The sequence below is a fragment of the Caloenas nicobarica genome, chromosome 3, assembly GCF_036013445.1.
Source record: "Caloenas nicobarica isolate bCalNic1 chromosome 3, bCalNic1.hap1, whole genome shotgun sequence".
NCBI lineage: Eukaryota > Metazoa > Chordata > Aves > Columbiformes > Columbidae > Caloenas > Caloenas nicobarica.
Window position 1 is genome coordinate 51518672 of NC_088247.1, and position 72089 is coordinate 51590760.

Below are 72089 nucleotides of genomic sequence, written 5' to 3' on the forward strand. Positions count from 1 at the left end.
TGGTTGTAGAAACAGTGAATGAGAACATTCTGCCTGCAGTATCAACATACCTGCGTCCAGCATTTAGAGAGCTGGAAATTGAAATACAAAATGTAAAGGCATGTAAAACACATAAGCTCATTTTATCAGGTCAGAAATGGTGTCTAAGTGGAGTTACAGAGAAAATGTACATTAATAATGCAATATGTGAAACAATAACTAGTTGTATTGCAGAACCCAGAGGGGCAAGAATATTTAGCCTTGCAAACATTAAAAGTCTCTTTCTGTTTATCTGGAAGTGCAGGAGAAGCTGCTTGTTGGTGATGAAGAGAAGGACTTATTGTTCAGGTGTCAGGAGGACCCATCAAAGATCTTACTGGGTACAGCTCTTACACTGCCAAGACAGAAATAATGAGTGAAAGTAAAAATTTTTAAAAAATTTCTAACTCTATAAGACTTTGCCTAAAATAAGAATTCTTGGTGATACTGAAAAAAATTAAGATTAATTCCAAAATTACCTATGTATCATAAGATTAATGACCAAAATGAGATGTGGTTTTTTGGTTGGTTGGTTGTTGTGTTTGTTTTTTTGTTTGTTTTATTTCTTCAGATACCAGTTTTATAAATTAATGTGGGACAAATGACAGAGGTACACAGCACACCACATTCTCTTACTCCGTAGTGTCATTTGGACCTGCAAACACACTGGGAACACAGGATCTCCAGGACAGCTGATAATATGCAGTGTGGTTTTTTTCTAAAACTGTGCAGGCAACAGTTTTGTAGTTTCCTTGGTAGAGAAGGTATGGGATCTCAATGGCTTGCGATTAGATTGTTTTCTTCAGTTTAGTAGCTTTCAGGTAGTCCTGTTTTATTATTTCTGGAAATAAAATGGTTCTATGGTCTCAAATTATGAAATAGAGATTTTTTTTTTTTCAGGACATTTCTTAACAGAATGTTCTGTTTCCTTTCCTGTTCTAGGTGTCTTCTAGATGTTTCATCTTGTCTCCAATCACATCTCAGTGTGAAGTGACAGCCTGAGGCAAAACTGTATGGAGAAGAAACCCAGGATACTTTGCAGCTCCTTTCTGCTCTTAGACACTCTTCACACACAAGCAAGGTGCAGAGTTGTTTGTGTACTGCTGGTTCTGGTGCTGATGTATCCTGGAAATTCTCCTAGTTCTATCACTGTAGACACAGCCTTTGTCTAACTGTAATTTTATTTGACAAGATAAAGCTGAAGACAAAAATGGATGAAAACTCAAAGCTATTTCTGCAATGGAATTTCTGAATGTTTGCTGTGTTTTGTCTATACTTACAACTGTCAGAAATTTCTTTAACTTTTTTCATTTCAGTACAGTCCGGACCTAATAATCTGAGAGAAAGGAGAAAAATGAGCAGTGTCTGACAGAAATTCCTTCATGCAGCATAAACACCAAGATGAACGCTATCTGCGCACCAGCTGACTCAAAAGCATTGTTCGCTGTCTTTCATAATTAATGAGGCAGTCTATTAAAAAGTGGAAAAGCAATTTATGGAATGCTCAGATTTTTCTAGACTCTGAACCACTGTTTCAAAGCAGAGTCTGTATAGGGGGCATACTCATCTTTTTAGAAACACATCAACAATGTTATGCATAAATGTTGAAGGGCTTGTTTTTTGCATTACATGTTTTCTCATAGTGTCAATGGTTAGTAGCAGAAGTTAGAGAGTTATATCTGAATTATTTCTGTTCATACCCTTCCAAATGGTGTTTTGGTTCAGTGTGCTTCTGCTCAGATGATTTACACATGTTAATATTACCAGGATTGATCTTGTCTTTGCTCATTGTATTTAGAAAGTTTTTAGCAACCTTTGTGAGATAAAACATACTCAAAGTGATGCTAATTTTTACAGGTCCCTTGAATCAGATGCAGTGACTTTAGAAGAACTAATAACCCAGTACGTAAATGAAATCAGAAACCAGACAAAGTCTCACTGACTTCATTCGCGGCAATGAGGATGAAGTAAGGATAGTTAAAAATTGGCACCCATGATACGAGATTCAGAGACAGAACTGCAAGCGTAGCAATGGGATTTTGTTATATCCAGGCATGTTTTGAAAAGATCAAATAGCAACTGTGGGCATAAAGATGCTTTATCATGAGCTTGTGAGTATAAGTTTAGGGTATTTCTTTTCTGATCCCAGACATATTACCATTCTGTCTGTTGTTACTAGTTTGACTTTTCTATTTCCACTCCACAGGGGCTGTACACTTGTTCTACTCAGAAGCTTAAGCTAAAAAGGAAATATAACTATCTGTCTGTGAAGATGTGAATGTTCTTGAAGACATGGAACACAATAAGGTACACAAACACACGCAGGAATATTGTGGGAGCAGTTCCCATGAATATTTGGAGAAGTTAAGCTGTTAGACTCTTTTGTGGACACTGTTCACTCTTGGCTAAGCAGATACCAAACTCTGGCGGGTTTTTTTAGGATAGTTAATGTAACACAACCCAGAACATAATGTAGTCTGAATGCACAGTATTTGTAGATTTTTAGTTTATATTAAATTTCCCATGCAAAGTAGCTTCAGAGCAATCATAATTCCCGATAAAATTAATTGGAGGTTCTACTTCTAGTGTCATGGATGACACATACACAGAGGGAACTATGCAAATTGTGAGACTGAAAAGCTGGACATTTTATAGTTTTGAAAAAATCAGGAAGGATATGATAGCAAGATAAAAAATAACAAGTGATTCAGAGAAGGAAAACTATAATTCATGTTTTGCTAAATTCTAAATCCAGTGGACAGGTAGCAACACTGAATGTTGGCAGACCTCAAAATGATTACATTTGGCATGTTATTACAGAAACATAATTAACCTCTCACACCCCTAGGTAGTATCAGATATTTAAAAAAAGAAGCAGCAGAGATTATGGATATATGTGGATAGAACAAAAAATTGCCATCAGCTTGTAGAGAATGTTCTAAAAACCGAAGGGTTGCTCATATTGTATGGAGGTAAACGATCCATTGGACAGAACCATAAAATCATTCTCTACAATTTTTTACTGTGCATGTGCTCTGCTTATGGGTGAGGTCCCACATTCACTGGGCTCAGTGGCAAAAATAAATTGAGTTTTAACTTGGTGCATTTAAAACAAACAAACAAACAAACAAAAAACACCAAACAAACAAACAAACCTGATTTAGATTTCATAAATCTCCCTTTGTACTCTTCTCTCTTGAGGCAGCACAGTCAGTACTGCCTAAATTCAGGAAGCCATTGATTAGATCAAATCAATGTGAAAGGAGAAAGGAAGAAAGAGAGCACAAGTATAATCTGGGGAGCTAAGAAGTTGATGCTATTTTTAAATCTTATTAAAAAACTCTAAGGCATATGTAAATTTGAGATAACACACCTCCCTGGTCACAATGTCTTGAAGGCATTTACTTAAGTAATTCATATCTAATTCCACAATTATTAATCTGGGTAGTGTATTTTCAACATTTAATACTACAAATGCTTAGGTGTTTTCAAAGTAATCTTTAATTTTGGCCATCAAAAGTAAAGCCTTGATTAAAATCTTTTTATGTGTTTCCTATGCTGTTTAGTGATAAGTCAGTCAGTCATGTTTTCTTTTTTCCTTTTAGTGTTTCAGTACTTTTGGCCACCTGTCAGCTGATCAAAATTAAAAACAGAGGATGATTAAATGACTCTCTGTGGTGCTGTTGAGGCAGCTTCATTAGTGCTTCAGTTTATGGCCACTCAGTGAGCCACACTGCTGTAACTTCTGACAGTTTATGGAAGTCGATTTGGAGGCACAGGATGTGGGGTACACAATTTTGCGCAGTTGCAAAGTTTTGATTGCATGAATTATACATGAAGTCCATTACTGTTGATGCTCACTGGTGGTAACAACACTCTGAAGGTGTAAAACGGCTTTTTCTTTGAAACAAGCAAAACCAAACCAACCAAGTACTAAATGACACATAAAGGAGGAAAATACAGAACAATAAAAACCCCCATCCATACATATCCTTTTTATTTGTCTATCTAATCACTTGATAGTTTGAAAAACAGCTGAGCGCTTTCCAGATCACTTTGCTGGTTTTCAAGTATGTTGAGATGGCAGGAAGGAGAAAGGTGATATATAGAGAAAAAAACATTCAAGGCTATGGATTTCGATTCTTGCACAGATAAAGGATTTCTCCAGCATGAACACCGCAAGCATCTCTGAAAGATCTCAATGTCGCTTTGCCAAAGATGTCTCTTCCCTAGTTGTCTGTCTGTTCTGTCACATGTAAAACTTTATTAAAGCTTTGGGGCTTTGCCTTTTTTTTTTTTTTTTTCCCCTTTGTCTGTCTGCCTTTTCAGATGATAGGAAAGAAATTTCAAAGGCAAAAAGATGAGAGATAAAGCAAAACTAGCTCTTATTTTCAGTATTCCCACTTTACTCCTATGACTTACTAATTCCTTGCTATTTTTTTCATTTTACACTAAAAGGAAAATGTTCCTTTTGGTGAAGATTTGGTGTTAATTGTTACAAAAGTATTGCTTGGTGCAGTAGGAGTCTTTAATGCTCCCTCTCACACACCACCTGAACAAATTAATTTATTGATGGCAGAGTGTTCAGAAATGGCACCAAAACAGGTATGCTCCAACACCTACACAGATGTTACTCCCATTGACATTGATGGGCAAATGGCACCCATGCAAACGATGGAAGAGTGGAACCTGTAATTATTGATATGGAAAACAAACAAAAATGATCAGGTAGTGTGAGCTCCACGAGCTTCACACAGAGGCGATGTGTGTTTCCTCTTCCTTAGCACTGGTCTGAATAAGTAAAGCTGCAGCTGTCATACTCTGGGTGGTATTTATACTTGTTTCCACTGTAAATTAAAGCAGTGTCCACTTTCAAGGATTCTTATTACTCATTCCACATGCCTAACAAGCCTTTTCTGTCTGAGGCTAGATGTAGAGCACTGCTCATGACTATTCATTGTAATGTCTTAGCAAGACATTCACAGCCTTAATGTGTCAAAAAAAATGTTCATGGGGTAATATTTGCACCTTGAAGTACTTGGGTTAGGAAAAATACATTGGCAAATTAGTATTAGGCAAATCGTATAACCTCTCAAAACTTTTTTCTGAGTTCTTAAAAACCCAGGATACGTTTTTTCTCAGTATGTTCAAAATTTCTTTTAGTGTGGCATGTTAGACCAAGTTCCACAGCTTTGCAAATAAAAGTTCTTGTGTAGTCTACTCCTTATACCTAACTTGCATTAAGAAACTTCTGAATTAATTAATCTGTGGACTTTGCATGGGGAAGCAGATTCATCTGTATTGCAATTGCTTTCCACAGGCAAATTCAGATGTATGAAAAATCATGTACCAAATATGCAGCTAGGATGCTGAGCTTCCACAGCCACCAGTACCAGATCTCCACACTGTCATGTTACCCAAGAGCACTGACCTGATTTAAATCAGACACAGGCACACAATCACATTTCTGTAGACCAGAACACATGATACAGACTACTTCTCAGAGTATTCTGACTTTACACCACTAGCATTTATCAGAAAACTTTTAATTCAACAGAAGGTTAGAACAGTGTGGAAAAATAAATATTGACCCAGCCAAAAAGTTGCGAGAACAGATTAGCCTACCAACATCTTTCGAATAAAGCTGAAAAAGAAATGCAAGCTTGTCTCACTCTGTGGCCAGATGTCTCTGCAGCATTTCTGAGCCCGCACTAAGGGACTTACATTAATATTTACCATTTACTATATTACTCAGCCTATGTCTGAGAAGACTCATAAGCATCAATTTGTACATACTACAATTTGTAAAAGTTTTGCCTAGAAAAAGCTTTCTCTTTAAGAAAAATCTTTCTGTATTTTGTCATACCAGGCAACGGGAATCTTTCATTCTTACCTCTTACTTTTTCCCTATTTATTCAGCAGTAAAGACATCAACACATTTTTATTGGCTTTTATATCAGAGTAAAGTCATGTAGGAAGTTATATGGGACTGTAAAGAAACTGGTAGTCTCTAATGCAACAGAAGTTCCTCCCTAACTAGAAGGTATAGTTATAAGCAGGTAGCTATGAAAAATGCTGGAGCAAATGTTCTGGTTTTGAAGTAAACATGCATGTTTAGGGGATAATAGCATATTTTATGTGGTGAACCCCATCCTCCCTTCCACAAAGTAATACTGCAATTCTCATTCAAAATACAGTAGATTGGACTGTCATGAGGTCAGTCACAACAAATCCATTTCAGTATGATTGCATTTTTTCTGCAGTCATATTCCTCCTGGAAATTTGGCCAGAATCAGCTGTTCCCTTGTTGGGGACACTGATGATATTGATTTTACTTTGCTTTCCTTCTCTTTCTTTCCTTCCCTCTAACCTTTTATCTTGTATATACTCAAATTCTATTTTAAACCCTTCAGGGAAACAATCTGTATCAAAACTGGTCTCTGCTGCAAAGGTACTTGCAAGGAAGCAGAGTGTCTGATACCCCTCATGTACTGAGCTAATGACCTGTATTTTTCTCAGAGCTGTAAAATTGTCTCCATTGCAAGAACTGTAGGAGTCAATGAATTAGAAAAGTCCTTCTTCAAGGGTGAAAGACAACAGCCACACTACCAGGTTATACACTGTGTTCAGAAGGCTTGAGGCAGTAAAATTCAGAGGTTACTTGCTGCAAGTTTGGTTTTAAATATACTCGACATGTGAACATGAAATCTGCAACTCTTCTCTCTCTCTGATAGTAGGAATATGCCCTCCAGAGAAGCCCAAGCTGACAGAAACCTTTGACACCTAATTACCTGGACACCTACGACACGAAGCCTCTTCTGTTTCTTAGCACAGGCAGCTTCCTCCTTGTTCTGTTCACTAGATTATTTTGGCACAAAGAAAAAGGAAATCTCATTTATCTGACATGCATTCCAGGACAAAAAGGGATCCCTCAATGTCAGGAAACTATTGTTTAGTCCTTTATTGCCTGCTTCTGTTCTTCTGCCTCCAGGTCAGGAACGTACCGATGGGAAGTAAGACTACCAAGGACACTATCACACCACGCAATAATCCAGTGACTCCAAGCAAGTAAAAAGAATAACAAATTCAGTCTCTTAAATCGGCTGTAACATTTAGCAGGCTTCGAGCCAGCTTTCAGTAATCTCAAAATGTCTTAGCTAACCAGTAGCATTGTCACTGTTTGTGTACTGACCAGCTTGACAGTGCCAAAGCTATGGTACAATATTGCTCATTGCTTTTTATTTAGCAATGTATTTCTTCTACAAGTAAAAATTTTTTAAAAAAGGAGAAAAAAGGGAGAAAAAAAGGCTTTTTTCGGTAGGAAACCTGCCATTAGAAAACTGGTTTCATCTACATAGCTTCCATTTACCATTTTTATATTGTGCAAAACCATTAATATTTCTTTTAATGCCATGGATTTTTTTTTAATGTCCATATGTAAGTGGTGGGAAAAAGAAATTCTCCATATGAACAGTAAGATAGTTAATACATCTACAGAACTATTCTAAACAGCAGCTACAGGTCATGTATATAACTGTAAATTTGTTCCCCATTACTAAGGTATTATTAGGAATCTGGCTCTGACAGGATTTGTTGAGACTCTCTGTTTTAGCTGTGCATGCGAGCTCTGAACTACTGCAGTTGTTCCATGAGAAGAGCCAAGCTGGCCTCAGTGTGTCTAGGGGAGCTGCAGCCACTGCAATGAATGTGAAGCCACCCTTACAGAGGTACAGATTGTGGCTGACTTGGACTGTGGTGTGGTATCTAGCAGATAGTATAAAGAACTTCTGGGATGGTGTGTTTGGTTTGGTTTTTTTGGTTTTGGTTTTTGTTTGGTTTTCGGTTTGGTTTGGTTTGTTTGGTGGTGGTGGTGGTGGGGTTTTTTTGGGGGGCGTGGTGGGTTTTTTTGTTGTCCTTTTTTGCTTTTTTTCCATGTGTGGAATCACTCATTAAAAATGAGCTCACCGATCTGAGATTCTGGGCAGTTAAAATTTTCAGTAAAAATAGTAGTAAATATTGAGGATGAGGTAAGGATAAGACAAGGAGGCCAGCAAAGCAGGATGAATCAAAGAATCAAACTAATATCTTCAGTCTATAAATCTCACTGAGCATAAAATCTATAATTATTGCAAGTATGAAATCATCTTAACTTAGGGAAAGAAGTAGTAGGAAGATGCTTCCACAATACCTGTAGAAAAATACTCTGCATATCTCTAGTGAGCATGAAAAGGTTAAAGATATGTGACCTTTAAATGGAATGATGAACAGACCGATACATATTTGCCTGCATACTTTGTACTGAAGTCAGTATGAAAGATGGGTTTTGCTTCATTTCAGGTTTATTTAACACCCATTTCTAGAACACAGCATTTCTTTAATCTGCTTTCTACAAGTATTGCTAATTACACACATTTGAGTCAGGCAATATTAAGAAAGTTTTTTAATGAATTGTTAAAAAAACAATGGTAGTTTCCCACTGCAAAGAGTCACAACCTTAGCACCTGTTGACATCCTTCTTCCATAGCTCTCATGGGATTCTAGTTAATCAATGACTTTCCAACCAAGACTCTCAGGTCCTTTCCTCAAAGATACTTACCCAGCCACTCAGTCAGAGTTACTTAACTGCCCTGTATTCTTGTGAGAGTTGGTCCATCCTGGGCGCAAGACTGATGTATTTCATAGGTCTCCTGTTAGCCAACACCTTCAACCTGTCTAAGTCTCTGAACAGCAGCCCTGCTCTCAAACATATAGACTGGTGTTTCAACACGGTGTCATCTGCTAACTTGATGAGAGAATGCACTTCCTTACCTCCTCCATGTCACTGATAAAGACACTAAACAGTACTAACAGGTCCCAGGAAAGACTTCCAAGGAACTCCACTTGTAACAAGCTGAGGGATTACAAACTATTGACCACTATCCTTTGAGTCAAGTTTAGTCAGTTTTTCACTCATCTTGTGATACTTCCATCTATACCATAACATCCAAACTTGGATACAAAGGTATTAGGAGAGACTATTCCTAAAACCTCACTAAAGTCAAAATACTTTCACTATCTATGACAAAGGGAAAGTCACCACTTTCCCTTCGTACACAGATCTAGTAATTGTATCATGAAAAACAACTATAAGACACATTTTTCTGTAAGTCAGTCCATGCTAATTTTTCCAGTTAACAGCTTCTTTATGCACACAAAAATGGCTTTCAGGAAGAGTTGCTTCACTAACAGAATCACAGAATCACAGAATCTTAAGGATTGGAAGGGACCTCGAAAGATCATCTAGTCCAATCCCCCTGCCAGGGCAGGAACACCTAGGTGAGGTTACACAGGAAGGCGTCCAGGCGGGTTTTGAATGTCTCCAGAGAAGGAGACTCCACAACCTCCCTGGGCAGCCTGTTCCAGTGTTCCGTCACCCTCACTGAGAAGAAGTTTCTTCTCAAATTTAAGTGGAACCTCTTGTGTTCCAGCTTGAAGCCATTACCCCTTGTCTTACTGTTGGTTGTCACTGAGAAGAGCCTGGCTCCATCCTCGTGACACCCACCCTTTATATATTTAAAAACATTGATGAGGTCACCCCTCAGTCTCCTCTTCTCCAAGCTAAAGAGACCCAGCTCCCTCAGCCTTTCCTCATAAGGGAGATGCTCCACTCCTTTAATCATCTTTGTGGCCCTGCGCTGGACTCTCTCCAGCAGTTCCCTGTCCTTCTTGAACTGAGGGACCCAGAACTGGACACAATATTCCAGATGAGGTCTCACCAGGGCAGAGTAGAGGGGAAGGAGAACCTCTCTCGACCTACTAACCACCCCCCTTCTAATACACCCCAGGATGCCGTTGGCCTTCTTGGCCACAAGGGCACAGTGCTGGCTCATGGTCATCCTGCTGTCCACCAGGACCCCCAGGTCCCTTTCCCCTACACTGCTCTCTAATGGGTCATTCCCCAACCTATACTGGAACCTGGGGTTGTTCCTGCCCAGATGCAAGACTCTACATTTCCCCTTGTTATATTTCATTAAATTTTTCCCCGCCCAACTCTCCAGCCTGTCCAGATCTCGCTGGATGGCAGCACAGCCCTCTGGCGTGTCAGCCACTCCTCCCAGCTTGGTGTCATCAGCAAACTTCCTGATAGTACACTCAATTCCCTCATCCAAGTCATTGATGAATATATTGAATAGTATTGGTCCCAGAACTGACCCTTGAGGCACTCCACTAGATACAGGCCTCCAACCAGACTCCGCCCCATTGATCACAACTCTCTGGCTTCTCTCCTTCAGCCAGTTTGCAGTCCACCTCACTACCCGATCATCCAGTCCACACTTCCTCAGTTTAGCTGTGAGGATGCTGTGGGAGACGGTGTCAAATGCTTTGCTGAAGTCAAGGTAGACCACATCCACTGCTCTGCCATCGTCAGTCCACCTTGTTACGTCTTCATAAAAGGCTATGAGGTTGGTCAAACACGACTTCCCCTTGGTGAAGCCATGTTGACTGTCCCTGATGACCCTCTTATCCTTGATATGCCTTGAGATGGCACCAAGGATAAGGTGTTCCATCACTTTCCCAGGGATGGAGGTGAGGCTGACTGGTCTATAGTTGCCCAGGTCCTCCTTCTTGCCCTTTTTGAAGACCGGAGTGAGGGTGACAAGCCCATAGTTTTTTGAATTGTCCTCACCCTTTTAAAATATGGTTAAAATATTTGTCTCCCATCCCTGTTCTCCCAGTACTCTTGTGTGAAGCCCATTTGGTCCCATGAACTTGTATGAGTCAAACTCTCTCAAAATCCCTGACCCCAACTCTCATGTGCTGCTGGTAGTTTCTCTCCTTCTTCAACTTCATCTCTAAACACAGAGGCCTGGGAGACCTTGTTGGTGAAAACCAAAGCAATGAAGGTACTGAGTACCTCATCCTCATATTTTTTCCTTTGTCACTAGATTGCTCATGTCCTTCAGCGTATAAGCATGGATCATTCCTAGTCTTGGAGGAGGTTATTCTCAAAGATCGTAGAATCATAGAATTATAGAATTACAGAACAGTTTGTGTTAGAGAGGACCTCTCTCTTAAGCTCTTCTGCCCTTCACAGCTGCATCTCACAGAATCCTATATACCATTTCTGAGCAAGCCAAAGACTATTCTAGTGAAGTTCAGGGCCTGTACTCTGCTGTTGCCTTCTTCCTTCCCTCAGGATTTTGAACTTCCCTATGTCATATACATGTTATTACCATAAACAAAGAGAAGATATAGTTAGACTAAAGCACTGCATATGGAGTTGGCTGCATACCACTTAGCTTTATACTTGTTTTGCAAAAAATGTTAATATAGCTTTATAAAGAATTAGGTGAAGAACAGAAACCATAAAATTTGGTATAAGGAAATCTTTCACAATGGGGTTCTTTTGCCCAGAGTATCTGAAGCAAGCATCCAAGGATTATTATAGAAACGTGAACTGTTGAAACGATGACACATTAGTGAAACCACAGTGTGTTCCCTTCTTCATAATGTTCTTTTAATCATTGCTCACACCTTGTGCTTAAATGTCATCTTGTCTGTTAATCTAAAATTTATCAAGAATATTCAAGTCCTCTAATTGTCATTTCTTGTGAATATTATTGAATCTAACCTTACAAGACATTCTTCCCTGGGAAGTGTGATCATAGATACATAATAGCATCAACGAATTATACATGAAAGGTGCATATGAGATCATTGGGAGTGTCAATATTGACTTTTCCCTAGGCTGTAATGGATGAGTCATTCTACCTGATCTAATGTTTTTTATCATAATTCTAACCACCACATTAATAAGACATGGCCAAATTAAAATGCTAGACAGATGTAACCTTTCCTCATAAAATATATGTATTATTAACTACATTACAAGCAGTTTTCTTCAAAGTGTCTTCGAAGCTGCTAATGATGTTGAAAGAAATAATGGATAACAAGTCAGAACATTTTCTCACTGTATTTACCAAAGTGATAGAAAAAATGCCATAGGATCAATTCAAACCACTAACAATTGTTACTTTAGCAAAACAATTAGACTTTTTTTTCTCCCTCAGGCATTTTTCCATTTCTACGGACAACATTTAAATCTTCTCAGCTGCTTAATTTTAATTCTCTGAATGCTTGTAATTGATTAGTGTCTAATTTTTTGGGGGGTAGTCTTTTCTGTACTTTTTCAGAGTAACGTCTTTCAGTGTCACTTCTCCCTCACCACATACTCATCAACATCTCTTGAAATAACCTATCATAATCCTCTTTCTAAGTTTAATTCAGAAACTGATCACTTTCAGCCAGATTGTTTTGGCTCCATGGAGCTCTATTAACTCTGATAGGGCTCTACAGAGACTTAAAAATCAAGCCATACTTTGATTACTACCAAATCAGTTCCTGGACTGAGGTTTCTTTCAGTTTCTAACTAATTGTTATTCCACTTTCCTTTTGCTGAAAACCATGAGTGAGAAGTTCTCTTTTTTCTCACTTTTTTTCCTTCAGGTAACACAATTCTTATGGCAAATGATAAACTCTTACCACAGAACAGTTGTTTATGCTGTATATGTACACGTTATTTCATTCCAGTAGCCTTTTTTCTCCTTTCATTAACTGACTTCAATATTTTGTCTAATAAGGTGCCCAAATTTATTGCTCTTTGGCATGGTCCACATTTCTAAAGCAGATAAATTTATCAACATTAATATTAGTGTAACAGATAAAACCGAAACTGTAAAACAATGAAGCATTCAAGATATAATACGATCTTGCTGAAGAGCATGAATAAACAACTTCCATTAAGTTTTAAAGGATCATTTTATTCATTCAAGCAAACAGAAAATTCTCAGTATCTAGAGTAGGTTTTAAAACCAGATTAGGCATCTGGATGTCATCTCAGTTCCTAGTCTCCTATCAAAGAAAATGGAGCTCTACCATGTAAAGTCTGAAGGACCGTAGAGTGCGATTCAGTTCACCTGAAGTTCTCTCCCTTTGCCCATATTTAGCTGTCTAGTGTCATCTGAGATTTTATTGATTATGCAAGATATCCACACAAGGCTGAGAGATAGGATACAGGAGCCATGGTAGAGCATCCCCCCTCTAGAGTGGCGGCTGAAGGGCAGGTGGGACACTCTGAGCATCTCAAGTGGCAGTAGACAGTTATGCTGTTTCTATCACAATAAATTCAGCCAGGTTTGGAAACGCTGCTGGCAGCGGAAAGCAAGTATCTGTAACAACAATCTCTTAGAACATTTCCTGCCATTAATTTGACTCATTCCAGCCAGATTAATTGATCTTGGATAATTCATGGCATGGTCTAGCTATTAAAATGGTACAGGGACCATTACAATAGACAATTCATAGGTTAAAACACAGAACATTTAACTGGCACAAACACATGCCAGTCTCTGCCAGGTGACCTCAGTGCCCAGAATCTGCCTGGGTAGATTTAATTTATTAGTATGAATGGGACATTAGGAGTTGTTTATCAGAATAAATGAGCTTTGAATGTATTGGCAAATCCTCTGGTGATTATAATCCAGTCTTAGATGTTTACTCCATGTCTAGTTACTTCTACGTAGACACTCAAATTTATATTTCTTACTCCTGAAGAGCTGAAGTCCTACTTCATGTCCAAGTCTGGATATCATTCTCACAATGTATGTGGCCAAGGTACTCCAGCTGACCCACACTTTTTCTTTGACATCTTATGAAAAATGTAGTATGCAGGTGTACTCCTTTTCGTGGACAGCCATGGTCAGATGGCCGACTCCTTGATCAGGTAACTACATACATAAGAGTCCTACACACTTAAAAAGTGAATTCTTAAATCAGACACATTCTGTTGACTTATTCTTGGAAACTTCAATGACAGACTACTTTACTTTCAAATGGCTATGCATTTTTTACTTCTCATGCATTTACATCCTAGCTGTTAAATGACAGTAATCAACATTCATTACTGACCTGTGATATTTCATTGGTGAAGTATGGTATTCATATTCTTGCACGCTAATCAGGGAAACCCGGTTTATCTTCTCTTCTTTCTCTTCCTCATTTTCACTAGTCAACAAATACAAACAAGATACAACTCCACAAGAACAGGTTTTGCTTTCCAGGAAACATGCAGCATTGAAATAGTATTTAGTGTTCCTTAAACCCTTTGAAACTTAGCAAGCAGAGCTCAGTGACACCCATAAAGTTATTGGCTGTGTGCAAGACTCCCAGAAAGCTGCACGTTATTAATCATCCTGAAATTCAGCAATGAGGAGGTAGTGAACCATTCTTATAATCAGTTGTGAAGAGTGTTTGTGTGCTGTCTAATTATGAGACATAATAACGTTACTATGTAAATCAAAAGTCCATAATATTAATGAAAAATCCCAGAACTTATGAATAATAATTAGAAATTTAATTAACAATATAATGTACCTATTAATATTATTCATACTTATATCTGTAATAATGTAGAAGCTTTAAAGCTTACATATATTGTAACAGTAGTGGATGACAAACATTCAGCTAACATATATAGCCATTCAAAAAGCTATATGGTCTCTGGAGAACTTTGTTATTTTATTTATTTTCTTTATTATTTCTACTAAAAAGAGTTCTGAAATACAATATTTACAAATTAATTTCTAAAGTTAGAGCTTTGGGGCTATTTGTGAAAATCAAATGCCTCAAGACCAAAAGTAGTTTGATTGTTTAGAATAGATTTTAACATTTAATAGAAAAAAAGCAGCATGAAGGCTAATACACAGGAAAAAAAGACACATGGATATCAGGTTTTAGTTCCATACAATATCTACTTAAAATGAACTGCCATATATTAACACACAGTCACCTTGATCTTAACGCAGGAAAATCTTACTTTCAGTTAAGCCTCAACACATTTATAAGTCAATTCTAATTATTCCTGTTCTTCTAAATATGATCTGCAATTACAAGATAAACCTACCTATGGAGATTCATTAAACCTCAGAATTTTTGAACTTCAGCTTCAATGATTTTCATTTAAGCAGACCCCTACAGCCACTGACATAGTTTTCTTCCCTGTTCCTTGAGTTTACTTAGCTCACAAAACTCTGATGGCAATGTTTCGACACAGTATTTGTGACTTAACTCTGGTTCTCCTCCCTAGCCTTTTTTCTTTTTTTTTCAGAGAGCTGTGTATACGTATGTCCAATAACGTTCGGGATTAGCAGAGAGGTATCCAAGTGAGGGCAAAGTTGTGCCTTTCGAGGTGTCGTGGCTTAGGCCCTCGTGTAAATATACAGTCAGGGAGACACTCACAATCTTCCCTGCTCTCTTGGATCCAGAATCTATAGTGACTGGTAATTCTGCTTGCTGATCACCTACACACAGTACCACTGATTCATAGAAAAATGTAGGTTGGAAGCTACCTCAGAAGGTCACCTAATGCAACTTTTTCTTAAAGCCAAGGCAACACAGATCAGGTTGCTCAAGGCCACACCAAGTGAAGTTTTGGGTTTCTCCAAGGAAGGAGATTCCACAGGCTCTCTAGGCAACACCTTCCAGGGTTTGGCCAATCATTCAGTGATGTATTTTTTTTTTCTGATACCTAATCAGAATTTCCCATGATGCAACTTCTTGACCCTCATTATATTACTATGCACCTCCCATCAGAGAGTGGTAGCCAGCAATTAGATTTCCCCTAAACCTTCTCCTCTTCAGGCTGAATAAACTTGGAAATTCATGCCAGCTCTTTCCCACTATCTTCTTGTCCTCCTTGTATTCAGAACTAGGTCCCCTCAATCTCCATCAGCTTGTGGGAAAAAAACTGCAAAATTTGCTCTCGACAGCAGTTTGAACTGCAGGTCTTCCTTATAAGAACATTTCAGATCCTTTCTGAGGTGAAATTGCAATACTGCACTTGTCAAAATGATGCTTTTCCTAAGAGGTCTTTGAGACTTTGACTCTGGTTCCAGTCACGGATCTAAAGAGAGTCAAAGAACATAAAGAGTTGGTAAGGTTACCAAAAGTTTTCTTAAAAAATAAATTAGAACTCATTTATCAGGTCCAAAACCAGTAAGCTTTTCTCTCTAGGACAATGAGTGGATGATATTGTCCAGTAACTATGAACCTATAAAAGCTGTTAACCCTTCCATCACATGTCTTTTAGAATTTTTCAAATGCGTCTTCAAGTATAGTCAGGAGAAGGAGGTGATCACTGCTGGGCTGGTCAATGGTGCCCTTATCCTGAACAGTCCCATTGCAGTTAAACACTGAGTGTCTGACTATGTAGTGGAATGAGGAGTCTAAATTTGGAGGACTGTGGGAAAGGAAGTAATTAAAAAAGAGGTTCTCCTTCACAATGACCTTGTTTTAATGTTCTCCACGCCATTCACCTTCCATAGCTGATCAGCCAAATCCATTTATCATTATAATTAGGCAGCATCTTGCCAGTTCAATCAGGCTCAATTACTTTAGGCCTCATTAGTGACTGACATACTATAACAAGTGCATCTTTGAATGAGCAAGGTCAGATAAAGAAAGCACAGTATGCAGCCAGCAAACACATTTATAGACCGTGACAATACAATGCTTTGGACATTGAACAACTTTGTATTCCCCCTTTTAAGAAGGCAGGAAGATAATGAAGCTAAAAGTAACCTTGCTTAGATTGCATTATTGCAGCTCCTGCAAGTTCTACCAACTCTGCATCTGAGCAGAAGTGGCAAGAGAAAAAACTTCAAACGGCTCAGGAAAAACTTTGGGGCTATTAGCAGCTCTCAGTGTAAGTTCCAGGTTCTGGAGAATGACAACTTATCTAATGCGTCAGAGAAGAACAAGAACTTCAAAACTGTGCAAGTGAGGAAACCGGTTATTGAGACTGCAGTACTACAAATCCTTCTACATTAGTGACAGCAGCAAATGGTTCTACTTGTAAAATATGGTGGAATGTAAAGCAAACTGCTTGGCTTTTACAATAATGAGTATTCTAGACTTTAAAATAGTCATTAAAGTTAGAGGAAGGCAAGTTTGAAGATATTATTGTTCTCTATAAGTGTCTTGAAAAGTAACCTCCACAGATGAAGAAGTGTATTCTAAGTTAAACATATATATATATGTAATTTACACGTGTATGCATATATATATGGCATGACATTAAAGAAAAAAAAGACACATTTATGAACTAGAAATTAGAATCTCTTTCACACAGGGAAGTGGTGGTCTGTAGCTATTTTCCAGTATGAATAGCAGAGTAACAGATCTACATTAAAGACGATATTTGAAACGTTTATAAAGTTTTTCTATCATATTGGTCTCACAGAACAGGTAACATAAATCATGAGTTTATTGGTGTGTTCCAGCTATATATCAATAGCTATACCAGTGCCCTTGCTCTCTAATGGAGATGATGGAATAACATCTGTCACTATTCCATAACTAGCCATCAGAAAAACTGAAAATGGAGTTTTAGATGGCAAGAGGTTTCTTTTTATCTAAACTACTTCCCTGCAAAAGTCTATTGTTTGCATATTTGGTCACGGTCATTCCTTAGCAGACAGTCATAATTCTAAATCTTTTTTTTTTTTCCCTCCAGAACACCTAAACAAAACTTATATTAGTGCTGTTATTTTATCCACAGTCATGATTCTTGGAGATGAAATTCATTTTTCCTTTTGCTGAGAAGATGATACTAAAAAACAGATGTAAATTATGATCAGTATTGTGTTAGTATTAATTTTTATTCTGGACTATTTTCTTAGAATTTTTTGAAGTCTCTTACATGAAATAGGCACAAAAGAACTTAAAAAGAATACATGCTCTGGTTTTCTCGGATATTCTTTTACAATCTTTTAAATTCTGGTAAACTTTGTTTCAAACATCACCTATATTTTTGGGTTATATTTTTTGGATTTTGCATTAATGTATCAAGTTCTTCTGTAGTCAGAATATTTAAGAGGTGTATGAAAAATACCCCAAATCCACACAGAATATTCTGGAATATTATGCATTAGAAAAAGAAAATAATATCTGCAGTGAAGTGATCAGTATGCATCCAAAAGTACAGAATTTGATTATCTTAACAGATACGTTCTGGGTCATTATTATCAGGTTCCCTAATATTCCTCTACACAATGTCTGAGTACATTATACCCAGAAATATTTAATTTCATAAGCTGGCAGTGTGCTATGTGAAGTGTTTCTTTCATTTATTCTTATCTAATTTTTCAGTTATTTATTTATTTTCCCAGGCAACTATTAACCATAATAACTGAGTATTAAAAACCAGAAATAACAACATCCCACTCTTCCTTTCCTCCCCACTTGAAGATGAATCAGCTGAACTGTTTTGTATGTTCTTGAAAACTTCACTGAGTGAGAGTTAATCAAAGGGGAGAGTTTTGTGAGTCAGAAAGTGGTTCAGACTGTGGTTATTCTCATCTCTTGCAGAAGTGAGTTCTCCAGCCTAGGCTGAGATCTTACAAAAATTCCAGCTCAGATATTCATGAGATAGGGAGATTAGAGGATGATCTCACACCCCACAGCCAGTGTCATTGCATTTGTCCTTTAATTGGTTTTGATCAGGAACAAAATATGACATATACAGTACTCTGAGGTAGTGCTATTCTGCACAATGCGGACAAATAGGTTGTTTCTACAATGACTGATGGAACAGGCATTACAAACCACAACATCTTCTACTCCTAACACAGAGTTTGCCATTGTCACCTTTTTGAAAAGAAATGCAGATATTTACATAAACAGTAGAAAAAACCCAAGCCACCAAAATTTTTACAAAACAAAGTATTCACTACATTTTTCTACCCTTGGAGAGAGAATGCAAAATAATTTTGTGGCAAGTATTATATATGTCAATAAAGGAACTCCTGGGAAATGTTCAGATAGTACAGAGGTGAACACGATGGAGACGTAGCACATCAGGTTAAAGAAGGAGGGAGGCCCCATCTTGAATACTGTGCTTAGTTTTGGGCCCCTCACTATAGAAAAGACATTGAGGTACTAGAGAGAGTTCAGAGGAGGGTGACGAAGCTGGTGAGGGGCCTGGAGCACAAGTCTGATGAAGAGTGGCTGATGGAACTGGGGCTGTTTAGCCTGGAGACAAGGAGGCTGAGGGGAGACCTTATCACTTTCTACAACTACCTGAAAGGAGGTTGTAGCATGGAGAGTGTTGGTCTCTTCTCCCAAGTAGCAAGTGATAGGACAAGAGGAAATGGCCTCAAGTTGCACAAGGGGAGGTTCAGATTGGATATTAGGAAAAAATTATTCACAGAAAGGGTTGTGAAGCAGTGGAACAGGTTGCCCAGGGAAGTGGCTGAGTCACCATCCCTGGAGGTGTTTAATAGGTGTATAGATGAGGTTCTCAGGGACATGGTTTAGTGCTAGAGTTAGGTTATGGTTAGACTCAATCATTTTGAGAGTCTCTTCCAACCGAAATGATTCTACGATTCTTGCAAAATTATGAAGGCAAAGATTTGGTGAGTATATAAGCACTCACAACAGCTCATAACTCATAACAGAGTTAGGGTTCTTCAGCCTGGAGAAGAGAAGGCTCCAGAGACACCTTATTGTGGCCTTTCAGTATGTAAAGAGGGCTTATAAGAAAGATGGAGACAGACTTTTTACCAGCACCTGTAGTGATAGGACAAGGGGCAGCAGTTTAAAACTGGAAGAGGGTAGATTATATTGGATGAAAGGAAGAAATTTCTTTACAATGAGGTTGGTGAGACACTGGAATAGGCTGTCCAGAGAATATGTGGATGCCTCATCCCTGGAAGTGTTCGAGGTCAAGTTGGATGGCACTTGGGGCAACCTATTCTAGTGGAAGGTATCTCTGCCCAGGGTAGGGGGTTGGAACTACATGATCTTTAAGATCTCTTGCAACCCAAACCATTTTATGATTCGATGGTTACAGGATTCCTTGCTCACTGCGGCCTCTTCCAAAGAGGGTGCGTGTGTTTGGTGATTGCATGATGTTTCAGTGCTGTAGAAAGGGCTCTCTCTGCACTGTGTTCTGGTCCATACCTCCTTAAAAAGCACTCAGGAATATGGCAACTGACAAATCATATTTATAGTAATTACTTTCTTTACTTTTTTTCTTAAATATTCTTGAGGACCTTACGTGAAAACAGGGAAAGCGTCTTCTATGGCTATCAATAAGATTTCTAGAAATGAGGATGAGGTTCTTACAAACTGATCCAGCAATGTTTTGTATGAATCTATGAAAATGTGAATGAAAAAGTAAGATTTGGATAACCCTAGGGCAAATCACAGCAGCAGCACAATAGAAATGAGCTTGGCGTACATTTCAAATTGCGAAAAAAATATTAGATTGTATACAGAAAGGTCAATATTAAAAAGTGAAAAATATGACCCCCCACTCATCCATTGCACATTACTACTTTAGAGGTGATGCTAGCTTGCTTTTTCAAATGTGGATATCTGTCAGGATTCAGAGTTTTCTGAAACTATGGCAGTGTGATTTACAGGGATTAACATGCTCATGTCACCAAACCCTTGCTCAGATCATTGAATTGCCCTTATCAAAGAAGGCATCAAGAATTTATGTTTGGGAAGTTTCTGCATGCCCTTTATTATCTCTAATTGCTCAGGTAAAACAGAGGTCAAATTCATAGGCTCTGAACTGTTGCCACCAATGATTCTATTTGTCTGGTGTAAATGAGATAGACTTCTAGAAACTGGGCATTTAATATACCTTGTGTTTTATGAAATGAAAGGTCATAGGTGGACATGGGTGAATTGTTTTATGAAAAGAGATCATAGTTCTTTAGAGCAAGGGATGCTTTGTTCTTTCAGAGGCGGTCTTGGTTTACAAAGCTGTGAGAGGTATGAACTTTATGTTTACCTGATATTGTTTGCATTGCACTTTTCTCTCCTATCACAGCTCACAGTTACATTCTACATTGCTTCTTACCACACATGCCTGAGGTTCTTTATTTCATAATTTCCCATTGATGTATTGATTTTTCCTCTCCCCATATGCTGCATGCTATAGATAGAGTACAAGATAAAATTTGAGATTCTAAGTGAAATGAATTTAGTAGTTGTAGCTCAATCCCCAGCCAACAGCAGATAAAAACATATGCAACGCTGCTCAATTGACACAGTTTCTTTCATCTGTGCTGAGGAAATGCACTGGAACACATCCAACACTGACACTAAATTGATTTGCACCCTTGAGATGCTGGCTACTCCTGTCAGAATTGAGTTTTTTGACAGATGGCAGGCAGCGTGAAGAAACTTTCTGTGGAATTGCTTATATGTTACCCAGATATGGGTAAAAAATCAAATAGGGGTAGGGTGGTGGAAGGAAGGCTGAATAGCTGGGTTTATTATGACTTCAGGTTTCTTCACTTCCCAACAAAATTTCTGGTTGTCCAAATAAAACAATGTTCCAACTTTTATTTTGAGATATTTCTTATTTTTCTTTTTTATAGTGTGGTTGCACATCTTTTTTTACAAGGATAAATTAAAAATTATGACTGACATACAGAGATTAAAGTGTACATTTGCAGGCAGAGAAATTTTTGTACTCTTCAACCACGAAAATCCTCAAAAATTGGAAATAGTGTAGGAGTATGTTCTCTAGTATTAAGAGGTAACAACAAAACAATAGACATTAAATGTTCTGCTTCTGATTTTAAAATCAACTCTTGGGTTTTGTGGAAAATCTTTTGTCTCAGGGTGACTAGGGATGGTATCTCTTACCCAGTTTCTAATCACAGCCTGAAGACTAATGTTCCAAATTTCTTTCTTACCTTTGACATAGATGTCATGTTTCATATTCACACGCAGATTGCATAATCCAAGAGCTAGTCTTAAAAGTGACAAGAGTAAAATGATTCATAAACATTGTCTTTTATCTAATTTTTGCTGTTAAAAAGAGATCTATGAGACCATTTCATTTCCCTATAGTGCTACTGACTGTGATATCAAATCAAATTCTGAAGCCCGTTATTAAACTTATTTTAGATTTCAGCTAGCAAAATGGCACACCAAAAGCAAGGTGTTAAAAGGCAAGTAAATGTGACAATTGTGAGGAAGGGCTATGAAATATTTTGCTGATATTTGGAAGGAGCAGTCTAAATTTTCTGCTGGCTTTATTTTGCTTATACTGGTGGTTAATGGGGATATGAGAAGAAACATCCTGACCTCACCTGTTTACCTCCCAAATATATTTTCTGTTTTAAAAAGAGTTAGACCAAGCTCAGAGGCTGCAAGAACAGAGGAACAACTAGATACTCAAGAAAAAGAGGATGTATTGGCAAGAGAGAGAGAGAAATAGGGCACAAAGGGAAAAGAGAAAAAGAAGAATGAAAGAAGGAAGGAATAATGAAATATGACAACCATGAGAGAGGTTTGTCCATCCCCTTAGGTGTAATAATGTTGATAAATTTCATACATTCAAATAATGTGCTTGTTAAGCATCAAGATCTAGGGACAGATGGGATGAAGGGGCGAGACAGAAACCTTTGAAATAGAGATCATATAACATATATATATATATATGGAATACTGTCAACCCCGTTATTTATTTTTGTTAATGCTGATGGAAATCATACAGGGAAATAGGTTGGCAAGACCAACTACTCTGCCTCCTGGGCAGCTTTCCTGACAGCTAGCTGCCTGATGAGTAGACTGCCAATCTTTCCAGGACATCTGATTTCCCAGCTGTTCACCTGGTGAGCTGCTGGCCTCCCAGGCTCTCCAACTGGCTGCTCCACAAGCTCTCCAGCTGGTATGGGGGTTACCTGGTGTCAGAAATCAAACTCTCTTGCTGGAGTCTGCACTGGCTGGGGTCTGCGAGCATATTTATTTTGGAAACTCTGAAATGTTCCCACTGTTTTATCAGCCTGGACAATATCAATATTTCACCACTCTCAAAATCTGTCAAAATTTGCAGTGCCACAATGACAACCCTAGATTTGTTGTTGCCGCCATGCTTGTTTCCCTTTACCAAATTGCTATTTTTTGTCCCAAATCAGGATGAAGGAAAAATAAAAACGGTGTGGATTTCTTGTCAGATAGTGATACCATTTCTTTACCATGTCAGTGGTAGAAAGATTTCTTGATTTCACAAAATGGAGAAAATCAGAAGCATATTGAGAATTGCTTCTTTGAGAATTGCTTCATTGAACTGTTTGTTCAATTTTTGTTTTTGAATGGTTGGGGGGTTTTGTTGTTGTTAGTAAAAAAATGAAATCATAGTCTTATTATGTGAAATTAGCATAAAGTAGCCCTAAAAATCTCATATCTACAGGAAAGAGGTGTAAAACTGCCTTGGAGAGTACCTTTTAATCCTGTTGGGTATATGACAAAGAAAGCTCGTGTTTTTTTCAGAGGTAGCTCTTTATATTTCAGATCATTTGCTGTTTTAGATCAATGTCTGACTGTCTAGGAGTTGCATTGGGCACCTCTCCTGCTGCTGAAAGAATTCAGAACAGACTCAGAGGGGGTGAGATCACTAAATGCTGAATTAGCTCATATTTTTTGCAGAACTTTAAGGTTTGCATAGACACCCTCCTCAGAGTGATAGTTCGTATTGATTTCTGAGCAAAAAGGGCAGCTACAAATGAGAAAATACATGGCAAGGCTTTACTGGAGTAATGAGTTCTAGTTTAAAAAGGAAAAGTTGTCTAACTATGGACGTATAGAGGCATACTGAAGCATGCCAGGATATGCAAGACACCTCAAGGGAGCTGACCTAATGACACATGTATGTATGTTCCCATATCCTTCAGAAGCAACAGAAAGGTAGACAGGACTTCTTCATAAGAATAGATGTCTAACTATGTCTAGGGAACTGAATTCTGCCAGAATGCTATTTATCTGAATTCTTAGCTCAAACATTTTCTTCTTGTTCTGTCATTCTATCTGAATCCTAAAAAATATGTAAGTTTATGCTGCTCAGATCAGAAACATAGTGCTTCCTCTCTTAAAACCATGGTACAATATGTTATAATCCTATATTCCCAAACATTCATCTACAGAAATTAAACTGAATATTCCCATATGAACTCACAAATCACTAAATGTAAAAGAGAAAATTAGTAAGACACGAGAAAGGTATGGAAATCTTCATAATGGCTGCAATTAAGTTTACCCTTCACTGTGGGAAGCATTGCTCCCAGTTACATGTTGACTTCTGGAGCCCCCTGTCCTCATAAAAGAGAGGCGTTTCTCAAAATGGAACGATAAACTCAGTTTAACTAGCACTGATATGAATACATTCTGTTTGGATTTTTGCATTGATACACTGTGTGCAAACACTAGAACCAACAAGCAAGGCCTGAAAGCTTTAGCATCAAAGGAAGACTAAGAAGGCAAAAGTTGTGATGTGTTTATAGTTAGCCAGTACATTTCGACATGCTTTTCCTCCAGCCTCAGTAAGCATTGATCACAAAACAGGTGGTTCATCTACTCAGGTTTTGGAACTCACTAAAAAGAGTGAGACAAGCCTCAGCAGTTTTGGGATAGGAAAGCCCAGCTTGAAGTGAATCTTCAGTCACATTAGTGCTACGTTTATTAATGGGTTAATAAGGAGAGTTTCAGTTTGTACTGTGCTGTGTGTTTTAGAAGGTTAGGAAAGGCACTTGCTTGCATGAAAGGAGAAAGGCTGTCCTTGTAAATAAAGCACAGTGTTTTCATCCATCACTACAATGCATTTCCCTACAGAAAGGTCTGGAGTGCCTTGTGTGAGCACAAACGGATATTACGCAGTAGCATACAATAGGGGAGTTAATATCTATGATGACAGCTTTCTGTATAATGGCAGTTGCCTTAAGGTAGTGTGTGTATGTGCGTATATATAAAAATATATATCAAATAATTGAATTGATAATTTCAAAACCACTCTATTTAAGTCTTGACTGGAACATTTCCTGAACTCAAAAGTAGTTAAACATCTACAAGGCAGAAAAGGTTTGCACTTAGCCAACACAGACACTGAGGTGCAGCAATTATGAGTTAAGGAGGTGAGAAGCTTCGGTACCTGACTGTGAACAGGTACTTTGGACAAAGTCCTCTGAAAGGACGGAAAATTGTCTGAGACCTTTTTTCTGAATAAGAACAGATTTTCTCATTTTCTTCATGAATATACATGCGTGCTTCATTTTAATAACGTCTCCATGAGTACTTGGGCAACAATTTTTTTTTTGTTATTACAACTTCTGAGCATTCCATTTCTGAGTTGAAAAAGTATCAGGCAGGGAAACAATTTGCTTTGTAACAATTTACATTTAAATTAATTTACAACAAATGTCCTTTGTGTGTGCAAGAGATTTCAGTAACTGATGACATTCTATTGTAAAAGAACACACAGCAAGTAGCTGTCTCATGATACCCAAGCTGAATCATAGGCGAATGGTTATGAATATTCGTTAATTGCTCTGCCAGTTTGAAATACCATTTTACAAGAGTCTAAGCAGCTGCAGTATCTACCTGAGTCCCAGGAAGTTGATAAGAGCAAGCACTTTGCTGAACTGGAAAACATGAATATCGGTATTAAAAGCAGGGCAATATATGGCACAATATTACATCCCTTTGATTGCACAATTGAGGAAAAAGAACTTTCATTAAAACCAATAAGTGTTTTGGGTACTGAGAACACTGAAAGACCTTTAGACAATTCAATTTATCTTGTCCTGGCTCACTGGTTACAAAGTGTTAAAATATACAATTGTTACTTTGACCACTATGTCCTTAATATGTTTTTAAAATTATTTTAATTAAAATGTCTTTGTGTAGCAAATATTTTGGCCAACAGGAGTGCTTCCATTTTTTTTTTTTAGCTTGCCTATGGCTTCTGTTGTGACTGAGTTTCTGCGTGCGTGTATTTTAATTTTTCTTCCTGTATAACAGTACATGGGTTTTTGTCATAGAACATGGAGGGGAAGGGGAAGCTGTGGAATTGATTATGTTGAGCGAAGAAGGGGACTTGAAGGAACAGCCAAGAAATAAATGAAAATGGAATGAGGCTACAGAAAAAGTGGCTATGGTGAGAGGTGTTGCGGGAGACAAAAGTGGACTCACCTAGATTGATTATGTGTAATGGACTGTGAACGGTTGTGAGGAAAGTAAGAACATGAAGTAATGCCAGGTGAAAGTCAGAAAGAAAGTATGGAACAGATGAGGGCAGAAAACTGAAGAAAAAAAAAAAAGAAAAAGGACTGGGAGAAAACCAATATAATCTTGAGGAAGGTGAGGAATCTCATTGCATTGTTTGGCTATAGGGAATACTTCTCAGAGCAGCTGAGATCAAGAAAGAATTGGGAAGCAAGAATTATCTTAAAATATTACACAGCTAAAAACCAAAGGGCTTTCATAAAGAATTAAAGATATAGTATTTTTACTTTGTTCACCTGGCAGTCCTCAAACTTTATGAGAATTAACTAATTAGAACAAATCTCTATTAATGCAGAGAGCTATCAATCCATGTAGTATTTTTTTGGAGAAGGCAAATTCACCATCTTTAAAACTGCTTTTATGATTTTTGAAGATATATTAATAAAATACCATACGAGCAGTGGTGGATTTACAACAGAAGATTAATCATGGCGATGAAAGATCTCCATAGCCTCTCAGAGGGTACTCTGAAGCTGCTTCAGGGCTAGTCCTGCTTTCCATGAAGGCAACAAATCTGCAAGCAGAATTTCAGGCACAGAAGTAGACTATTTTCCACAGACCATGCTCTCCAGCTGCACCCAAACGTGGTTCTAGTATGGCAGTGGGCAGCTCTCTTCAATTCTAGGTGGGTTCAGAAGGGCTTTCTGTTACGGGTTTCTTCTTGAGGTCACTCAGGGCAAAGTCGAGACAGCCTGATCTGGGATCACTCCTTGTGACTTCAAACCCAGAGTATAATATAATAACACTGAAGACGGGGGGATATATTTTTGGTTCATGAGATGCCATGTGGCTTTCTGAGTGGATGAATGCATTTTGTAGTGGAAAGATTCTCAGCCACCTGGAAGGTGGTTCAGATGTGTGTCATCCAATATAATCTGGCAGAGCTGGCCATTGCCAGTAACCCAGTGGTACATTTTTTTGATAATTGATTGATTTTTTTACATATACCAGTATTTTATTCTCTCAAAAGCCTGCAACACTGGGATGAGGAAGAAATTTTTTACAATGGGGGTGATAAAACAATGGAACAGGTTGCTCAGAGAGGTGGTAGATGCCCCATCCCTGGAAACATTCAAGACCAGGCTGGATGGGGTTCTCTGCAACCTGATGTAGCTGTCTTATTGCAGTGGGGTTGTACTAGATGACCTTTAAAGGTTCCTTCTAACTCAGACTATTCTATGATTCTATGAGGTACTAAGAACCTGCCTGGCAGAAAACAGCATCTGTGAAAATATATAACCTTAAAATATGTATAAAATGATTTTTCTGTACTCTTACATAAAAAAATCAATTACTTGGATCTCAAACACCAGCTAAAGAGGACTTGGCAGTCAGCTCAGTCAAGCTATGATCATTTACCTATAATTCAAACATTAATGACATATGCAAAGATTGTAATGCTCATTTTCTGTTTACATATGGCATTCGCGCTTGTCATTTGTACCATTCTCCTTTTCCCTAAGTCACAGTCTCCTCCTTCAAAGCGACATGGCCTTGTCCAAACTACTGGTTCTAAATGGTCATTAGTATACAAACATGCTAACACAGCCTAAATGACTGTGAGACTGGTTGTTGCTAATCTAGGCATAGCCAGACAGTATCATTCAGGGACCCAACTGGACCAGACTCTTATCACATACAGAAAAGTATTGAACAAACAGAAGCTCCATACCTTAAAGAGTTCACAGTTTTCACATGTGATTATATGAGTAAAATACCTCAGGACAGCCTAAAATCTGCCTTATTGCATGTCAAGTGTTCTTCAGGAAACTCCAAATAAAGTTATGTGAGAAAAATGCACACTTGTAGACGCTGAAAAGTGCTAAGGTCCACAGGCTAGCTGTCTCACCACGGCCTGCTTCTGTTCTCGCAAGTGAAGACAGGAAGTTACATTTAAATAAAATAGGTAGATAGATCCATAGATGTAAATAGAAATGATACAGTGCTGGTCACCACAATAAGCTATGGTCCCAGTTGGTGCACCTGACCATTCCATTTCATTTCTTTAGAAAAAAGAAAATCAGAAAAAAGGTAGAATTGTAGGGAAGTTTCTATCTACATAAGGCAATTATCTCCTAAGTCTGAGAGAAAGCACATTTGGGACTGCCAAAGATGCTTAATTTAAAACATAACATGAAGGCAAAGAGTTTCAGTGTCATTGACCAACCAAAGAGACAAATGTCTTAACAACTTTGAAATTGATAAGTAAGCCTACTGAAAGGCTTAAAATTAATTGATAATAAATGATAGTACAATTAAATGATGTGTAATATATAAGGCACAGTCAGATGCATGTAGAGATACACATGACAAGACATGAAGTTTTTAAAATGCCAATCTTGTACTTGGTAATGTATATATAGTTCTCCTAGATTTTTGGCAAAAGACACATATCTGAAGATAGAATTCAGCTACAATTTCTGCAGCACCTCACAAGCCCATATTTTGTAGTTCTTCTGAATGCCATCGTACATTCTAAAAAGATTTTTTCTTACCCTGTACATAAAATTCTGCAAAAGATAGAATCTGAAATATTTACATTTATTTTGGAATGCTTTTCACACTGAAGTTGTCACAGGGTCCCATTTATATGTTCTCACTGCATGTCTAGATTATTGGGCTTGTCTAATTCCATACATGCATGTTCCAGACTATACTGCATACTAAACAGAATTGTACTCAAAAAAAATCACAGTTTTAGCTCCATCAAAGTGGGATTCTTGGGACTTTTTCCTTGATAGTTTGATTTTTGCTCATCACTTGTTCATTAAAAAAATGTTTTATGTGTAACAGCTGGAGTTGCCTCTATGAAACTTTTTTATTTACAGAACGGAAAGGGAAAGGAGTCTGGGGAAATTGCATGGATGACCACAACCCTAAGTCCTGAAGTCAAGGGTATAAAGAATAAATATTTCTCTATAGCAAATATTTTTTTCTAAGACTATATACACAGTCATTTCCATCAGGTCATTTTTTTTTTTTTAATTAGTAACTCTGTATTAAACATTAGCTTGAAAGTCTTTTGATGATGTACCCCAAGGAACACGTATCTCCAAAGTGAGTATTAAAATATACGGTATGCATATGAGACTGTAGCAAGAAATTTTTGTCCTATTTTTACATGACTGCAAGCTACAGATTTTAAAGTGAAAACCAGAATTGAGGCAGGATTGCATGTAGGCATTGGGCCAAAACTGAACTGTGAAGATTTAAACTCTTGTGTAGGCTGCAAGATTACTTTCTTCTCTTGATGGAGTGATTTTAGGACTTGATGTTTTCCCCTCACTGTTACCATAATCTTTATTTCAAGAGTCGATAAATATATTGAGATAGTACTTACTCTAGCATTCTTATCATTGTAAAGGATTTCTAACGTTAATAGAATATCACACCGCAATACTGATCAGCTGAGAGTTCAGATTTACATTTGCCTTTTCACAGGATTTTGTCCTGTTTTCGTTTACCATTTTCTTCCCTTCTGTTCTGGGAGATACTTTTTCAGGTCAACTGTCAGTCACATGCAGGTCATCACCAGAAAACAGAAATAAAAATTCAAACCCAATGACTGTGCTAGAATTGAGCAGCAAGTAATTATATCTTGCATCATGAGATCTTCACATAAAAATTGGTGTTCTGGTGGTTATTTCTGTACTTAACATCTAGAATTCCATTGAAGTTAATTATTAAGAAAGAGACGTAATCGAAGGATGTGAGTGTAAGCACAGGTTAACACTTCTTATTTATCCTTCTTGTGATGGCCATGAACTCTACATTTGTTAGTTCTATGTATAAACCTATTCACTTAACTGCATATGTAAATAAGCTCTTTATTTTGGTCTAAAAACATGCTATCAACCCAAAAGTTACCTTCTCTTTTGAAGATACTGCTTAAGCAAACAAAATGAGGAGAAACCCATTATTTAAGTATAGTACCTATTTATAACAAGTTCAGTAATCTCTAAAATATTTAAATAGAGAAAAAAAACACTTAAATTGCACTGAGTAGGATATTATATCAACTAGTTGCATCATTTAGTGTGTGTGAAATAGAAGCAGAAACTGTTAACAGAAATTCCTACTAGTAAGGTACCATGTGCAGAATTCATTAGGGACTCACCTGAGTTTCTAGCAGGGGATGCCTATGACTGTAGATTTACTTTGACAGCAAGAGTACATAATTTGGCTTTCAGGTGATCTTTTGACTATCTCTCACATCTCTTCATCTGAGGTTTGACCTGCCTCCCGCCACCCCAACACCACCTTTTATGTCAGCCAGAAGCTCTGGGTTTGCAGAAAAACTGATGTTTGTTGGTTAGGGTTTTTTTGTTGGTTTTGGTTTTGGTTTTTTGTTTTTTGTTTTTGATTGGTTGATTGGTTTTTTGGGGGGGTGGTTGTTTGGTTGGTTTTTTAATTTTTTTCAAAGGTTATTTTTTGGGGTTTTTTGTGCTGTTTTTAAAGCAAGAAATACTATTTGCCTTTAAAGATTTTCTTTAAGCGGGCTATTTATTTAGTTTCTTAGACATGGTCTCATTAGGCACCACACTGTTTCTTTTCTTTATTTTATTGCTGATAAGCTTAATTGAAACACAGTGGGGCAGTACTCTGTGCAAAGTAAAGACAACATTGTTTCTGCATGTCTATGGCATGAACAAAGGGGAAGGTTTTCAAGGAAAATAGCAGAAACCTATATTCATTCTTGCACAACAGAATGTGAGTATTCATGGAAGGTACAGCCATTTTTCAATATATAATTGAAAGGAAACCCCACAGGCAAAGAATACATTCCTAGCTAGCCAAGTACAGATATCTTAGAGTGATAGATGCTATAAAAGATGTTATGACTGACAAACAGAATAAGCCAGGACTCTTACAGAGAAAATAATTACAAAATGTTCATGAATAGTTATTTCCTATTACAGTGCCCAGTTGCAGTGTAGGCACTTAAGTTTATTGAACATCTTCAGAATGCAGAAGCCTTCACTGAACAGCGGGCTCTTTCTGATTGCCTTCCAGGGTTTACCCTTTTTGCTCCTGTGATCTCCTTAGCTGTTTTTTCTAAAGCAAAAGGCTCAGTTGGAATTGAAACCACTCCTAGCAGTGTCAGAAATTATAAATGTAGAAGCAAACTTAATCTCATGTGCATAGTACTTTTACTTTGTTTTCATAGTTCATGTGTGCTTCTGTTGTTCGCCCATTACCCACTTCACAAGCTGACTGACCATGACCACATTTGCAGAGACTGAGGCATCAAAGATATTACATTTTCACAATTTTCATTAAAATCTGCAGCCGGGAAACCTGAAGAGTACCAAATGAGTAAGCCACATATTATTCTATGGTGTGATTTCAAAATTGCGGTATAAGAGTCATCTATGCTGTTTTACTGGCCTGCCAACTCATCAGCATGTGTATTGCCACAGCACATAATGACTCTTGCTCAAATGGCAGTGGGAGAGCACAAAGAGGGACTGAGATTTTTTCAAGTCGTTGATGAATCAAAGAATATGCTGGTTGGAAGAAATCTCAGGGAAAGGGAGAGTTATAAAGAATAAAAGAATGGACTAGACTTAGCAAGATGAGGGTATCCAAAGGACGTTAGAGGACAGTTCTGTATGACTCAGACATCTTTTTGACATAATGGTTATGTCCATGCTGATGTGTTGTGCAATAGACTGGCTATTATTATTATTATCATTATTATTGCTACTACTGCAAATCTTAATCTAGCTATTCATTACCTTGAAAATTATTTCAAGAGTCTAAAATCAAATAATTCAATTTGAAGTGGTACGAAATGGTTTACTACAATGATCAATTAAAATTGTGATTTATTAATCACATTTTTATACTCTTGTTTTGGTGAAAACACTAATAAATGCCCTTCAGAATGTTGATTTGAGACAACCTGTTTGGTGTGTTTTGTGGGATTTTTATGTCATTTTGACTGTTGCACTAAAAACTTCTATATGTTAGAGATGGTCATGGCTATAACAGTGGATTAAAGAAAAATATTGTCAGAGATAAAATCATGAAGGACGATGAGTTATTGAAATTTGTAGACAGATGAATGCTAAAATCAGGTTCAGAATGTTGTCATAAAACCGACACAATATCTTGAAAACTTAAATGGAACCAATAAATCGATTACAAAGAATGAAAATCTACTTAGTTTTTATGCAGTAGCTCTGAAGGACTAAGTCTGTTTTCTAATTAAAGCTGTAGGTAAAGATTAAAAATAGCCTGCATCTACTGTGTACTTTCAGAAAGAGAATGGAACACAGTGCTTATTCATTCACCGTTTCTTTCGAAGGAAAAGCAGAGGTTTTTAGTGAAAACATTCACTAGAGAAGAAGTATTCAGTGGCCGGAAAGTAAAAAAAGTTTAATCCAAATGGTTAAAAGCTGGCTGTTTCTCAGCTGCCTAAGCCCCGACCCCTGCAGCAGCCAGACTTTCCTTTCCAGCCCTAAAGATATTCCTGCAGGGCGTCTCTTGGGAGGGTGAGAGATGAGCAGCCCAGACCTTTAAGTACACCATAACCTGGACCCTTGCCCTCAGACCTGGTCTACCTAAGTAAAACCCGTGGAAACTTAAACCAATTGGAAAGGGATTTTCATATTTAATGGCTTGGTTTATGACAGAAATATCTTTAGAACAAATCAGTCTGAGAAAGAGACTGTAAAGACAATTCTATTCTCCCTGCCATGCAATCTAAGGGAACTGGCTTCAGCTATCATTTTGCAGTATTCCTGTAAAAGAAACAAAGATCTCAAAACTGTGTTCCTTACAAACATATTTAGATATTCAAGTAAGATGCTTAGCTCAAATACATTTATGAGCAACTTCTGATTATGTCAAATTTTCTATGAAAGCTGTGATACATTTCTGAGTACAGAAGCCTTTAGGAAAAAAAAAAAAAAGGAAAATCCATAATACACCTGTATGCTACTAACCTGTCTTTAAAATCTGAGCTGTGAACAAAAGAATTGTTGACAAATATAGCTGATGAAATGAAAAGTTAAATACCTTTCAAAATAGCTTTTTGTGTTGTGGTGGGTTGACCTTAGGTGTCTGCCAGGTATGTTACCAACACTGTTCTAACTACAAATAAAAGGCACAGCACTATGAGGGCTGCTATGAGGAAAATTAACTCCATCCCAGCAAAACCTGATACATACATATATAACATAAACCATCCTGAAGTTCAAACATAGCCCAAGCTGTATGTCAAGCTATAGGCTTAGTCCAAATATAAACTTTAAAAGCGACGTTTTCTGTTTCATTTTGTATTTCTTTCAGCCATCCCATTTATCAAAGTCTTCTTAGAACTGACTCATCATGCTCAGCTGCTCAAACCTTTAATATAAAACCACTTAGAGCAAACGACTCAGTGACATGATATCCCTCTCAATGTTGCTGTGTTTAAAGATGTCTACTGTTTTATAATCAAAAGCTTAGAAAGAAAATGTCATCTACTATGACAATACGCCAGAAAGTGTTATATATAGACGTCATTCAAAAACAGGTTTTGATCTCAAAATTCCATATTTTGCTCTAAATCAGTACTTTTAAATATGCGAAGTTTTCCCATGGCAGTAATTTTGGGAAAGAGAGGGTGCTTCTTTAATATTATAGGGTATAGCTGTGGGCTTCCGTATTTTGGTAAGGTACAAATATTTATAGTATGCTAACACTTTTTTTTCCCTGATTTAATCTTAATCCATGTTTTATCTAACTGTCAGTAATGGAAATCAAATGGAGATGAGTACAAATACAAATGTAGTGCATTAGCATTTTCACATGCTAATAATTGTATTTGCTCTCCAAATTCGAACATCATTCTGTGTATATAACACTATTCTCTCACAATTTATCTTTGAAAATTTTGAAAAATTACTCAATTCAATATTTTTATCTTTCTTTCTCTTTAATCTAAGTTGGCATTACCCCATATAATTTCCATTTTTCATTTATATTGCCACTGTGAGATTTATCTGACTCAAAACTAATGGCTCCAACTTCAACGGACTCCCTACAACAGGAGTGTATAGCTACAGTTTATTTACAGGCAGAAACTTTGAATGCCCACTGTTAGTGGAGAAGGACCTCTGCTCATATCTTCCTCAGTAAACAGGGAGTTGATTGCTTTATTGTTCCTTAATAGAATAGGACAAAAACAGTACTAAGGAACAAAGTAGTTAAATAAGCCTGTGGCAAATAAGAGCTCCACAGTGATAAATCCTATAGTAATTTCCATCTACTGTAAACATGTGTGTTACAAGCCTGAAGTTTATGAATAATGGCTTCATTTTGTAGTAATTAGAATTCTATGCCATTAACAGCAGGAAGTCTGGATAATTATAGTTTGGAATGAAATGTCTGGGAAAAGACATTTCTGGTTTTATGACAATTATGTTTATGATTAATGATATAAATGACAACATGCAATATAAACACAAAACAGCAAAAATTAGCTGTATCCATCAAAAATGACAGTTTGAAAACTACACTGAATCAGTAATCATAGGTAAAGAAGAGCTTGATAATCTTGTTTTGTTTCTTATTGGTACATTCTCATCTCTCTGTCTTATTTTTTGAGATGTGAGGCTCGTAGCTGCCTTTCACCACGCTCTCAGTATGAAATACTAGAGATGACTAGGTGCAAAATGAAGTTATATTGTGTAGGCCACTCAAACACTTTGTTTTGTGGGAGTGCTAGAGCATTGTCTTGATGGGGTCAGTGGTGTCATTCAAATACCTCTGTAGAACAACACAGTTAATTGTTTTGTTCACGTAATAGTTATTAAAGTCAATTTTCTTTTCCCTGGGCTAATAAGCAATGAAATATCTTATCTAATATAAAAATCCTTACAAAGCAAGTGAAACTGCTTTTGGAGTTGACCCAAATTTACATCTAGATACCTCCACACTCCCAGTTCCAGGAAGAATTGCTTGTTCATGCTTTGATTTGTGTAAACTGCTCCTATGCCCGAGGAACTCACTGGCAGGGCTAGGAGGTCTGGAGTCATGCCATATCTGATAAATCACATCAGACCAGGCATGACTCAGAAAAATTCTCTCTTTGACAAAAATCCATCCCATAGCAAACTGTAGACCATGTCACAGGAATTGAAGAGCAGTCATGTTCCAGATGAGTGGCTTGTCCATTGCTTTCTCTCCCTCCTGCCACCACTATAGATAATTAAGGTGGAGGGAGACATCGTTCGCTTTCTCCCTGTTTACACCTTCATTGACGGTGTGAGGTATTTGCCTGCAAAAGTGGGTGCTGGGGTTAGTAGTCTTGGGTCTATACAGCTAACTTCATCAGCATAATTAAAGCTAAACTGACTAACATAATTAGGAGATTGTAAATGGAGAAAACTGATGTTCCCATACATCAAAACTTGTAAGTTTTAAAACCAAAGTTTTAAAATGTCTGAAAATGTCTTTTCAATCTTACATGACAACAAATCTTTTCAAAACAGAGGTTCTCACTAGGATGTCTTTAGTGAATTACTTTTCACAGTAAAGTTTCCTGGTGGTATTCATCATTTTAATATACCTCACTGATTTTATTTTTATTTGTTTAACTGGTTTTGTTCATGATTTTATAGACTGGAAGATTCAGAGTGCCTGACCAGTTACTGGGCACCCATTGTCATGAAACAGGTGGAACTCTGGTGGACCTGGTTCCTCTTGCAGCAACAGATTTGTTTATTTGTTTGCTGAAAGCTTTTCTGAAATATGTAGTCTGTCTCTCCTTGTGTTTTGCTCTCATTTTTAATCTCTTCATGAACCTATCTATTATCACTTAGGTATAGTTCTTCTAGATCTGTGCATCTTTGTTAGTCATTTTATCAATCTAAACAACTTAAAGGAAAGGAAAAAAAAAACAAGACTTCAGACAAAGACCAAAAGTTCTATGGAAAGCTGAAAACTACCCCATAGTTTTCTTCTTGATATATAAATATATTTATTTGGAAGCATGTGCATTTCATTACATAGTGCCTAAGAGTGGAGAATGAGATCAAATTTTTAAAATTGTCACCTCTCTTTTGGAATTTATTACCAACATTTTCTTCAGATTTTTGCAGGTAGCTTCAATAAAGCCATGCTTAGTTTTGACTGAATTTCAAACCATGTGAGAGCTTACAGGACCAGTAGTTATCGCCAAATAAAGACACAGGTAGTCACAGGCACGGGGACTGGAATTTGCAGGTCTCGCTGGTGATGTAAGTGACATAACATCCATGCTACAAATTCATTTCTCAGTCTGGCTCTCTGTTTTATTGAACGTTTAAGCAGCCTGTGGTGAGTGGAGTGGAAAACCAGTGGAGATTTATAGCATCCTCCCTCCCTTCAGAAGAGAGGCTACCCTGCCAGTGGGAGTTGAGAGGAGAGAAGAAGACTGCAGCCATCTCCTCCAGGTAGGCTTCTGAAACTGTCCTTTCTGAGTCTTTCCCACTCAGAATTACTCAATGAAGGAATTCCTGAGTTCATGTACAATTTTATGATTATAGCAACTGCATTTCTGGCTAAGAACCTTTTCACCAAAAATGTTCTCAAAACACACTGTTGCTCTCTACACAGTTATTATCTCTATCTGACCGTAGACTTTTTTTTTAATAAATAAGGTTCACTCAGAAGATTTATGACACTCTTTGTGATTCGATTTAGTATTATAAGCAGCTGATACCTTTTACACATACCATTAACTTTATTAGTAATTCTTATCTTATTCTTCTTCAGTAAACAAAAAGCCGAATAGGAAGTTCCCAAAGTTACTGGATTGTTGGCTTGGGGATTTTTTTCCTTCAATCTATTTAGAAGGTATTTAAGACGTATCTTGAAAGAAAACCTTGGCAGCCTCATGATCAAGCTACTTGAAAAACAGAGCATGGTTTTAATTCTGCTTCTCTTAATGTAAGCTAGATTTTTTGAACACAAAATAATATAGGAAAAGAGTAACTACTTCTTAATGCCTTTTCTATTCCTGAGCATGGATGTTTCACCCAATCTTCCACAGTGGTTCTATCCTCAAATTTCATTGAAAACAACTTCCATGAGCTTGTGCATTTTGCTGTCTGTGTATAAAGCATTCCCTCTCAAAAAGGATGCATTCTCTGTATATGATAGGCCAAGATCATGCTTTCTGCTCCACTGAACCTTTGTCATTTCATCCCAGTTGGGGATTGGCCCTCAGATTAGTAACCTGAATCATATAGAACACGGTATGTGCAGCCACAAAGTTTTGGTTCTTTTCCACACCAGGGAAAAAATCAAGTACTTTAAAAAAATAAACAGACATACTGTCCATTTGGAGTGCAGGAGACCCAGATTAATGCCTCTGCTGTATTTTTGTGAGGACAAATACAATTTTAAACTTTGGTACAGATTTGATATATAAGCCATGCTATATATGTGCATAAGCACATGCATACAGAAACACACATGAACAAATACAGGGAAAGTAATTTCTGAAATATTCATATTCTTCCTGAGAATAAAAAAGCTTCAGGGAACATTAATGCCAGTAACATGAATATAGAGCTTAAATATTAAAATTCATGAGGACTTGTCAATTGAACTGATGCAAACTCTATTTGCCAGAAATACATGATGACATTACAAGCTGGCAAAGATGAAAGCAGCTCAAGAAAGCTCTTCTTGATGCTATTTCATTCCCCTGAATGTCAAACAAGCTGTCTTTCAACAATCTGGAGCTACATACAGAGCATAATTCTGTGCTGTTTGGTAAAGGTGTTCTCCTGAGCACAGGGGATATGACTCTTTCTGCTTCCCAGACACCAGACGGCCTAGGATTTGGAATGACAGTAGGCTGGCAACCAAATTCTGTGTTTACTCAAACATACGTTGTCTTCTCTTCCAGATGACTTGTAGTGAAATATAACAGGCATCATCCATATGTTCACATTCATATTCCACACAATACTTGCACGGAATATCAGCAGGTCCTTTTCAGAAAGCTCTAAATGGCTTCCCTAACAAGTGAGGCAATATCAATGCAGTATAGAATTTACGTGACAAAGTCAACATCCTGCTAACAGGACTTTGTCAGCCACTGTAAGGATTTTGTGTAAAGGTCTATTCAAACATGACTGTCATGGTGAGTAATTTAAATTATGGACCATTTAGAGTCTATACTTTACTGGAGAAGTTTATTCAAAAATAGTTTAAAGTCTACAGTTTTGTTAGTAACAAATTTCTGATAAAAATCAATGAATCACTGTTCTCTGCTGCAGCAAATACTGTGCATAACATGATATATTAAGTGCAAACATCTGGTATATCTGAATTCACAGATGGTAAAGATGCTGGACTGGAAAACATGGAGTATTTTTAATATAAGTTTTATTAAGTTTAAGTATTGCCTCTCTCATCTAGAGATTTTGATGTTTTGTTTTTATGCAGTGAACCACAGTGAAATTACTTTTTCAAAGGCCTCAAGTTATTTCAAAAATTCTGGGTAACGTTTTTCACTGAATACTAAACAGATGCCTGAGTGAACCATTCTTCGAATGAGCCATTTTGAGGCACAAATAAGAAACATATCTTTTTCCCTCTTTCTGTCTCTTCTAAACATTCAGTTATACTGAGAACTTCAGATAGCTCATCTGATAGCATCAGCAGCCTGGATTAGTAGTTTTTCTTTCCCCTTGTGTCAGTGACTAATGGTAAATTTTATGGCCAGTGAAATAGAGTTCTAGAGAACCTCAGCATGCTGAGAAAGTCAGTGAAACCTTTCATAAAACTCGATGCCCTCTCAATGCAGGAGAGAATTCTGAATATAAAAGAGATATTTTTTAAGTGCCAGAACAGTGAAAAAAGGAATGAACACCTCATAAGACGTGGGTGCGATGGAAGGCATAGGTCTCCTTCTATGTCATCTCCTGGAACAAAGGTTAGTCACATTAGATAATTTCCAGTGTTTCCATCTCCCTTTTGACATGAATCTACATCTCAGAAAAATAATTATTTGTCACTGAATATACCCATCTAAGATATAAAAAGTTCAAAAATCCTTTTGAAACAAATTATTTCTGACCTATAAAAAGGAATAGCAGAAAATGAGCTTTAGTAGACAGAGTTAAGTCCCTTATCCCCCAAAATGTTAATTATCACTCACTTTTATGGAATGAGAGACAGATGCTCTAAGTCTATTCTCTTTCTTACAGGTTTAAACTCTAACATCTGTAACTCTGTTTATGAAAAGTATACATCCCAGCTCACAAAGATAATATAAGCAAGCAAAGTCCTTTTCTTGGAGCAAATATTCGCATGGTATCATATGGAAAAATAACACGCTAATGCTAATGAAGAGAATCATCTTTCAGGTTGTGCTGTGAATGAGATGGGCCAAATTTGCACAAAAAAAGCCAACACGAAACAATAAGAAGCTGAATAGATTGATTTGTCCTGTACCTGAAAGGACATAAATAAATAAATATGGACAGTATTGCGCAATTTGCTTTGGTTTGAGTTTTGTGGCATTTGCATACATAGGGAGGCCTGAGATGCCATACAAAGATAGTAGTGGCACTGAAGTGTTTGCAGTTTGTACTGCAGACAGTGTGAAATGAGTATGATCAGCAAAGAATGAAGGAAAGGACAAGCAGAGAAGACATGGCACAGCACTACTCACATGCTGCCTTGTCATCTCCAGATCATTTGTATAGACACAGACACACACAGGTGACACCACTCCCAGTTAAAAACACAGTTTATCTATTTCCAGTTCTTATATACATAGCTTTAAATTTCTTTCATTACTTGTGTATTTTATCTACAAAAGTCAAATAATACAGCAGCTCACTAAGTGTATCTTTGTCTATGCATATCTTACATAATGTAGCCCTTCAACAATTTCAAATGTTTTCTTCTAAAAACTGCAGAAGTTAGCATGTATTCCTTTATTCAAATATACAAGTATGTATTTGATTCAGAGATAAAAAGTAATCTATTCTGTGTTTTCAAAACAAAGCCAAGAAAATTTTGGAATACGCATCTTTATCTGTCTGGGTTTTTCAGATGCTAGTACTTAAGAGCAGCAAACATTAACATTACTATTAAATTTAGTTCGATTAATAATGTGATATTTCCCATGGGTCTGAAAATCACTTGTTACCTGGGAGAAGAGACTGACACCCACCTCACCACAACCACTTTTCAGGTAGTTGTAGACAGTAATAAGGTCTCGCCTCAGCCTCCTTTTCTCCAGGCTAAACAGCCCGAGGTCCCTCAGCTGCTCCTCATCAGACTTGTGCTCCAGACCCCTCACCAGCTTTGTTGCTCTTCTTTGAATCCATTCCAGCAACTCAGTGTCTTTCTTGTAGTGACGGGCACAAAACTGAACACAGGATTCAAGATGTGGCCTCACCAGTGCCGAGTACAGGAGGACAATCACTGCCCTAGTCCTGCTGGCCACATTATTTCTAATACAAGCCAGATTATGACCAAGTTTCTACCAGATGACAGAGTGCTAGTATGGCACTTGTCCTCCACTAGTGAATTCTGCAGTGATCAGGGCATGCTAGGATCTTGGAGCTGGGCTCTGCAGCTCTTGGTCAGTTGAGAGCACAATCACAGATTGCTCAAGACTGCTTAGAACATGCTAGCAGACACCCCTTTTGTAGACAGCTCCACTTGGATAGCACCTGAACTGTGGGTCTTCCCTGTTAATTGCATCTTGCAAAGTCAGCATGAAGACACTTGAATACCAACATTTATACTTTGTGTATGAGTTACAGGATGGGTAGGAATTTAGGATAGTTATTTCCATTTAGAATAATGGGAGCCTTAAGCTCTCCTTGCTTTGAATGTTTTTCAGCTACCTGTATGCAAGACATTCGTGTACTAGATGATGCAGAACATCCTAGAATCTTCAAACCATCCTGATTACCTAAATATTTTCTGTTCCATGTAAGCAGTCTGTGGAATCTGCTTTATAGTATTAAGAATTGATAAATTATGTAGATCATAATCTACATATGATTGACGTTAAGATTCAATATTTGCCAGTCATGGTCTGTTAAATAACATATTTTGCTCCAATTTTCTATGTAAGAAGTAACTGTTGAATGGATGTTTGGTAAGCATGTTAACCATTAAAATAATTACTGTATCATATATTGTTTTTTATTGCACTCCTATAATTCACATTGTTATTTCTTGTTATTAAAATGTAAATCTTTCTCCTTTTGTAATGAAAAACCTCTTTAGTTGAAATAGAACTATCATTTTCCTAAAGAAATCTGATGCTATAGAAACACTTATTTGTCACGCTCTGATTTGGAAAAAAGTATGATAGCAGAGATTCTGGAAGAGAGGCATTTTTTTAAAGCATAACAAAAGAGAAGTCATCATCCAGAATTATTTTAATTTTGGTAGAAATATTGTTCCTGATAATGTAAAATTTAATGTCATGGATTTAGAACATGAACACTGACAGCTTTGCTTATCAGTACCTTCAAATGACCCATAATTTTTATGTGATAATATTCAGGAAACAATTATCTCAAACTACTATCATAGATTCATTCTTAAACTAAATTAAACTAAACTGCTTTACTTTCATGAAAGACTAATTCAGTACTGAGTGGATTTATGCATGTAATTATGACTAATGTTGCTGGGGGGTCATCCCTTTAAATCTCCTGCAAAGGAGTGGAAGAAATTCATTATTAGTTTTAATCGGTCTTCAGTATAACAAGATGTATGTTCAATTTAAATACATTCTCCAACAAATTATAATTCCTTGGCATTATCTGTACTGAGCATGGATCCAGTAATCACACTATTTCCATACAGACATGTAATGTTATAAAATGTGTTTGCTGACTAGATTATCCTTATTGATCTATACTCAAACAAAAATTAATCTAAAAAGTTCTAACAGGATCCTAAAAATATTTTATTTTTTCTGTAAGTAAACAGAATGAATACCTCCTGGACAAAAACATGACAATCAAAAAGTAATATTTGTTTGCTTAAACACCTGACAACAATCCTGAAACCTTTATGTCACGTCTCCATCAAGAATTTCCACCTTTGTCTGATTAGAGTCAAAAAGATGCATAGAATAAAGGAATACATTAAAGATTCCTCAAAGATATGAGTACTTGAAAATTCTGTACTGTCTTCCAGATGTCTTGCAATGAGATAACAATTTCAGTTATAGTAACTTTTATGTTCTAAGTAGATCTTAACATGCTTTCAGTGAACCCAGAAAACAAGATGATGTTAGGACAGTAAAAATCATTCATTTCAGACACTATAAAACAGATACTAGGTGTAGACAGTGCACAGACAGAAAGTAATAGCAGCAGGAATTCATGGTAAGGGGAAAAAGGATTCTGTGCTATTGTGAGGACAATGAAAAAAAATTGTGTAAAGTCAGAATAATTGTGAGCATGTTAAGTCTGAACACTGAAAAAACACCAGTAATGAGGCTAAGAGATGTGCAGTCGTATATCAATTTACTCTTCTGAGTCTTTTCTTCTTTACAATGTACCCCTTCATTAGTAATTATAATTATCACAGAAAGTGCAAATAATGGTTCACTTTTTTTTAAGTAAAGAAACAGATAATAAAACTTCTTGCATGAAACCTTAAGAAAAGTCTAAGCCAGGACAAGAAAGAGAAGATGAAGAAATACCGAGATGTAAGATATCTACCTACAGCTGACATGCTGTTTTCCGGAGCTTAATCATATAACAATAATAATAACGACATAAAATTAGCCCAGCTATGAGCTCAATTAGCAAACCAGATAATTTTAAACAGTAGCCAAATTTTCCAAAAATCTTTATGTGGGCTCAAAAAAAGAAAAAAAAAAAAAAAGCCAGAGTTTTGTGATGTCCTCAGCAAGGTAGATGTGCAATCATTACAATCCAGAGGATCACCATTGTTTAAACATTAGCTATGTAGCTTTGCTGTACGTTAAATATTCTGCTAACAGACACTAAAAATGTCTTGACCTTGCATTATTAAAGTTAAGAATCATTTCACAACTGGATTCATAAGACTTAACTCTGTGTTTACAGAGCAGTGAAACATAGCAGAACTGGCAATTAAATGCAGAGAAAGTAATTAAAAATAATCAAATAGGGTAAAATTAGAAAGAACTCAGATGATATTAGAATAAAACAAGACGTCACACACAAACATCCATTCTGCCATTCTGTTCTGCAGAGAGAGTAAACATCCGGCTATTGCCTTATAATGTATAGTAGGACATAAGCATGTACAAGAAAATAAAATAGTACAAGGGAAGCTACCCATCTGCTTGTTATTAAGCAGGAAAGAACTGGCTTTCAAACAACACAGAATTATGGATCAGTTTCTAGTTTCGTATTCTTCTTCCTATAAAATTCCTGCATATAAAAACATCACAAAGTGTGAGCTACTTTAATACACAAGTATTAAGCAGAAAGTGCATATGTCATCATGAAATTATGGGCAAAATAAAGAGGAGGAATGTAAATGGAGAATAAATGAGGTTTTTTTATTAAAGTTCCTAGAGGAAGTTTTTGTCTCAGACTAGAATACACATCAGAATAGGTCATGACTCAAAGTGGCTCAGCCAGCACCAAGACAATCTATGCAGTACTCGTGAATGGAAAAGAGATATACAGAAAGATAGTGAGAAAAAAGTGACACTAATGTTTCATTTCAGAAGTTTCAGAGCAAAATCACCATCAGGAGGTATGACAAAATCTTTTTTCTTCACCAAAGAAAATCCCCAGCTCATCAAATTAGGTACTGAGTCTTCCTAGTTTTGTACAGACTGAACCAGCATCAGGATGCTTCTGAAGTCTGGGTGTTCAAAAAGTTTTGCTAACAAAAAAATATTTCTTTCTTCTTCCTGGGAAGAGGAGAATAGCAGTTTTTGTAGGGCACAGGCAAATTATGGTATTTTATGCCATAAACATATTCTTAGGGAGAGGGCAGTTTCAAGCTTAAAAGAATAAGTACAGTCTCCTCCTGATAAATATACCTTTGAGTATATGAAGTATTATCATACAAGTGGGAATAGGATGACAGACTAGGAGAAGAGAGGAACCAAACGCCACCATAGTACTTTTTCCACAGCTGCTTTCTATTAATTTCTCAAGGTAGCATAGGAGCAGGAATAAATTATTCTGAAATCTTTCTGTTATAGCACAAGTATATTTTGCCTGAGCATAAGTACAGAGTTTGTGCTTAACCAACCAAAACTGTCAGGGAGGACATTTGGAAGGACTCCAAAGCTGCATCTCTAAAAGCTTCTCTGGTGCTGTCTCAGCAGAGCTTATTAATATGTTCATAAAGCCATGGGCAAAATAGGCAATTGTCTAGAGCAACTAACTATCAGAACAACAAATGGGCAATGGTTGCACTTTCCCAGTCAAGAAAAGGTAGGTTTGCTGCTCTTCTGACTGCTGTTTCAATAGTGACTATTTTATGAGGCTGGGGAAGAGGAAAGAGCAAACACAGAGAAGAGAAAGAGGATGGCAGACTATGCTAAAGTGGCAGGGACACCTGCAGGGCACTGTGATACACTGTATGGATTTATCAACTTAGTGATAGCTTGAGGACATCTTTCCCATGTTTCCTTGTATGCTGTAGACATCTCTATACTCAGCTCCACCACTAACCCGAGAAGAAGTTGTGTTGAGCTTACTGAAAGGACTATGTAAGTAGTCACTAAATAAAAACCTAAATGTTCTGTAAACTACACTGGAGACTAGGCTCTGTATCTGTGATAATTTTGCAGTTGACAGAGTTTCAGCAAAGACAGTTTCCAAGAATATTTCGATGTTAACATATCCATTACTGTATTTTTTTACTACTAAATCAGTCTGCATAGCTACCATTTTTCATTAGTAAGAATTCAAGCAGTTAAAATATACAGGCTTCTCTCTCATATATGTTATTTTAAGCACTTTCTGGGTGCACAATTCTGTATTTGTGGGTATGGCGGATACAAAGAGCTTGAATTTCAGATCTCAGTGGGATGTTCAGTAGAACTAGCCATTAGGAAAAAGGGAACAGATCTCCTGTGAAATAACTGAGAGATTGTGAACATGGATCCCCATGGTGTTCTTCTTACTGTTACTTTTCCAACCTGAACTGCAGTTTAATGAGACCAGGTTTAATTTTTCGACATGAAATCTAAATCAGCTAACTGATAAAGGAGTCTATGTCATATATTTCCTGTGCCCCATTTGGGAAGCCAATCAATGAACTATTATATTGCACACATTACAAAGACATTTAGATCATTCTTTGATCTCTTATACTTACTGCAGCAACATCTAGGAATTTCTCACGTACTAATCAGCATTTTTGTTGATCTGTGTCTTGATCATCTCTTTGTCTTGGGCTTATGTGACAACTACACATTCTTCATAACTCTTCAAAATGAAAAATGATTAATGCGAACAGAAAAGGGAGCTATATTCATATCTCTAACTATGCTAAAAAACTATAGTAGTGAGCAAGGTATGCTAGCTAAACAAGTGGTTATATACCCTGCTCAACAGAAAAGGATGATCTTTTCCATGACACATCTCATGCTAAAATTTCCAAACTTTTTGTTAAGCTGCAGTAAAAACCCAGTGATTTAAGAAGTGAAACAGCTTGCTGAAGTCCTAACTGTTTAGTATTTTAGCTGTTTTTCATATAACTGAATATGAAACAAATGATCTTGATTACCTGCAAGGGTAAGAAGTGTTGAATGATCAGAAGATCAGAACATTTTTAGATTATGTGTCTTTCACAAAGATCATGAAGATTAACACCTTGCCCTGTAAAGAAAAGGGTCACATTAAAACAAAACAAACAAACAAATAAAAACTAAAAATCCCCTACTCATTCTTTATTCAAAATGGAACAGAGTTATCTTTTCTGGACTTCTCTGTCTGAACTTCTGTATGTACATGACCAGGAATGATCTTAACACAATGAACTGCAGGATGCCTCAGGAGTAGGATTGCCTTGATAACTCGTCAGAACTTTTCCTGTCTCAAAGTTTGTAGAGCTTTTTATATGAAGAAACGTTTATTTTGCAACAGAAAATACTTTCTGTCATATTTATTGCACTAATAAGAAAGGATATTCTCATTTATGATTTGACAGGATCGATAAGGCCTGTTGTGTTGTTAAACACATAACGAAAAAGCACATTAAAAGAAATTTTTAAAATTCTAAAATCTAGGTGAGATCTTTCTTTGTTGTTCAAGTACAGAAGATAGATTCCAGATTAAGAATGTGGCTGGGTGCCATAGCAGAGACAATACTAGCTTTTTTGATAGCTTTAAGTAACTACAGTAAAAATAAACTCATTAATGAGCTACAATACAGTTGTGTGCTGTGAGTAGTGTCTGCTGGCAGTTTTCCACAAAGTCAGTCTTGTCGTTTCTAACTTGGACAATTTAAGGTCTTCTGCTTAGAAGTTAACGATACTGACATGCTGAAACTATGATACGAGAACAGGTAAGGAAATGCATCTTCTTGATGCTTTTTGCTTCTATTTAAATTCATAGATATAATTTCAGATAAAGTCAGATTACAAGGTGAACAATGAAGGCGGTCTCCTGGACCTTCATAAAGTCACAGAAGAGTGCAAGTCACTCTTTGTCGTAAGACTCTGAATGGTATCTCAATAACTTTCTAAATTAATTCTGTTAAATTTGTCAATATGCCTGGGGCTGCTCTCCAGCACAGAGGCAAGCTGGCACAGAATCATCTATATTCATAATAACAAGCTTTCTAACACTGCAACAGATGGTGACCACACGCAAACTGCTCATCGATAGTGGTCTCTGGCCTGCACTGATTCCCCAGTATTGTCCAGGGATGGCTTGTGAAAGTGCTAGCTGTCAAATCCAAAAATGTGATATAGATCACTCTAACAATTTAACTGTCTAGAAGATCTTTTCCAGTGGCCAAGAACATTCCATGGTGTTGTTTCTTTTGCTAGTGCAGACACAGCCTATGTCAAACATCAGGTTTGCCTACAGACCATGCTGTTAAATGGATGAAGGTGTGATTAAAATCTGACTCTCAGAATAAACTCCAAATTAAATTGCTACACATGCATAGACTTCAGAAATACCTTGAAGGCAAATACATGCCAAAGTATTTGTGATTCTGTGACTCCTTGACCTGTTCTATTTTCCTTATATTAGGGCCTTGGCAAATGTAGATCTAGGGCCTCCTTGCAAATTCAAAGTGTTGTTGTTTCTATTTTTCCTTTAAACTCAACAAAACATATCTCACTTGACTTCCTAGCATTCCTCACCTTCTTCCAATGATAACAGTGTTTTCTCCTCAATGTTAGCTCTTCTCCATGGTTTCAACTATCACAGACCAAGCCTTTGTTTAGATGTACTTCTCTCTCCCTGCCAGAGAAGTAGCAGCTATTATTTTAGCAGACACACACACATACAGATAAACGCACAAAAAAGGACTTACTGGGAGATCAGTAGTCTCTCCTGAACATGCGTGGTTTAATCTATGCTTTAAATTATTCAGGGATGCACAGAAATAGCCTCCCCTAAAGATGAATAATTAATTAAAAAACAAAGGAAAAATTTGTTTCTGGATGTGACGTGAACACCCTAAAATACCTGAACTAATGACAACAAGGTAAGGAACAAGGTGTGATAGAGAAATGTCCATTAACAATAATATGTTTTGTCTTTAACATTTCATGGGAATGTCACAGTAAGTTTCCTTCCATACCAACCTTTTTCTTTATTCTCTACAGAACAGACATGTGCAGCAAAAAAGTCAACACATTCAGAGTGATTCTGAATTTGAACATTAAAATGTAGTGCTGGAATTATCTCACCTGCCTGCAATACCTGTATAGCAAGCAGAGATGCACTTTACCGTCTCTCCTCTCCTTTCCTCACCATCTTTTTCCTCCCATCTTCCTGAGCTTCTGAAATGTAATGAGAATTAAAAACAAACAGAACCCAGACGAATTACTCTCCATCTGAATCCCAAAGGGGGAAAAAATCTTTAAAAATAAACATGGGACCTCTTACTGAAGAAATTATTTCTGTGGTTTTTCCTTTCCTTTACACTATAAAACTCTCAGATCATCTTGTATTAGCCTTGGTTCAACAACAATGTTCTTTACTCTGAAGGAGTTCGTCCACGGTTTTCCAAACCTCCTATGCATACACTAAAAGAGAATGAAAAATAGTTAACGCACAGTAGTCATACTGTCTATATTAAGTCTTGACAGTGTATCGTTGCTGCTAAAGTGTTCATTAAATCTGATTCATTGGCACTGCATGTAGAAGCAATCATTCCTCAAGAAGTAAAACTGTAGAAAACCTTTTACAAAATCCTTCAGCTGTAGAACCAAAACAAAACAAAACAAAACAAAACCAAACAAACAAAAATAAAAACAGACAAAAATAAAAACAAACAAAAATAAAAACAAACAAAAACCAATGACAACAACGACCAAAAAAAAAAAAAAAGAGATGGAAGAATTGCACTGAAGATAGAATCAGGTCAAGGTGTTTGTGTGAGATCCGAGTTAAGGGGTAAAGCTCTGTGGGTTAACCAGCTTAGTAGTTTTTAACTGTTCAAGTGTCAGTAATGAACAAGTGGAAAAATAACTGTTCACCCACTGAGCACTAGCAAGTCAGCTGTAATGCGACAGAACGCCACCAAAAAAAGGGAATTTAAATCAGTTAGAAATCGGAAATATCTCTGATATTTGCTATATCTGCTCTGCCCCCAGTGAAAACAATGAATTCACCCTCTGCAAAGCACAATTACCAGCAGTATAACAAAGTTTTACAGACATTAAGTGGGTGCACAGTGAGAGTAAAGATGGAATGACAATTTTTTTAAATGTATTATTTGTGGTCCCTCTTCTCAGGTATACAGTGCACCAAGAATGAATACCACACAACAGTTATTTTCCAGGCCAGGACCTGCAATCAATGCTTAGATGGAATTATAATAAAAATTCTTTATCCCCTTCTCAAACTGCACATGGTACAGAGGCATCAGCACTTTACTGCAGCTGGACCAGCTGAGTTGGAAACTGCAAAATTCTTTTGTATGGCAACACAAAGCAAAATGGTCTCTTTTCTACTGAGTAATAACAAAGTTAAACCAATGCTCCCCCTTATAACATCCTGATTTTAGTCACTCATTACTTTGCCAAACTTCAATTGATTAGATGTAGTTTTCCAAGTCGTGTATCTTTGAAAGTTGCTTTTGTACTGCTATAGGTTTTACATCCCTTTCTGGATGATCTAGTGTTGTGCTGTTGTTATTGAAAGTTTCAAGTTGGCTTTGATTTATAGTTTAAATGGTTTGGCAATTTAAGAAGTAAAGAAAGATAACTTTTACTTTTATAATGTTGGGTTTTTTTTTTCTTATGAGCTCTGGCATGATTGTACCTTTGTGCATTGTCTTGGATTTGGCCAGAGCCTCTAGCCTCTATTACAAAACAAGTCTCCTCAAACTCTGCTATTGTAAGCTAGATTATGCCTTTCAAAATATTTCACATTGTGATTGCTTAGTAGAAGTTTCATCCTTCACTATTTCTGGTAGTCTCCAGGCCATAAGTCACAAAATTTGCTCAGCAAGGTGTAATTGTTAAGTCTTCTGTAAAGTCATGACCCAGATGTTTCAATAAAGGCATACAAAATAAGTGGGTACCTTGTACTGTACCACTGCTTAGGCCCTGCATAGAATCAATACCAAATGATATTATTGTGCCATCATGAAAATACATTTCTTAATGCCTAAGACCAAGATATCCTATATTCTGATGAAAGCACGATTCATTAATTCAGGGATAAATTAGTAATTCTATATTGAAGGTATTTGAATCAACATGAATAAATTTATTCTACATAAAGAAAAAACTATTGATTTCACTTGTTAATTGATTCTGTCCTATTAAAAAAGCGGCATCAGTGTAAATTTATTTTGTAACTTGTATGCACAAGACAACAAATTACTATTTCAAGAGGCAAATGTAAATTTACCATGTTCTAACTTTTGAGGGCTTAACTTTGCAGACTTAACAAACATTGCAATTATTTATATCTAGACAGAGATACACAATAATGATTTCTCCAGATGTCAAACAAAGCAGCCTGCATAAAAATCAATGGAGCTATTACTATTTTATTCAGGAGACAGAGTAAGAGGGGAAAAAAAGAATAAATTTATTGGACTCTTCTGAAAGAATAAACAAAAAAGTATCCTTGAGATCTGGGAAGAAAAACCACACAGAGTGGAAATGTCCATTATCTTAAAGACTGACCAAAAATAAACAAACTAGAAAGCAAACAAGTTTTATATTGCTGTAAATAAACTTCTATCCAATGTTTTTCCATACTATACAGTAAGCTATCATTTCCATTTCATTCGTGGATCATTCAGAATTCCTTCCTACCTTTCTGACAATAGAGGAAGAAACTTCCTAGAGACTACGCACCTCTGAAGCAGAAGCAGCAGACCTGTCAATGACACTTGCGCAGTCCATTTTGGGCTCTCTCAAATCTTTTCAGTGCAATGTCCAATAACATCCTTTTTGTTGTAGTTATTTAATAGAGTTTGACAGCTTTCTGCCTGGAAAACTAGAAGACACTCCTGCTGGATACCTAAGCACTAGGTTCCCACTCTCAGATCTTCAACATACTTTTTAAACTTTAAGCTGTGAGTGGGTAATATTACTGTCTTTTGACATTCAGTGTTAGTTTAACAGTTTAAAAAACAAACAAACACACACACACACAAAAGGCCATCAAACAAACAAAAAAAATCACTTTTTCTGCTCCTTTTTTCCCTCAGGTACCATACACAACCTGAAATTTGTTAGCCTAAGTCAGTCTTGCAGGGTTGGCACAGCACCACTGGCACTCAGGAGGCTGCCGGATGCAGATTCCATGGGCAATTTCACCTCTGGTTACTAATTGTCCTTTGAGCTGGTTACGCATCTAAAACATCTTTAAAGGGTTTCCAAGGTGAATTTAACAACCTTGGTTGAGCACCTTGCAATACAAAATTAGTGAAGATTATGAAAGACATCCCTTTTCTCAAAAAAAATCTAAATACATGACAAAAAGAACAGCTCTGTGGGATCAAAACTTTCAAAGTTTTTTCAAACACTTTATTTTCAATTACAAGTTGCTGACAGACTGACACAAAGAAAAACAGACAGGGTACCCAGAAATCACAACTTCTACTCTGCCTGAGTTTCCAGCAGACCATTTCACTAAACAGAACTGATTCTTTTTCCTTAAAGGTAAGTAACTGAGTGATCTCTTGCCCTAATATCAATGATAACCCATGAAGAAGTTTCTTTTTTGTAGTGCTACCAGCTTGTTCCCTAGTGGAAGAGTCCCATTTATGACTAGCAATAAAATAAAACCAATAAATAAGAGCTTTTCTGGAAACAGTTTATTAAATGAAAAATAAATGCTGTCAAACATTTTTAAAGCTTTCTCTTTCTCCAATATTTATTTGGTTTTCTCAAGCAAGGGGGGAAAAATTCCCTGACCTGTTATTCAGGTGGCCTGAATAACAATCATGTGGAAAGTGTCAAAATAATTGTCAGGTTTTCTGGTGACAGAGGTTTTGATATAGTATCTAATGCTGACAGCCGAGTATTGGTGTCACATCAGTTGACAATGAGAAACCACAAGAGCAGAGTAAGAATTTTATTTGTCTGTATTCACTGACATATTAATCTTGCTTAAAACTTATATTTAGAGACATGTAAAAAAATAGACATAGTATGTATTTACAGTGAAATGACCAAGAAAACTCTTGTATCAGTGTTATACATAAGACATATTTTCTTATTTTGTCAATTTTTTGTATCTCGGAAAATAGGCTGAATTGGAACAAAACATTGGAATATAAAATAATTTCTAGAAATACTTTTATATAACATTAAAGAAATAAGGCACAAAAAATTGTAAAGTTTTGATATTTGAGTTCAAAAAATTATTTTAGATGGCAAAATGGACTTTTCATTTTGAACTGACATTTTAAATTCATGCTGCTGATCAAATAATAAAAACCTATTTCCCCAACTGAAACCTTAAATGCATTTTAAAATTGGTATTGCTTACAGAAATATACAATTAATTCTGACAAAATTGAGCTTTCTTGATCTGAACACTGTCAGTTAACTCAGCTGGATTTAGACCTGAACTTTTCAGTATCAGATTCCGTGAGGTTATCTTTTGCCCTGGTAACTCTTAAGGAGAGTTTACTTTTACTTTTGGTCCTTTTTTGGCAAAGGAACATTTGCAAAATTTTAAAAACAAAATAAACATTTACAAGAGCAAAATTTTGAAACTTATTGTGAAGACATTTAAAAGCTCACAGAGTTTCAGAACATACACTTGAAGATGGTAGTTTTTGTATAAAAGTAAAGTATAACACTAATTGTTCCAGCTGCCTATAAAGAAATGACAGGATAAAACACACTAGACTATTTCAATGGGAAAAAAAAAGTGTACTCTCCCAAGACACAGTTTAATTCCTAAAGAAGATTGTTATATTGTACATGGCTGATGTCTGTTCATATGCATATTCTGGAGTTTGTGGTAGAGGTACCTAAGTATGTTTGTAATACATGTATATACACACATGTGCACTTACATATGAGAGGTAAGCCCTGGACCCTGTGTAACCGTATAACTGAATATTTTTTCTTTTGTTAGCTCACTACAGCAGGTTCTGAAGGAAGGCAGTTAACTATTTATTTCAAAAACAGTAAACAAACTAACAAATAGCTGCAAAATACAGTGCTATGGGTTTAGATTTATTAGTAGAACTACCAGATAATTTCTTGCTCAAACTCACCATATCCCATGGGGAACTTCTAACAAAAGACTATAAATAATCTGATTATGTTTCCTACTACACCCCTTAATAGTACCGACAGAATTTGTCCTGTTCGTGGTGTGGGAGAAAAAGGTCCATGATGAACATAGTGAATTAAAATATTGTTTACATATTTAAGTAAAAGATATGAAGAATTATCTTTCTACAAGAAAAATAAGCTCTTGAGCAACTAGAAACTATGTTTGCCACACTCACCTGTAAATAAATTTTCATTCTGAAACACAGTGAAACCACTCCTTCTTCTGGGATGGTATCAAGATAACTGTAATTATAATGATTTGTAATTGTTTTCTTTATCTTTCTTTCACTTTAAGCCTTCATGGACTTAGAACCTCTATAGAATTAAACTACTCCTATAATAGAAAACTTTTAAAAGTTGTTTGTTTGCCTTTCTGGGGATTTTCTCCTTTAAGGAAAGTCTGTTAAACAGCAAGATTCCTCAGCTTATCAGATTTCCACTTAATGAAAATCTTGCAGAAGAAGCAACGTATCACCATGTAATTAAAGACAGTATGATAATGCATTTGCACAAAGAAGAGTTTGGATGCAAATTAGGTGCAGACGTTATTAATCTTGATGTTATTTAAATTTTGAGTGCTTATCATTATAAGCACAAAACCAGCTTTTATGTTTATTTTTTACAGTTCTGTATTACATTTATGTGAGTCATTATCACAGTAACGGTTTGTGGATCACAGCCCTTGAACACCAGGTCTGTTGATGACTAACAGCACAGAGGGTGGTAACTGAGCCTATCTGTCCTCCATTTTTCCAGTAGGATTTAAGATGTAATCACTTCAGAAGTGAGAAGTGTTGCTGAAGCATTCTTTGCTATTATTAGCAAGGATGGCTGCCTGGTGTTGCACTTTGTAGGAAAGACATCTCTTGGTCTCTGGGAATTATCTTAAAGTTAACCAGGCACATTACAGGACATAAAGGGAAGATGTTATGCAATCATCTAAAGATACAAATATGTAATACTTTGCTGAATACTATGAGTGAGATGATAAATGAGGCAGTAATTCATTCCTCTATTGTATTGTTGGATTTTTTCTATATTAGTATATTGATCTTGGCTAATAGGGTGATGCTGGTGAAAGCAAGCAACAAAGTAGCACAGCGGCCAACATGGCCTCCAAACAAACACTCATGGCGTATTACAAGGTGACAGGAGAAAACAGAAAATCAACAGACTATAAACAGGTAAAGAGTGAATTCGCCCTGGGGAAGACAGTAATTGAGAGTGAGGAGCTTTTAAATGATATATTTCCCAAGAAAGTAGAGAAAAGGGGGTTGTAAGTTCAGTGATGGATTGAACTAACTAGGGTCTATACAAAGTCTGAACGAACATTAGACTTTTTAAAAAAATGAATAGGTAGTTACTAAAGAACTGAGGTGTTGGTTTGTTTTTAGCAAAACCTTTTACCTCTACATACAATAAGATTCTGTTTTGTGTCATGCCAAATGGTAAAAGCCATCTGCTCTCTGGAGAAGTACAATACCAAGTGATGCAATCACTGTACGTGCACAGAATCTCATGACCTGTTTCAAGAAAATCACATAATTCTGTGTAGAAACCGCTCATGGCATAAGGCCTAGATAGCAATCACTGAAGTTTTGTGAGTTAAAAAAGAACTGTAGTTGACCCACCAACTTTGACATCAGTATCAGAAAGGCCTTTCAGTGTGGCTTTGATTTGACCTAACAAGCAAGAGGTGAATGCTATACCTCCCATTACCAATCTCCAGAGACTCAGTACATCTTTCATATCATTTATTGAAAGTTAATGGCCCTGTAGGATATTGCTAACAAATTTATAAAACCTCCAGGAATTGTTCAATCAGGCTTCTAAGGTACTCGAAGTTGAACTTCTGGCCTCCTAATTTCAGTTTTCTCACTTTATGTGACTTTCAAAGGTGTGTGTTAACATGAAAAGACGCAAAAACATTTCTAGTTGAAGTTTTAATCCATTCCACAGTTTCTGTAACAGGGAATCAAACCCATCTTCGAAATGCCTAGCAGCAGTGGAAAGTTTCAAGAAACTTCACTGCCACCACATCTCAGCTCTTCCTTTGAGATTCTTTCTCCTTCTATTACAAGTTTAGTAATGAGCATCAAGTTTAATTTTAGGCCAGAAACTTTATATATATTTATGGCAGATTAATCTTTCTCTCTTTACCTCCTTATTTTAACACCACAGCCTTTAGGAAAACAATCTAAGTTGTTATGAAATACCAGTGTTTACTGAACCTGAAAGAATACTTGATCCTTTCAGGAGAATGCTTCTGAATATCTCTTCACTGGTCTGACCTAGACCCTATTTGCTTTGGTCGATGCAATCGTCTGCGGTCCCAGGAGGTACTTCTATTCAGCCTGATTCTTCTCTACATATGAAGTAAAATTCGTTAATACTCAGCATAAAGTAGCAGCTTTGCACTGTAGTATGAATTCTGTTAAGTTTTTAGGACTGGTTTCCAAAATGCTTTTGGCTCCACTTGTGATGGTTCTTCACAATCAGAATGGGCTGTAAAGGAAGGAAAAGAGCATATACTAGAGCAACAAGAAGGGAGAGAAAAAGGGAAACACAGGTTAGTGTTTCTCCTTATGTGTCAACAGAGAACATGGATCTTTTTTTCCTGGCTACTGTGGTCAGTAAATCACACCGACAAAAGCCTTGAGCAAGATCATCTGCCTTGGCCAGTTAAAGATTAAAAAAAAAAAAAAAAAGCCAATCTGGAACAGGTGAACAGGTAAATAGTGAAAAGTGATTGTAATGTCATTAGCCCTTCTCGATTTACTGAACTGTGATATTTTTTTAGTTTTGACCACCCTTTCTCACCATAGGAGCCAGCTCTCAGAAATGGAACCTGCAAAGAGAACAGAGGAGCAAAGGAAAGCATCCTGACAAAACCAAAACATAACGAGTGCTTTTAATATTTTTTAGGTCCTGACCCTTTAAAAAAAATGCCTTTTTTGACTTACTGGGAAATTTATCTACTTGTTTAATTTTCCACAGTGTTTTAGAAGCTCTAGTTCTAAAAAATGTTATTATATGATTCTTCTTGAGTAAGAACAGACAAGGTCCTGTGACTTTATTCACAAAAAGGATCTAAATAAAGAATACTGTGTGAACAGGAACCCAACGTACAAATAATGACACATATATGTGAAGGTACTGTTAAAACATCCTTAGAAATATTTCCTAGAATTAAATTGGCTTCTGGAATCATCCAGGATTTATTGATTATTGCGATTATTATTATTACTTCTTAGAATCTGTGCAAATCCTCTCACATTACACATTGACTTCGCTGTAGTATTATAAGTATTAGTTCACAATAACAGCACAGAATAAGGCTTTGAATCTTCAAAATAAGCAATAATATCTTCCTAGTTTTCCCATCAGCGTGTATTTTAAGATTAAAGTTCTGGACAATAGTTAATATGCCATACTCATTTTCACTGCAAACCTACCTTTTTATTCAAATCTACTCAGGATTCTCTTTCCAACACTATTGCTACAATTGTAATACTAATATATCAAATGATTAATTGCTTTCCTTTTCCTGTTGACAACTCTGAATTCCATAATGCTGCATTCATTTCCACCCAGGTAAAATCTTATGAGTGAATGTTTACAGTGTCCAGAATTAAAAGTGTAATGGATAAGACAAAGATTAGGATTGAGTTTTCAATTGAGAGCTCATTAAAAGCAAGACGAATGTTTCTCAGGAAAAGCTAATGTGAAACAGATGGCATATTCCTAAAAGGTTATAAAACTTGCAGTATTTTTAAGGAAAAAACACGATAATCATAATGTGTGTGCTCAGGATGTCACTTAGAATTTTTTTCCAGTATTCCCTATATTTCCTGACTATTCTGTTTGAAGCCAATGAAAAAGTGAAAATTTGATGATGACAAATCAGTGGCAACTTTTAAAATCTCTTAGTCTTCTTTGGATTACTCATCTAAAGTGGATGACAGTTCCTATAATGACATCTAATGAAAGCAACATATTTCTTTCTGATTGGTACCTGAGAGATAATATATGGGTCAAATCTACTGTAGTGAATAGTAAAGGCACAAGCTAAATTATTCATGGTATTCACTGAGGAGTGACTAACCTACTATTTATATTCTTTCTGAAGACATCATTATGTCTCAGGCTCAATTTGCAAGGTTCTATTTGAAGTCAATGGACTCCAGAGTATACATTCTGTTCATCTAAAAAGTCTGATAACTCAGATTATTGGGTTAATGTATAGAGAGGGGAAAAACCAAAGACTTAACTTCTATCAGGGTTACCTTCATCACAAGAAAATGTGTTTATGTAACATATTCATATTCAACAGGTATATACAAAACATTTAGACATATTTATGCTCAACAAGCAGAGGGAGACTGATTGCATTGATGAATTAACTTTAATGAACATCTAGAAAATAGTCAATAAGGGACCAGATTTGAAAAACAAGATATACTTTCTGCATTTACTTCTTTAAATACAAAGTTTTCTGTCTGTGACTGAACAAAACCTACTGTCTAGCCAATTCTGCACTTATTTTCATTCCATGGAGAATGTTCCCTGGAATACAAAACATTATACAGTTTAAATATTTACTTTAAGTATTTTGATATTTTAAAAGTATTTAGAAGTAGAACACACCGTAATGATAGCTTTGACCTTGCTACCAACTGTATTCACGTTTAGCTTTGGAGTAGTACGTGTGTTCCTGAATGCAACTGGAATGCTTTTGTATGCTGCTGAAGCACAATATGAACTGTTTGCCACTTAAAAAATCTGTGTGAAAAACTCAGTATTCAAGATGAAATTTATTTCCTAAAGATTCTGCTTTTTGGTTTTCAGTGTGTCCCTTTCTGAGCAATGTTTAGCTAAAAGGAGAACGTTGTTTTTAATTAAACACACCAAAAGGGTTTAAAATAATCTTTAAAGAAACCTAAATCTCAAAACAAGGATGTATTATACAGCAATTATTTAAAGATCATTGGCTAATACCTGATGCCTCTTTTACTTAAGCTGAAGTAGAGGCTAAAATTATGTTATCAGAGAAATACAGCCTCACATGCTCTCCCTTAAGATGCAACTTGGGCTGAGTTTGTTGGAAATCTTCAAGTCCCTTAACCTGAGCCAAATCTGCTGCTGATTCTTCTTAAGTCCTTGATAACATAATAAGCATCTTCCCCAGCTCCTGGGTCAGTCAGTCCCATTTCTGTGTCACTTACTCTTGCAGTGGTTGAGCTCTGAACACACCGAGGGCTGCTGGGGAGGCCAGGAAATGAGTCAAACATCCAGAGGCACAGGCTACCATCAAGCACTTCATTTCTCTTGATTTTGTCCAATGTCTCCAGATTAGATGGAGAAAAATAGTATGTTGTTAAAACAAAAAGTGTTAGGCAGTGTCAGACAGTGTGTATTTCTAAATGCACAGCTGCAGAAAAGAAGTGTTTAATTTAGTATCTGTGGTCTGCTGGGAAATTATAAACATAACAGCACTGTGGGGTATGACATCAGGCAAATACATTATGTGCCTTTTAGTAAAAATCACAAATAATGCATGCTTTTTTGTACAATCATTTGTACATTTGTTTCATTTGTATCTTAAAAACAAGTTATGTGGGGTATGAATGTTTTAGGGAAAAAAAGCATTTTTCTAAGAAGTGTGGTCAATTAATAATTCCTTGTTTTATCTGATTACATCTCTTCAGATCTTATTTAAATATATCAGAAGATAAACTACAAACTAGAAATGTTCTAACCTCTGGTACTGCCTTTTTCATCTTAATATGAAACTTCTGAATGCTCTCCATAACCCATTCAAGATCCTATCATGTTTTTCATTAACTGCTCTTAAAATTACAGTTAACTTGCTAAATAACAGCTGGTTTTAATCTTACTGTAGGCAAGAACCAGTCTGCAAGGGAGACTACGTAGTCCTTAATCCTTCATTAGCACTGGCAAGTGCTGTGTATGCTGTAGCACCACAAAATGCACTTGAAGCTTCCCACGGGGTTCATCTCTCACTGGACTGGTTTATACACATTTTAATTCTCAGCCAAGCCTAGACTACCCACCTATAGTTTCCATATATGCAAGATGTCCTAGTATTGACTTGATATTTAATTCCTATTCATATTTTCCAGCTAATCCATTTAAACTGGTCATAGAGGATCTGTTCCTGTGAAGCACTCACTTGTCTGAAAATCTACCTTAATATAAATCCCAGCTGGAAGAGCAATGTCCAAAATGTCCTGTCACACGCAGCTATTTTCAACAAAAATATTTGACTTACAAGTCATTTCCTTACATTGTAAGGTTTTCAAGGTACATAAAGACATTTTATTCTGATTCTATAGTGTATGGTACTAATGTTCAGGTATTTGGGTAGACCTGCTGTGCACTATTATTGAAGTAATAAATGTTAACATAATTTAGGCTTTACTTAAGCTCTAGCATTCGGTCAGAAGACTGTGTGTATGTGTGCAAGCATATGCACAAAGAGAGAGAAAAATGATGAGACTGTCATTAGGAAAACAAAAAAACCCCCGATAATAATATCTGCTGCTAAAGTTCGTGATTAGAAAGAAGATTGTGGTACGTCATTTGAGTGATGTGGATAGACATCTTACTGGTAGTTAATTTTCAGTAGTAAACGTTCACTTCGGCTCCTATTTCAGCTGCACTACGGAGCCGTGTCCTTTAGCTCTGTTCTCTGCTAAAGACTACAAATAAATTCCCATACAGAAGGTAACTCTTTAAAGGTGGAATATTCACTTATTTATACTTATTCTTTTGTCATTCTTCCTTGCTTGCTGCTTCATATTGAAAAAATAGGCTCAGTCTAAGAAATACACAAACAAACCAACAGAATTGGACAGAATGAAATAGTAGGCAGTTTTACTGTAAAGCAGAGAGCAGAAAGTTATCATTTTTTGTGCCTCCTCTGTTCCCTTGAAATGTTTTTTCAAAAATGGCTTTCCTGAAGCATTTTTTTTCTTTAGAGCTATAACTGAGAGTATTCTGTCAGCTTCCTCTTCGTTTTGTACAAGTTTATAGGTTTTTTTAAAAGCAGAAAGCTAAAAGCAGATACAGTAAAATGTCAGGGCTGCAGTCATTTCATAACTACGGCATGTTGCCAGGTTATTTACACATAACTCTGAGTACTCACTCATGTGGAAAAATTAATCTCTCCATGCCTTTAAAAACGTGCATAGTTGCAATTTTTAGACACAAATGGATGAAAAGAATACTACTCCATGATTATGCTTTTTTCTTTTTTAAATTAGACACACTAATGATATTTCCAGATAATATTTTTTGCAATACTTTTTATATACACTCATAATATAACATTAGAATTCTATAATTCAGTTTTGTTTCCTCTTACAGATAACAAATGAAAGATTATCCCTTCACATTAGAATACACTGAAACAGGAAAACACTATTTGAATTGATGAAAAGGATGTCATGAACCTGAGCATTACAGAGTATTCCCTGTAAAAACATTGCATGCCTCAGACACCAGATAAATATCACATACCCTTCCCTAGGCAGTATGAGAACACAGGGCTGTCTTGTTCAGAAATAGAGATTTCTTAGCTCAGGCGAGTGGCAGCAGCCACACAGAACTGAATTACACTCACCACTATGCAATAGCTTCAAAATGCTTAAAATTGTCAACTCATAGCATGTGGACAAGAATTGTTTGTACAATATCCTGCTCGGGTCAAAAAGACTAAACAAGTTATATGTCTGGGTAGATTTGAATGTAGATCAGCAGAAGTGATTAACTCCTTTTAGTAGGAAAATAAACTAGATATCTTTCAGGCAAGTAACAAATATTCGAAGTTTATTTGATACCATGAAAATAAATGGTTAAATGTTCAAGTGGTTAAAAAATTTCTCTCCCTGTCTAAACAGAAATAAAATGAATCCAAGAGCCTCTTTCTGAAAATATCTTGTTCCCAGTACATAACATTCAATGTGAAGGTTGTAGGCATGAACATCTCAACAAGTTAAAGTACATCTGTGAAATTCTTAAATGAAATCATAGGTCAAAAGCCATTATAAAAATGATGCTATTACCATAATGTAATAGTATATTACTAATATCGTAGTCACATCTTAAGCTCCAAGATAAGCTGGTGCTTCATTGTACAATAACTGGGCAAAATAGTGTTGAGCAGTGATTAGCTCAGTTCTGCCTCAGCACAGACAGACCTATGTTTAAGCAATCTTTTTCTCAGCACATTTTCTCTTATTTATACTCTCTAGTAACACCTACCTTAGAACGCAATCATTACCTAAATATTTGAGGAACATTTGAGCAAATATGATTATATACCAGTGTCTACTTCAAAAAAATCTATGGTGATCCAAGTTACAACCCGTGTAACTGGAAAGAAAAAGAAAGACAAATGAAGAAAATGGATACCCAGTTATTAGAAGTTACTTCACTTGGGCAGCAATCTTGCGTGGGAGCTTGCAGAGCAGTCCTGCCACTTTGGTGAGGGGGAGGCTCGGGTGGACAAGCAGTTGACAGGGGCAGTAGGTGTTCCAGCCCCAGCACCAAGGCTGCTCAGCTGTCTCCCCTTCAGCCGCTGGATGCCCAGGTATGAATCTCAGCTCTGCACTGCACACCAGCCTCACCACAGCTCACTTTCCCAGTCCTGGTTTTTTTGCCTTTGCTCTAAACAGTAAGTCTGGTCCTTGTCCCTCCTCAGCTTGCATGCTCAGCCCCAGTCCTGTAGATAAGATAATCTCCAGTCAGTGCTTTCAAACTCTGAAGTTTAAATTTTAGTTCCCAAGTCATCTTTGGGTTTTTATATGATTAACAAAAGTGCTGAGGCCTGAGAGTTGCTGCTAGAATCAGGTCAATCCCTACTTCCTGATGCTGCTAAATCACAGTAAACATCCCTTTTGCCAAAAGTTTTTTGCTGACAGCAGGTGATGAGGAGAAGGAATATACTTATTTATATTCCGTCTTCTCCCCTTATATGTACATAATGCACTTGTCCATAAGCAGCACTCCATTATTTCTCTGCTAATCCTTCACTGGGAGTTACACAGGGCCAATCCACAGGCAGTTAGGTGTTTCTGGAATGCATAATTTTGCCTTGTGCTTGGGTGGCAATTTGTTCTTCCTTTTATTTTACATCACCTTTTGACACAGCAGCTATGCACATTGTCAAAGCAGAAGTTTCTGTGTCTATTGCTTGTCTTCATTATCCATTCATTGGGTCAGCCTTTTCTCACAGATAGGACTATCTGTGTCTACACTGAAATACCATAATTACTTCTCACTTGTTAAGATATTGTTTCTTGACCAGTAAAGTATATAATTAAATCTACATACAGCATTTTCCTGCCAAAATAACTTTGAGTTCATTTTTCTTCAAAACAGATTCTATTTTCATGCACAAAAAAATTCAAAAAAAAGTGCAATTATTATTAAACAAATAAACGGAATCATAGTGACAGTAACACTACTTTAAGCAGATCAACTTTCTTTAGAAAGATTTGCCATTATGTTAAACAATTACATCTGAAAGTATAAAAGCTCATATAGGAATAAAATAATCCTGAAATGTTTAGTTTTTCTCAAAGCCCATTAGGGAGTCAAATAGTTCCTTCAGCACATGTCAAGAAAGCAAATAATATATATTGTGAATGTAACTGCTATAATGATAAAAAAATAAAAATGAGAAAAACAAGCATATTGACAACTTCACAATGAATGAGATCGTGTTCTCTTTTTCTTCTGACAATTTGAGAAATTACAATATTTAATTTAAAGGCCTTGGAGAAAATTGTCTCTCACAAGTTCAAAGAAATAACAGGATTCCAGCTGTTTCGGTTTTAATGGGGTTTCTTTGGTTCTACACATCTAAACAGAATAGACCAAGAAAAATTTCTGTCTTTCCTTTTTATGTATTAGATTATCAGATCGAGGTATGAGCTTAGTTACTTTTCTGAATTAGGGGAAAAAAAAAAAAAAAGAAAAAGGGAGAAAAAAGAAAAAAATACCAGTCAATGCTTCACAGGAACAGATTTTTCTGGCAGTACTACTAATCACACCTTACTTGCTTCACTCATGTGTCTAATTCAAGCCAAGGGGAATGTGATACATCAGTAAAACCCCATTTGGCACCACTGATGCTCTCAAAGTCAAGACACTACCAGAATGTTGTCCTTACCTAATGGAAATAAACATTTATTTTCTTTTTCGAATTGCATTTAGTGCTACTGAATGGAGCCTACATATCATTCTGGAGATGACAAGTTTGATTCAAAGCCTGTGGGGAGTCTTTCCATCAAGCTGGGTGTGCTTTGTTTGGATCAGGCCCCAGGTCTCTGTTTACCTCTGGCCAAAGAGAATGTGACACCAGGCAGTAAAATCAATATACAGCAGGTTTGTCCTCCAGAGATCCCTCCTAGGAAGGGGAAGCTGTGTTCTGCCTTTGGGCTGAGGGTGACAATTGTTATGGCCATCCCAGGGGCAATGCACAAATGCATAGGGCTTTTAGTATTACTTGAAACCCACAAATTCTAAGCTCAATGATACATCTCAGATGCCTACATTCAAGGAAGAGGACCACATCTCCACTAGTCTGAGAAAAAAAAAAAAAAGTGTTGTTTTTCTTTTTTTTTTTTCCAAAACAATGCAAGATTTATTAATTGGATTGTGTGTGCTGGTATTAAATAGGAACAGGAAAATAAAGTCTACCCTTACATATATTTTGTACTCTTTTGTTTGGGCACCCCTCATCTACTAATGTATTACACAGGAATATTTCTCATTACTGACAACCAAAATGTTTAACGTCAGGTTTTTTCGCATTTGTTCTCACTGTTGTCCAGTATTTATTTAAAAAAAAAAGTCTTCTTAATATCTACTGTATCTCCAATAAAATTCAATTCAGACATTGAAAATACCTGAGACACTCTTCATATCTGTACCAAATGAGTCACATAATCATTTTCTATCCCAAGAAAATCATAAATATTTCATATCCACTGGATAAAACCACCATTAAGGAAACTGAACATAGTTTCCAGCAGCCAGCAGAGAAATTTGCAACACTCTATAGGGACTGATTCTCTAAATTGAAGGTCTACACGTAAGTTTTCAAGTGGGCAAGATGACGGAGGGGAGGGGCCCAAGGTAATTTTATCTACAAGTCTGTTCCACCGTACCAGAGACATCAGCATCACAGGCTGGTTGATCCAGCAGGCATTTCATTGCCTGGAGTGCAGTGCAACACTAAGAGTCTTGCAGCATGGTTTTTCTCCCACCCTGTCTATTTGATGTGATGCATGAGGGAGAGGGAACACGTACCTTGTAGTCACAGTGTCAGGTGATCTGTAAGCCTGAAAGATCATCAACTACAGCAGCAATTGGACATGCTGCAGAGAAAGCATCATCTGAGCCATAACAGATACAGATAGAGCTTTGTTGAACAGTCTCTTTTTTTTGGACTAATGAGCTCTCTGCTATAAACCAACCTCAAAAGACAAAATATTGCTACTGAAAATGGAACCAGTAACAACATATGCTATGCACGATAGAAATTTCAGGATTTGCACACAGAATAAGAAAAAACAAGACTTATGTATTTCAGCTAGGATTTTCCATCATTTTATTTTACATCTAAAATTTATTTTAAGTTACACATTTGCTGGAAACATTTCATATTGTCTAAATTGAAAAGAAAAAACATTAATTTTTTACAAGGAAATAACAACAGGTTTATAGAATGAAAATTAAAATCTTAGTAGATACATCCTAACCAAAAAATTACTGCTAATTCTTTTTACATTGTTGTATTCCTCAGCATAATTTTATATATGGATATATACATTTGTTATGGTTTTCTATTTACAAGAAAACTCTTGTTTTCTGATTTGTTTCTCTTTACATATTCTTTAAATGAAAGCCTGGGCAACTTTTGACAAACACCATAATTACCAGTGATGTTCAGCCAAAAATTTTTCTAGGGCTGTAGGTCACTTTGTACAACTCACTTGCTTTTCCTGATGTACAGCCAATGTAGTCACCCCATGGAATATTTAGTCAGGCATGCCATGGCTTCTGGTTTGAGAATCTTTCCTGTCAAGCATGCCCATTACTGAAAAAAGGACTACAAAAAGAACAGAAAAATGTCACAATGGAAATATGGATTCTTTCTTATGGGAAATGTCTCTTCTATGGACATTCTAAGACAACCAATGACAGCCTTAGAGGTTCAAGGGTTTTTTCAGCTGTGTGGGAAATGAAAGTAATGGAAGCAGAGCTACAGCAAACTGCTGAAGCATTCAGTGAAGTTTGAGAAGTAGACCCCACAAAACTCTCAGCCTTAGTTTGTAAGCTAATTGCTATTCACTCAGTAGGAGCACTCTTTATAGCAGTCAAGGCCCTGTGAACAATGTGGTACATTAGAGCTAAATTATGCACTAACACCCTGATTTATGGCTAAGATCTATACTAAATTAAGTAGAAATTCTAAATTAAGGAGAAAATCGGAAATTAAAAGACGAGGCTAATTTATTAGGAAATAATTTGCTAACCGCCAGTATTATGGAAATAGTTCTAAAAATAAAGCCCCAATGGAAAAATATATAACTAATGCACGGGATTTTTTTAAATGCAAGAACTCTTGGAAAGTTTAAGGACTCCCTAGGGTAGCTGTGCTTCCCCACACCCAAACAGTAGATAATTAACTTAAACTTTTAAAACTAAGAGTTTTAAAGATCTGAAAGAGAAGTTCTTTGGAAACTAACATTAATTCATAATAAATCTTGGAATACTGAGGAATTTCCAGAGGAGTTATGGAAGCTAATTTTCTTCCAGTATTTTAAAAGGCTACACAGTGACTCAAGTAATTATAATCCTGTCAATGTAGTGTCAGTTATAGACAGAAGGATGGAACAATTGGTCTGAAGCTCAATTAATTAAAAAACTAAAGTAGGATAATAATTTAATTGATATCAATCAGATCTTGTCAAAATAATGTAATGTGGACTTTTTTTTAGATTTTTTAAAGTGGTTGATAAAAGCACTAGTTTTAATTTAATATACTGCAGCAACTGTGTAATTTTACTTGCTACCCAAAATTGATATAATATAAAATTTATGGGGCATGGTAAATGAATTAAAAACAGGCCAGCACATCTCTAAAAATAAATGTATAGGAAAGAAAGTTTATACCTTTTAAGGAAAGTTTAATTCTTAATTATACTTTTTTTGGCAACTATCTTTTTTGGTCAAACTGGCAAATAATAAGATTTCTGGTGGCAAATAATAAAACCAGGCCACTGGTATTGAACAATATGAATTTCTTAATAAATTTCTTACTAAGCATATGTGTCAATATAACCAAATGCAGGGTCATATAGCTAGGACTAAGGTTGCTAACTGTACTTAAAGGTTTCCAAAAATGACTGGGACATTACAATGTGTCTGACCAATGGACAAAAAAACTCCAAGAATAAAATATGAAAGATTAATGCAACACTTGAACACTTAAATAGAATCATAAACTGGAAAAATGAATTTATAGAACTTCCATTTCTGGCCTTGTATCTTGTGTTTTGATCACCTTCAGTTTTGGTGTTCACAGGTAAAGACGTGTTCATAAACTGGTGTTTTAGAGGAAAATCACAAAAAATCACTGAATGATTGAAACTAGTCATGATTATTTTATTTTCCAAATGCTAAGTTAACAGCTGATTTTGTAACTTTATATACACATGAGGGAGGGCGAAATTGCCATCTACTTCTTCTCCTGTTTGCCGTATCCTCTATATAAACATTTCCCCTCATCATAAGAAAGACACTGAGGTGCTGGAGAGAGTTCAGAGGAGGGTGACGAAGCTGGTGAGGGGTCTGGAGCACAAGTCTGATGATGAGCAGCTGAGGGACCTGGGGCTCTTTAGCCTGGAGAAAAGTAGGCTGAAGGGAGACCTTATCTCTGTCTACAACTACCTGAAAGGAGGTTGTAGCGAGGAGGGTGTTGGTCTCTTCTCCCAAGTAGCAAGTGATAGGACAAGAGGAAATGGCCTCAAGTTGTACCAAGGGAGGTTTAGATTGGATATTAGGAAAAATTTCTTCCTGGAAAGGGTTGTCAGGCATTGGAACAGGTTGCCAAAGGAAGTGATTGAATCACTATCCCTGGAGATGTTTAAAAGATGTGTAGATGAGGTTCTTAGGGTTTAGTGCCAATGTTAAGTTACGGTTGGAGGTGATGATCTTGAGAGTTTCTTGCAACCAAAATAACTCTATGATTCTATGATTTCAGGTCCAAAAATTGAAATGAGAAATCCATACTGGAAACAAAAGACTTTTTTTTTCTTTTTCTAAAACACTAAGCAATTTGTAAGTGTTGGAATCATGGGGTGAAAAGAGGAATGTTTTTGTGAATGACTGGTTTTGGATTTAAGTTATTTTTTTATATAAGATATATTAAATATTTCAGAGAGGTTAATTCAAGAAACTTCAATGGTCTGTTTCATACTAATGAAATCATGGTCAAGGAACTTAATGGTTCTCCATTAAATTCTATTACTCTAAAAAAAACTCAGGAAGGTGGCTTCATTAATATTGCCTTGCACTTTTAGTAATGCTTATGTGATTTAAGTGTGCTTCTTATGCAAAAGCAGTTTTAGAGTATGAAAAAACCTCACTAGGTCTAAGATTGTTTCTTATAGGAAACAAAATTGAAGAATGAGTCCATTTCTCTAGAGAATGAGGGTATCATCTAACCATCTGGAAAAAACACATTGCACTCATATGATCTACACAGCATTTCTTTTGCTTTCCATGGCTAATTCTAAGGCTATTTAGATCTCATTTTTATAATGAGAATTCTTAATAAACTCTCCATTTGCAAGCAGGATCTATACTCTTCCACTTGAGTTATTCTAACTTAGCTCTGATATTTTTTGTTGTTTCTGAGACTTTCCCCCTGTATTTAATGTGGTTCAAAACATAGTGAAGACAACAAACTCTCAGAAATGGAAAGCTGCAATACACAGAAAACAAGATCATAGCTATTATATTGTCACATCAGTCATGTTTGTTAGTCTATGTAAAGGTGCCCAATAACAAGTTAAATGCATGATCCATAACACAATCCATGCATAAAATAACACGTGATACAACATGATCCTACATCACATAATCTATACACCAAACCATGATACAATTGTGTGTGACCCTGGAAACACCATCCAGCTGATCAACCTGTACAGATGTCTGGATAGTCAGCACAAAAGTAGCGTCACTGAATGTGGCCACAGATTTGAGGACCTCTCCATTAACTGCACTACCAGAAGACCTTGTGCTTGTTTATTGTTTTTAGAGCAAAACTCTGTGAGGCTTTTTGGGACAGGCATATAGGCTAGAAGTAGCCTTTTAGGTTAAGCAGGACTTCAGTTAACTTGAGCGGGGAGGCTGTGGTGGAGCAGCCGATCTTTGGGTAGGACATTCCCAGCAGGGAGTTAACACCTGAAGGCTCTGCATATGGGCAAATAACATCATTTTTCCTCTACAGGGGTATGTCACTGAGGTAGAAAGATGACATAGGCTTTATTTGCCAGGCAGACAGCATCCTAAAAAAAGATAGTTTAAGGACCCTTTCAGGTTATAAAAATGATATCTGGGAAAGAAGGTTGATCATGGGGTCGAGTAACAATAAAGTGTGTCACAAACCTTCCTAGGGAAGTGAACTATACAGGTCACCTGCAGTGACCTGGAGACAAGTTCATATTAGTTTAAGGGCAGAGACATACTTGAACACATTCATAGACACTGATCTCCTTTTGTAGAGATAAAAAACCCAAGTAGACCAAGGTGACATGTAAACTGTGTGCCATTTTCTTTCATTACCATTTCATCTGGACTTCCAATTGCCTGCAATAACTTATTCCCTGACAGTAGAAAATTAACCATACTGTCATGTTTAAGCCACCTACAAAGCCAGGTTGGGACAAAAAGTGTCCCCTTAGAAAATGACTCTTCTTGGGCTAATATGGTAAAAAAGAATATTGCATACACTAGAAATAGAATAACTAGATTTGTCATTTTGATATATTTCTTAGAAATAAGAATCACAAAGTTAATGTGGAATTGAGAAAAATTAGTAATAGACCAGCCAATTATTTATTCGTATGTATTTGTGTTGGAAACAAGAATTTTGTTTCTCAGCTTGTTAAATATGCTATTTACAATCACAGAGAGAAACAAAAGTTTAAGTTTTCTGTGTGCGTTTTAACGTATTACAAGAGAGGAAATTAAGTTTAGGTTGGCAGCACTGCAAGTCGAGTAAAAGTGATTTGCTGGATTATTTTTTAATTTCTGGGAAATAAATCCACACTGGTTCATAGATCTGCACACAGAAACAATCCTCCAAGATTGGATCTCTCCCTTTTTAAAGGAAGAAAGAACAGGTCTACAAAGATACCCTAGGTGATAGCAAGGCACTTAGATGTCTAAGTCATCTAAGAAGTTATCAGAATGCCTTTACCATTTTCTAGTAGCAAATGGGAGAGCTTGTTTGAGCAGTGATCCAGCTTTGAACAAAGAGGCAAACTCAGCCACAAGATGTGAAATCAATTGGTAATAAATTTCTGAGAGAAATGGGCAATTTACTAAAGGGCACAAAACACTAACTTCTTAAGAAGAGCATTTGAAAAATCCAAAAAGGGATCAATCCTGCTTGTTCTGTGGGAAATGGCATGTAGTACAAGGACACTAGGAAAATGGAGAAGAGGAGGTAGTCGATATGTTGTAATAGTCTGTTTATTCTGAATATAAGGAAACAGAATCTAGAGCTCACAAAATATGGAGAAGAATGTGCATTTTCCAACATGGCTGGAGTGGTTATAGTCTTTGGCAGTTTGGCCTACAGATAGTCAATTAAATTAGAGGATTGGAAGGACTGTATTTAACAACACTGTTATTACTCCCATGCTCTGTCCCCACATTTCCTGATGTACAGATGATATAAGAAAGTGATATCCACAAATTGCAGTGGTGTATTTATTAATTGTCTAAATATATGACTTTACTATGGGAGAAGTTCCCTTTGGTGTGTGTATGGGATGAACCTTAAAATACAAGACTTTGTTACTGGCTTGAGAGTGGCGTAACTTACGGTCACCAGTCAGCTGCCATTTAGAAATGCAATGAAAAAGCTTTTCAGGGAATATGAAGCAATGTTGCTATTGAAATATAAGGATTGCATAATATATATTTACAACCCTTTCAATAACTCTATATGAAATCAAACTTTCCAAGGGAATCAAAATGACAGTTGAGATAAAAATCAGTTCCAATGATTTCAGCTGGTCTGCTTAACATTGTAGCCACCTTAATTATGCAGTTTCTCATTTAAGATTAAGTGTTATATAGTTTGACAAATATTTGACCCTTAAATAATCAGGAATCAGAAGCAAGAGTTCTTCTCAAACAGACTTTACAAAATACACTGTATGTCCTCATGTAAATATAAAACTGCTCAAAGTCTGTACCACATGTAGAAGCATTCTCTGTTTCCTCTGCAGGAGGATGGGCATGTTTTTGCTGCCTCATTCACAAAAACGTTGCCTTATATCTTGATTAACATTATACTTACTTTTTGTTTAAGTGTAAGTTATATTTATTTAGACAATGAGGAATATGCTAACTGCATTGTTTTAATTTATGTGTTTGCTGAATTCTGAGGCAGAATGCAACATGCTGTCCACTTGTACATCTCCCACCTAAGTCTTCCCACAAAACTTTTATTTCAGTGAAAAGGTGTAGAAAATTGCATCTCTTTATGGTTTATACTTCAAGAATTCTAATTGTAATTCAAGGTTGTGTCTAGTATTCTTTCTGAATAATGAAGAGCATTACTCTTTAATCGTTGCTTGATGGATTAAAATCAGCATGTCTAGACAAAGTTCATGTTTATCTCCTAGAAAAACTAGCCAGAAATAGTTTTTCAACTTGTCCATTTTTAATAAATTTGTTTATTTATTTATTTAACAATTAATGCTTTGAGAGCTCAAAAGCTCACAAAACAGCATTCTCAGATGACAAATAGATCAATAATTCTACACATTAAAACACTTTGAGGTATCATGCAGAGGAAAGAAATCAAGCAATGATGTAATTAATAAGAATTTGTCTTGTTTTGGTTCCATTTGATTCTCTTATCACATGTACAGACCGTTTAAGGAATTCCATTTTAAGTACAGAGAATAGAAATATTTCCATATTTCTTGTACTTGTGTATTTATTAAATTTATTATCTGTGATGCACTTACGTTTTTCTCTAAAGGCATAGGGCAAGGCCTAGCATAAATTCCAGTTATATTTTATTGATTGCTCTCCACACAAAAGCTTTGCACAGGGTAATAGAATGAGTCCAATCTAATGTAATCTAATAGAGAGTTTATTTCTAAATTCAAATGGCTTCTTTTACTGGTTATGACAAATAATCAGAAGCAAAACCTCTAGCAGTTACTCATACCTCCAGATTTTGCTAATTGTCCTGTATCGTAAATCTTGGACCATTTACTTCTTATTGAACTTTATGAACATTACAATCTTGAGAAAAAAATCCAAAGCATTTTGTAGATGTCTATAGTTAAAACTTTGGACTTAAATATTTTAGTAAAATCTTTGGGCATTCTTTTTTATTTTTAACTAACTTGTTCTGGTTTTTGTCTCCTAATTTGGTAACAGGCAATAGGTGAGCAGACATAAATTAAAAAAAAAAAAAACTCAGTGACCATTATCACATGTTGAGTGTTTAAGTATGAAGTTTACACTAAGAGTACTTGAGCAAGTTTCTGTATCCTGAGAACTGTCCTTACATCTATTTACAACAGAGATATTATAAAGAGAGCAGTGTGAGGAATAGCAGGTGATATGCCCTTGGTATAGCACTAGGACATGCATAAAACCTATATAATCATCAATTTACTCATAATTCTATCTTCCTCCTTCAATTAATTAATGTTTTTTCATCTCCATGCTCTGC